The following is a 72,089-nucleotide window of genomic DNA, read 5'->3' as shown; positions in this document are numbered from 1 at the left end:
TTTTTCTGGCCCGCTCCTTCTTCAGCTTAATTCATCTTTCCATCTCGTCTCGAGGTCTTTCCCGTTTGTAATTTAATAGTATCGCTGGGAGTTCATTTTCATTCACTCTTAAAATGGGGTTATACCAATTCTTCCATTTCTTTGCCAGTTCTTCGTTGAAATTAAAGAATTTAATTGGTTCCCTATTTTTTTCAAAGTCCAGAACGGTATATTCAGCCACTCATCTTAGGATCTTAATTTCAGCTGACTCGACTTTTATTTTATCCCACCGTTTCGCTGTTAAAACGACCTGGATTCATCCGGCTCGGAAGAGGGACCAGAGAAGGGCTCTTGTGAACACAGTATGAACCTTCGGGTTCCACAAAAGTTGCGAAATTCTTGAGTAGCTGAGGGACTGGAGGTTTCCCAAGGTGTCAACTCCATGGAGTTAATTTCCAGTTACATTCACTGTGAAATTTTCACGCCTATAATTCAACATAATCAGTTCCACAATTTTACGTGTACAAGTCCTGTCTGTGTGGCTCTAAAATTACCACCTTATAGCAGGAAAAATTCTGCATAAACAGGAGAGAGGAAGTTACTTCTGGAAGACAACTAGTCCAGTAACTAATAGGTAATATTAAACTGATTATAGTCTGTTTAGAAATAAGTGTAAATATGTACGAACGAACAGGATTTTAGTGTGAAAGCTCGTAGCAGATTTTTGTTTCAATTGATAACATTTTCGTCATGAAACGATATGTAATATTGGACGTAATTTAAATTAACAGATACGACATTAATTTTACATTAAGATTAATATATTTAAAGACGAAAATGTAATGCAGGAGGCTTAAAGTTCACACTCATATAAGAAGGATGACTTTTCAAAGATTTATGTTTTAAGAAAGAACAGAAAAATACATTTCAAATAATAAATTTAAAGCAAAAAACAAACAAAAAGTAACAACCTCAACGTTAGGAATTCAATGACTACAAACTACAGACTACATATTTCATATATGGTTCAGGTATTTTAAATATTAGACGTCTGATTTTTTAACTTGCAAGCAACAGATCTATTGCGAATAATTTTAGTCGCTTTAAGTATTATGATGTACTCGTACCTCTGACGACAAATATTTTAGAGACTCAAGGTTTTAATTTAAAATGCCGTATTTATACTTGTTCCATCTGATGGTTTCAATGAATATCATATCGTGGCAGATATACTTTCCGCAATGAACTTAGCGTACGAAGCTCCATCTTGCATATAAAAATGTACGGTAAATTATAAAAGGAAAAAATAACTAAAAACGTGTGAAATTTTACTCAAAGGCCCCAGGCTCTTCGAATGTTCGTGGACGCACTGCTAAAAATATTACCTTAACATCACACACTGGCAAAGCAGAGAGAATATTAAAATTTCATGGGACCGTTGCCTAATGAAACGAATTGTGAGTGCTGGCCGGATAACGTGACAAAATATGTAGGAAATTTGTGTCTTGTCTTATTCAATGGGCAAGATATTAGCATACGTACTTTGGGCGAAAGCCAGAGCTTGCGTCACGTTCGGACACAAAACGGATTCAACTTACTTTTCACAGTGATTATCTGCAATTATTTCCTTTCCGAAATTAGCATTATGCTCATTCTTGGCAAGGGATTCTACCCTCACGTTATTATTTAGGCAAAAAGCAGCGGAAATCCTCGTCATTTTGGTACTTTACAACGGAACGAGGAACTACAGCATGTACAGTTTCTGTCTTCCGACCCTGCACTCTTTCAAGTAGAACATTTCATAGACAATTGCTCACATTTATGCAGCTATTTACAAAGTCCTTCAGATTAGAGATCCAGTGAAATACTGCGGTCATACTTATTTTTTATTAATATTAATTTATTTAACTGTACTCATAATTATTTTTGTTGTAGTTGTAAATCGTATTTACATTGTATTCATTTTGTGTAGTGCGTCCTTTATTGTTTGTGTATTTTTTGTGCTGTGTTTTCAGTGTGGTCTATTATTTTGTGTGATAAGTGTTATTTGTGTGTTGTGTCTTATTGTAATATCACTATCTACCTACCACTCGGCGCTACAGCCCTGGCAGAGCCTTCGCCTCCTCTACAACCAGTCTCCACAACCAATCAGTGGCTACCATAGGAATGGATCCACGCATGATGACCCGAGGCTGGTTGTTAGGTTTCTGAACAAAATTCTTTTTACAGGATGAGGTTGTTAGCCTCATGCGCAACCCCCAACCTGGAGGACCAGGGTATCTCTCGCAGTCTGGACTCTACCCTTTGGCCTTTCCGGCATGGGTGACCCTACTGGTAGTTAAACTAGCGCCGGCATAGCTCTCCAGGTCACAGAGTCACGCATAAGAAGGTGGAGACACCTTTTGGGGGATTGTAATATCGCTGCCACCGGTTAAAAACCCATTTGAAGTTTAAATAAATAATACTGGTAAGAAAATTAAGACCCACCCACGGAGCATATTCTGTTGCACTGATGCTCCACATTTTCGTGCAGAGGGCAAGAAAGTTCACATGTTCAGAGGATACTTTTAGAAGTTAGAAAAACGGCCATTATACAGAAGAAGGGGAAGAAAGAGGAGAAAACTTGAAAAATCAATTGACATAAATTACACTCCAATACACAGTTCCACAAAGTCTGTATGCTTTCCCTACTTTAAAGGGAGGGAAGGACTTCAACCTGTGCACTTCCCCCCAAGTACGGCTCTGACAGTCAACTGCGTGGCTTCCTCACCGTCAGTTGATCAAGGTTAAGTATGACGAGCAGAAAATTATTTTCTTTGATAATATCGAAGGAGAAGGAAGTTGAGGGGATTATCTGGGCCTAAGAAGGACGAGCCGGTCACGGTAGCCGAGCGGTCTGAGGCATTTACTGACTTCGCTCGCTCGGAAGCCGGGATCGTGGGTTCGAATCCCACGGTCTACCTTCTGTAAAATGATCAAGAAACTGAGAAATCAGCCCTACAAGCTCTAAAGTTGGAGCAAAGGAGGAAGAAAGAAAAAAAAGGACGAAGTAGGCTAATGGGAAACTGGTGAAAACTGCATAATGAGTATCGCCATTAGCAATCTGCAACAAATATTATTATATTATTATTATAATATATATAATATATATTATATATTATTAATATTATTATATGGGCTTGGCATGGAGTACCCAGTGGAAGGGATTAAAAATGCATACAGTAGATTGGTCGGGAAAGTGAAACAAATACAAAGCAAACTCCGTGGTCTGTAGCCCTCAAGCGAACTGTACCGACCGAGCGACCGCCGCTTGTCGGCGAAGTTAGTGCCTACTTTTGCAGATAGAGGATGTCGCGTGGTCAGGGTAACGGATCCCTACGGCAATTAATCTCAGTTTTCTAGGCAGGAGTCGCTACTTCCTTGAAACAGCTCCTCGATTATCCTCATGAGGCTGAGTGGACCCTGTTCCCGACCCACTACTTGNCTGACTTCGCTCGCTCGGAAGCCGGGATCGTGGGTTCGAATCCCACGGTCTACCTTCTGTAAAATGATCAAGAAACTGAGAAATCAGCCCTACAAGCTCTAAAGTTGGAGCAAAGGAGGAAGAAAGAAAAAAAAGGACGAAGTAGGCTAATGGGAAACTGGTGAAAACTGCATAATGAGTATCGCCATTAGCAATCTGCAACAAATATTATTATATTATTATTATAATATATATAATATATATTATATATTATTAATATTATTATATGGGCTTGGCATGGAGTACCCAGTGGAAGGGATTAAAAATGCATACAGTAGATTGGTCGGGAAAGTGAAACAAATACAAAGCAAACTCCGTGGTCTGTAGCCCTCAAGCGAACTGTACCGACCGAGCGACCGCCGCTTGTCGGCGAAGTTAGTGCCTACTTTTGCAGATAGAGGATGTCGCGTGGTCAGGGTAACGGATCCCTACGGCAATTAATCTCAGTTTTCTAGGCAGGAGTCGCTACTTCCTTGAAACAGCTCCTCGATTATCCTCATGAGGCTGAGTGGACCCTGTTCCCGACCCACTACTTGTCAGAAAATCTGGTAGGGCCGGGAATCGAACCCGAGACCTCTGGATCTGTAGGCAGGAACTCTGACCACTAGACCGCAGAAATGGTCGTACTGCAACAAATTCTGTTGGAAATTAATATTTGCTTATGGTTCATTTAGCGACACTGTTGATAGCGCCGAAAGGTATGACCATTAGCTGGCTGCAATGTGAAGGCCGAACCGTGTGCGTCTCGTACCTTTAAGGGTTTCAATTACATTCAGTAGCTGGAGGGGTATCACAAAAGTTGTCAAGCGAGTTTCATTTTGGCTCATGTCGATCAGGTATATGCCTATTAAGTAAAAAGGTAGGGTAAAAAAAATGTAAAGCTATCCCTGTAACAAGCCATGGAGGCCCATAGAGTTATCAGACAACAGGCTCATTGATGGCAGTGAGGTTGTCAGCTTTACGCGCCGGCCGCCCTTTACCCTCATGAAGATTCCTGGTACTCATTTCTGTTAGAAGCTGAGCAGACCCAAGGGCCATACTGCGGCTGGAAGGATTAGGTCAATTGAAATATCCAATTACCTCATCGGAAATCGAACCCGAGACCATCCAACTTATAGCATAGTGCCTCAACTAACTGTGTACGAAAGGTAAATCGATATTTGTAAATTTTTTCATAAAATTTCATCGTAGATTTAGGACTTTGTTTAAAATTATTCATTACATTTATAATGAATACAAAAACAGCAATTCCTAACTGTTACGTGTGATAGATGCACCTGTAGGGCGATTAGTATTACAGCTACAGGATTTTATCTGCAATAAATGGAAAGCAACGAAAAAGCGGCACGAAGGGTCACAACGCATACGGAGGGGCCTCTCTGCCCTTACCATTCTCTGTTGTTCTGCGGGCCTACGCAATTTCTGCAGATAAAATATGATTTTTTTAAAACTCAGTCTCTGTTGTACTGAGCAGGGAGAGCGCAGTCGGTATAGCGACCAGCTACTGGCTGGACGACAGAAGGGTCGGAGTTCGAGTACCGGTGGGGGCAAGAATTTTCACTTTTCCATGTCGTTCAGACCGGCTCTGGGGTTGACCTAATCTCCTATCCAATGGGTATCGGGGAATCTTTCCTCTAAGGTCAAACGGCCGGGGCGTGAAGCTGACCATTCACCTCCAACTAGTCCCGAGATCAAGAAAACATGGGTGTGTACATCCACTCCTCTATACGCTTAATTAGTTAAGTACAGGGACAAATTTACCTTGTTTTTTACTTTATCAGTCTTTGCTGTAGATTTCATCGAATCGATTAACGATTTCAGCTAAAGCAGAAAAAGCGTGATTCTCGTACATGCTCCATATTCTTAGGAGAAGAGACCGGTACAGAATTTGATTAACGTCACGCGATGACGATGCATGGTCTGGTGAAGATCCTGGAGGAAGAGGAAGCAACCAGCCCCTCATGACGGTCTCTAAATTTGTACAACAGTAATCAAACGACCAGGTTTCCACCTTCGGGGCAGTTGTGGACCCCTCAAGTATAGAACACAAAATAGTTACCTCAATAATGTTGTATTTTAGCGTCCTGTTGCACTGATTCTCGTCCATGATGTGTATGTATTGACCGTCTTCTAGTGCACACAATCTCACTTGTCACTTCACTACATGTTTCGGCATCACTGTGCCATCCTTATGTGTTATTTACGTTGAACTATTGCACTGCTCGCCATCATGTGTTGTTTAGAAAATGATTTAAAATGTTATATTCTTCATGTACTATAATAACAATTTATATATATTAAAATTTGTTAAGATTTATCATCTTATACGTCTTATTTCAAACTCGCGTATTATATTATTCTTCCACTATGGGAGTCGTTCTTCCTATATTTTGTGTATACTGCGTCTTGTGATGTGTCCTTCTCTTGTGGCTGCGTGCGTTGTAATAACACACCTGTGGATGGCACAGAAATGCCGAAACATGTAGTTAAGTGACATGTGAGATTGTGTGCACTAGAAGACGGTCAATACATACACATAATGGACGAGTTACTTTAATGCGTAAATAGCCCAGATAATGAATTTCAGAAGCCATTAGCACCGTACGAATCCTTCATGACGGTTCCAGTTTCCCAAATGAACACCTGAAGAGATATGTCAGCACGCGAGATAACTTCTGTGGGAGATCCAGTTCTAGGGACTGGATAGAGATATGACTCTAGCTCCCGGTAAAGAGAAGACACAGATTTTTTTTTTATTGCTAGTGGGGTGGGACTAAGTCCCTTGTACTGCGGCCACTTCTGGCCTATTGTACCAGCCCCAGATGATAGGTGAGGGTGATTGTGGAGCAATTGGTGGAATGACGATTGGCAGGGGAAACCGAAGTACTAGGAGAAAAACTGCCCCAGCGCCACTTTGTCCACCACAAATACCATTTGACCAGACCTTAGATCGAAAAGACAGAATTATAATTATTCATATGTAATTACTGTGGAACATGGGTAGGTACGGATGGGAGAGACAGTCGTGGTAAGGTAATGTAGCGAGAGAGCGCAAATATGCGGAACACTAAGCGAGGAGAGGAAATAAACCTCCCGAGATTCGAACCGTCTCTAAAATACAAATGTAGAAGGCAATGAGACAATAGCTGAAAGAACTTGACATTAATTCTGACACTGGAGAAATAAAGCGATCCTGTGGTACGGTACGTGAATCACTGTCTACGAGGAATTCACAGCAAACCCTTCAGGAGGTGTGTAAAATGGGGCTATTATCCATTTTCAAGATTCAGTGCAGCAGTTCATGTCCTGACCGCCTCTCGTATGATGACAGCATGTGTGTGGCCTGCGGTTCGCAGTAACAGACGCCTCTGCTCCTCACCTACGAAGGCTTATCTAAAGCTAAGGGTCCTGAGTGTGACAGATACGGTTTTTGCACACGTTCATAAAATGCAGTGGTTGTCAGGATGAAAGGATTGGAGAGCACCGAATACAGCAAGGTCGGCTTACCTCACGGTTCATATGACATAAGGGGATATTTACTTACTTATGGAGTTGAGTCCTTCTTGAGAAGCCGCCAAATCTGCAGCTACTCAAGAATTTCCCAGCATTTTATGGAACCCGAAGTTTCATTACTGTGTTCACAAGAGCCCTCCACTGGTTTCTATCCTGAGTCAGAGCAATCGAATCCATACCATCCAATTATAAGATTCATTTTAATATTGTGTACGAACCTACGCCTTTGCCTTCCCAGTGTTCTCTTTCCTTCTGGCTTTCCCATCAATATCCTATATGCATTTCTCTTCTTCCCCATTCGTGTTACATGCTCTGCCCACCTCATATTCCTTGACTTTATCTCATGTCCATTTTCTTTAGCCTAGGGCGTTTATCCTGAGGATCCGTCCAGTCCGAGGCTTGGTGTGCATTTTCGTAACAAGGTTATTATTTACGGTGAGGAGCTGTTAGCACCTCGCCCAACCCCCAAGCGACAGGACCACCCCCTTTCGGCTGTCCGCGACTGCTTATTCAATATTTTCACAGCTTTCCTCCATCCATTACCTGAGGACGCGCCATGCCATGGTGACAAGGGACCACACAGTAATGAGAATAAGTAGTGAAGTTACGAGCTACAGCGTAATCCTTCTAATTTCCTCCACCATGAATGTGACTGAAATATCGCTTTCCTGGATTGGTTCCTTGGACATAAACAGAATATTATTCCTGGAAGGGCAGTGTAACCGCTGGCAGACGAGTATTTACATACTGCCGCTATGAGGTACCAGTGCTTCTAAATGGTAATGCACTTGTTCGTAAGACAGTGTAATGACGGAACAAGCCTTCTGCATTAGGTGCTGGCTCTTCGCACGATATTTCCTCAATGTCAGTTTATTAGTTTCCACAGTTTAAAGATAAACTTCAATCCCACAGCTATAAAATCTTGCAGTCGAAACGTCTGTGATTCGTAATCCAGTGCTGACTGTCTCCTCAGTCTTCTAAGCCCATGAAAGATCCCTCAATATAGTTTTGTTAGAAGTGTCACAATTATTATGTAAAATCACAGACAATACAGCTGTGAACATAACCTTATTTACACGTAACCTAAGCTTTTGATATTAAAGGATGGGGTTTATAGTGGCCGGTCACGGTACCCGAGCGGGCTACGGCATGAACTGTTTTCGCTCTCTCGGACGCTGGGATTGTGGGTTCGAATCCAGTGCGTCTATTCTGTGTTTAGGTAGCGGCCTGGCGACGGGCTGATCACTCGTGCAAGGAGTCCTACCGTCTGTGAAAAATGATTACGGAACTGAATAAGAGGCCTGGACCCTAAATGGTCTCGAAGAGCCATTGAAATACAAAAGAGGTTTATAGTGACACACGTGTAGAATAACATATACTGAATGTGAAGAGAATATTTGTACCTAAGAGAGAGGGAGTGATAGCAAAATGGTGGAATTAAACAATAAGAAACTTCATAATCTGCATTCTACATGAAATATACACAGAGCAAACAAATCAAGGCCGGTTAACGGTAGCCGAGCGGTCTAAGGCATGTACTGTCTTCGCTCGCTTGGAAACCAGGATCGTGGGTTCGGATCCCATTCAGGGCATGGATGTTTAGTTTGTGTGTGTGCGTTTTTCTGTGTTTGTGTACAGGTAGAGGCCTTGCGACGAGCTGATCACCAGCCCAAGGAGCCCTACCGAATGTGTATGATCTAGAAAATCCGAAGTGAACGGAGAAGTTCATGGAGGTAGGCCTAGACCCACTGGGGCTGTAGTGCCAAGGAAAAAAAATCAAATTAAGATAATGAAATGGGCAGAACATGTATCATGAGTGGAAGAAAATAAAAATGCCTATATAATTTTAATTCGAAATATTGAAAGAGGAATACCGCATCGGAAACACGACTGTACATGGGAGGATAATATTACAACTGATCTTAGAAATTAGGCTGTAATGATATTGACTATGTTCATTGGCGAAATCTTGTCAACATCGCAACGAACCTGCAGAATATATTAAAGGCCGGAAATTTCTTGACGAACTGAGCCAATATCACTATCTCAAGTAAGATTCTGCTTCGTAGAGTCAGTTAATTAATGTAGTTGAACTATAGAAAGGATCGTTCGTACCTTATCACGGTTTTTAATATGAACCACAATAAGCGCTAACATTAAATTTGCTCTTTCTTGAATCTGTAATCACATTAAACACGGAAGGGCAGAAGAGCAAAGAATGCATTATTTATAATCCGTGAGTGAAGCTCAGGCTCTGTGTAAGAGTATGCCAGCACTCGCAGACAGTTCACAAGTCGAAACAATGAGCTTATCCTTCGGAGTGTGCAGACAGAAAGCATATAATTTCATAATCCCTTTTTCTTTTTTCCCACCAAAATGGCCACCTCAAATTAATGTGGACTTATTCGAGCGAGTTCACGAATATTCTCTTTACGGCAATAATATAGGTAATATAGGTTATACCCCACTGAAACTGAACAGAAAGTGTGCACTTCGCTGACTTTCTGTTCTTGAAGTTTGAGGTTCTCACAGCGGTCACTAAGGATAGTACTTTGTGACGCCATATAATCTGATAATAGGTTTGGAGACGTTTCGGGGAACATACTGTTCCCATTAGCTTTGATTTTTAAGTTTTCTCCTTGGCCGTAAATATGGAGACAACAAATTTCTCCGAAACGTCGGCTAACTTCAACCAGAGTATACGGTGTTACATCCCAGCCGAAAGCTTGTTTCGCGAGTCGAGTCAGGCCTGTGGCCGGCCACTCACTTCCATTCGCCCGTTCTGACGACTGCAAAAAGTCTGTGTGCTAGATCTCAGAATAATTACGCGGCACATCTCCCGGATCCCGTCTATGTATAGACCTGCGCAGTAAGTGACACCATAGAGTCGCCGAGTCATGACATCATTATTTTCCTTCACGTTTATGCTAGTCTAGACTAAGTTATGTCCTATAAATAACTTCCTCGCCTTTCCTTCTCCTTTAACGTCTCCACATCAACTATCTCTTCCTTCAGCCCAATTCCGCACTACGCCTTTCCAAGGAAACAACATGGAGCTTTATGGCTCTTTTTATACCGCATGTATATGTTTGCTCTTCTTTTTCTTTTAAGGAAAACAAGTAGTAATAGTAGGGGAAAGAAAAGTCATTCACTCTCATGATGTGGCTTTGGGAGGCCGCTGAACGCTTCTAGCATAGCTAAACATTCTCTTTACTACTCTCTCTTTCTGTCAGGTTACTCCTTGTTGCATTAGTCAGCCCGTGCTGGCCAACTGGGAGAGCAAAGAAAAGATCCTTTGGAGAGATAGCAAAAACTGTGTTGAGAACATCTTGCCATAGTGAGTATCAAAAAAGATAAAAGCAGAATCCCTGAGTTCCCGTGTTACGCAACGACCACGCTGCAGGTTGTGCGCTCTTCAAACTTTCAACCCCACCCGCACAAACAAGTCGGCCTGTGGGTTCGACTAGAGAACCCTTGCTAAAGTGGACGTAGCTTTGGGTTGGCTTCAGAGCTAAAAAGTTTACCTAGGCAATGCTGTTACATGCAGGAGAAGTACCTAGGGACACAAAGAGGAAAGAGAACAGTACGGTTTGTAGTAGAGGCAAGAGTGTGGTTAAGCAACACTGTCAAAAAGCTTCCAAAGTGAGCAGTGGCCTGCTTATGAGGAAATGTATGGGGACACACCACTTCTGCATTCTACTCAATTTTAATGACAGTTTCCTCTAAGTTATTCGGTCTTTATTCTTTGATATATTTCTATTAAAAATTCTTTCGAAGGACTAAAAACCTACCTGGATAATGGGGCTTCAATCTTTATTTATAACGACGCACCAGAATTGTGCCAGGCTTAAGGTCAAATGAGCTCTAGTTCCTTATCAGGCATTTTCAAATGTTTCCAGTTGACCGGGGGAACTTTCTCAGATTAGAGTTTCTACCCATTTCCAGCAGAGACCGTGTTTGAAGTAGACATAGAAACTCTAATAATATTTTTAATTTAATACGTAAGTCCTAGCGCGAATATGTATGCTTCACAGGTTAATTATTCGGCGCACTAACCTGTTTCAATTTGCACTAGGTATTTATCATCAAATCCGGTCACGGTAGCCGAGCAGTCAAAGGCATGTACTGTCTTCGTTCGCTCGGCACCTGAGATCGTGGGTTCGAATCCACTCAGGGCATTGATGTTTGGTGTTTGTGTGTGTATGTGCGTTTTTCTGTGTTTGTGTACAGGTAGAGGTCTTGCGAAGAGCTGATCACCCACCCAATGATTCCTAAGATCTAGTAAACCGAACTGAAACGGAGAGCTTCATGGAGGTAGGCCAAGACACAAATTGGGGTTGTAGCGCCGAAAGGAAAAAAAATATCAAAACTTAATAAGCATGAAAATTGTTTAAATTATTCAACATTGGAAAACTGAAAAATAAGTTCTGGGAAGAACTATTCAACTGCTTTCCTTTCACTAAAAATTGATATAACTTGATACAATAATCTCAGAGGCTGTAGTGATGGTATTCCTGAAGAGAGGAACTCATTAAGTGGAATGATGGGCACACAAAATTTCATGACGATCGGTTCAGTCATTCGAGCAATTTTAAGGTTTTTTCTTACCTCAACGGTCTAAGAGTCTACGGAGTTTGTAGTATTGATTTCTAACGAACGCTGTTGGGATCGACTCATGTGGCATGACATACGTAACAAGTTACTTGAAGATTGGTAGAGGCGTTCAGGCAATATTAGGGTTTTTTCTCACCTCAACGGTCTGAGAGTCTACAGATGTTAAGGATTTCTAACGAACGCTGTTGGGATCGACTCATGTGGCATGATACACGTACCAAGTAACATGAAAATTGGTACAGGCGTTCAGGCAACGCCAGTGTTGCCTCGACAGTGTGAGAGGCTGTAATAATTTCTATTACTGATGGGAGGGATTTACGAGGTACACCACTGAGATGGTGCCATGTGGACGGATATACATACTAAGTTCCAGAAGATTGATACAGACGCTCAAAAGTTGTTGGGGGAACACACACACGCAGACAGTGAGGTGATTACATAAGTCTACTTCCATTTTTCAAAACAAGGAAAGTAGGTTAAAAATAAACACCAGTCCCGTAATATTAAGGAACCGTATGAAGCAGTGGTATAATTTTTTAACTATAGGTGTCTAAAGCTAAGGTTGAAGTGAATGAGAAAACCTGACAACTTTCAGTCAGGCGATTCTGTGCGATGCTAGACAAACAATCGATATGTTTACATTACAGGCGACTTTCATGCAAGGCTCTTCGGTCTAGTTTCGAAACCGGGACGAATAAAGAAGCGTTCCTTGTTTTAGTATAAAATACTCGTATAATTCTGTATTTCAGCATCATGATGCAATTGTTCACATTAGCGTCCATTTGTCTGTAATCCGTCCAAATTACAACACTTTTTATTTTACACTTCAATACACTCTCTAACACTACATGTTTCGGCCTCAAACGGCCATCTTCAGGTGTTTTTTTACAGATATTCAATTAAGATTGTGTCGAAACTACTACACTGTTTCACTGTTCTCATTCATTTTAAAAACCAAGCGCTGTGGTCTTCTTTTTAATTAAAATGAGATAAAACATCTTATATTTTAAGGAAATGACGACACTCTGAGTGAAGTAAAACAATAAGTAACAAAGTATAAAGGAAATTTATCTCATTTTAATTAAAAAAATACCACAGCGCGTGGTTTTTAAAACGAATTAGAACAGTGAAACAATGTAGTAGTTTCGACACAATTTCAACACAATCTTAATAGAATATCTGTAAAAAAAACACCTGAAGATAGCCGTTTGAGGCCGAAACATGTAGTGTTAGAGAGTGTATTGAAGTGTAAAATAAAAAGTGTTGCAATTCGGACGGATTATAGACAAATAGATACTCGTATAAATTTATTTCTAATTGAATAACGTAGAGAATGCTGGGTAGGCCACATTTATGAAATGAGAGATATTAATGGTGAATTCATGTCTCTATTTCATGATTTATTAGCAAAAGCAAATAAGTTATTCTTAAACACATCACCGTGGCCTGAAATGCCTTCAACCATATGCTGGCCACAACTCACGAATGGTACATGAAGCACAGTAATTTTAGAATATTCATACAGCCTGTGAAGAAATCTGGTGTAATTTTTTAATTCGCTTAGTGGGAGGGGAGGGGGGTTTAACTGTGTCCACTCGGCACGGCGGCCACTGATTGCCCTAATGTAGCCTGCCCCGGGTGATTATGATGATGGAGAATTTGGTGGAATGAAAATTGGCAGGGGAAACCGAAGTACTCGGAGAAATCGCGCCCCAGCGCCACTTTGTCCACCACAAATCCCACTTGACCAGACCCGGGATCGAACCTGGAGCGCCGTGGTGGGAAGCCAGCGACTAACCGTTTGAGCTATGGCGCGGCCAAATCTGATGTAACATTGAGACAAGTTAATAATCAAAATATTTTATATAGGGAAGTAGAAACAATTCCTATTGTTAGCACGAAGTATAATGGTGTTCCTGATTTTCTGCATGTTGTGACATATAAAGAATTAACACTCGTTCAATACAATGGTAGAATACTTTGTTCTAGTACTGAATACCGTAAAGAGACAGCAATTTCTAGTAAGTTGAATGTACGGAAAAAATGCGGTGACTGTATTAATATCGAGTTCTGGATAATGTTGTTATGATTATGTGGTCAGAGAAGAAAGTTCAGAACTGACACGCTTCTGCTATTTTATTCTCACTAAAAACATCGGTAATATAAATCGAACGTGCATCTTCCTGTCCGACGAAACCTGCTGCATGAGGAAATGATAATCATTGACATATCTGAGCTCACAATTTCGTCTGTATAAACCCTGTTTCTCTTCTTACTATGATATCGTTATCTTATAAATATCGTTTCGTTTCCGTCAATATCTGTCCCTTGATTGGTTTGTGATGGCCCTCGTTTTCCTGCGCCTGCCTGTTACCTCGAGAAACAAAAGGATCGGTCAACCTTTTTCTCTTCGCCGTGTTGAGAAGGTCGTAGTACAATCTCCAGCGGTGTCAACTGTACGTACTTTGTTCTCCACCAACATTGCCCGATCGTTCTTGACCAAGCTTCTGCAACTCCTTCGGGAAGACATCTCTCAGGTCCATAAATTTCGTCTTTGCCTCTTCACATATAAACATATAAACCATAGCTTGTACAGCACAAATACATGACGTTCCAAAAATTTTCAGAATGTTATTGTGGGCGAATTCTTCAAGACAAGTGAAAAGATACATTTTCGATACAGGCCTATTTACCCATACTGACTTATAAGTAAAATTATGGAAGAAATATTACTTAGAAATGTCACAAGAATCTGGCCTTAATAATATTATTTATTTCTTTATATCCTGTATTTATGCGGAATGCTTCAAAAGCACAATTTTTTTAGTCTTTTTTGTTGCAGGTTTATATCAACTGGAACGGCATTTGAATTGTTGGGGCTCTAATTTAAAATGACTCATTCAACTGTGAGGAACGTTGTTTACGAAACTCCGGGGCGATTTGGAAGAGTTCAACATGAAACACATGCCATTCCAGCCAATGAAAATGCTATCAGAATGCGCTGAAATATTTACAACAAAATGGAAGTATTCTCTTTGTTTTAGTTGCATCGACGGAAGACACACGAGTCTTAAATGTCCTGTCAACGTTGGATAAATGTATTACAATTACCAATCAATGAATCTTCAAGGAACAGAAAATACGAATTATAAATTTATTTACACCGCTGAGTCGGCCTATGGAAAGAAAGTGTTCATTATTTCAGGACCTCGAGTAAAGAAAACGTTAATTTATCGTGTAGAATGTGTTCCAGAACTTAATTAAAGCTACCATGTTTTCTACTGGCCGATCACAGTGGCCGCGCAGTCTAGGGCATGAACTATCTTCGCTTCTTGGATTCGAATCCAACTCGAGACATGGATGTCTGTATTGTGTGCGTTTAGTCTGTTTGTGTTGTTCTGCGTGTAGGTAGAGTCCTTGTGAGGACTGAACTCTCGTCCAAGGAGCCCTACCGGCTGTGTATAAGGCCAAGAAACTGAAAAAGCAGCTAAGGACCAACAAAGGCCTGTGGAGACATAATAATAATAATAAGGACGTGCTCTACTGGTGCAGCGGCATATCCATTAAAGAATCGTACGAAGAGCCTTATTACAGGCGACAATCGAGTGTTAAAGAAGCTGCAATCAACTTCTAATTAACCAGGGCACGCCAATCTGTCGACGGCGCCTTCGAAATGTAATCAGTAAAATGGAAAATCCTTAAGAAAGAGATACAAGTTTACCCAGACAATATTGTTAGCATCATGAAATGTGTATGCCCTTCTTGATGACACTCTTACGGAAATGGGGGTGCTGCCAGAGGAACTTTCGGGACAGAACAGCGTTTTGTTAGAATGCAAGAGACCTCAAGATAGGAGACAACATATCCGATCAACCCAACCTGCACATAAGATAAGAGAATCTTCCTAACAAAATTTTTATTATCCTGTTGGATTCACAACACGCGTTTGCAATCGAATATACTCGGATGCAGTGCAATCGTTGCTTACGGGCCGTTGCATAGCAATGGCACAAATATTGCGACTCCACAATTCTTGTTCTGAGTAAATATTCTACAATATCCACACAGACTTTAATTGAACTGGGTGCATTTTTTATTCTTTGATTTTCTTCATTAATTACCTATTTTCTCCCCTCTCCTTTCTCTCTATTTGTTTCTCTTCTCCATTGCTTTCTGTCTTTCTTTCCTTAATATCAGCTCTCCATTCTTTATCTCATTTTTCTTTCCTTCTGCGAGTAACAAAGAATGAAGCAGAGAATTGATAGATGTTAAGTCTTCACGGAAGTTACTACGATGAAGAGTATTGTGGCGAATTTACTCAAAGGAAGAACTGTGAAGACAGAGAAACAGCCGTTGCTAGGTAATGCCAGCACGCAACAATAGAGGAGGTGGCACGACACGTGACTAGTACAGACGTTGCTATGGAGCAACTGGCTAAGCGCGTACGCGATGCCGTCACGCAATAATAGAAGAGGTGTTCCAAGGGGTGTTGTGTGGGTCCGCTCCTAGGATATATGACTCGACCGACTGAGTTGTTTGAGTGAGTGCAGTGCAGTTGAGGGTTTAGTTGTGGAGTGTTAACCAGCGGGCAAAGGAAGCTGAAGGTTTGTTACCTGGAAATGTCTGGTAAAAACACTACAGAGAAATAGCCATTGTTGAGAGCTGTTACTAAGTAAAGACTACTGAAACTAGACTGAGAGTATTTAGTGTGGAGAGATTTGTAGTGTGGAAATAAGCAATAGGGTTAAAGTTATTTATACTTACGATCTCTAAGTGGTCAAAAAACTATTCACCAATCCAAACCCCGTCTGGCTGCTTGCTACGATTACTCTTCGATGTTTAAAAATGAGGAATATTTTTGTACGAAACGTCGGTAAACTTCTACTAACTATACGGAATAAAATTTCAGAATGTGGTAATCTGCAAGAAAATGCTTGCTGAGAAAAGACAAAATATGCACTCTGTTTTCTGCTATTTTGTCCCTTGCTTGCTTTACACTTTCACCCTGAAAATGGAGGCAGCACTTTCCTCCGAAGAGTCAGCAGCCTCATACCAGACTACAAGAAGTCATACCACAGAAGGTGGGGACTTGCTGGTAAAGGACCAATCTAACGGCACAGAATAGGGTAAAACGGGAAATGTGGAGAACATAGTACCCTAGTCCTTGAATAAGAAGATGCAGCGCTCAGAGGAAGAATGTGTGATCTTAGCAGTTAAGTAGAAGGAACGAGGCCACGGGGAAGACTTCCTCGTCCATTTTAACGGCCATGCGTTCAATAAATAAGCGTTTCCCGCGACCTGCCATTATTTCACATTGCAGGGGAAAGATCTTGAAGTTTTCGATAAGCCCTCATGGGAAATTTCCTTAATGCGTCATACTGACCGTATTTACATAGCCTCCACGCTGTATCTTACAATATAGAAAGATAGAAGTAGCACAGGGTTCTCCGTTGAAGATAACGCTATATGTATTGCTACATCTATAGCATTTGGTTTGCTGAAATCTTTAGACGTCTCATAGCGCATTCACTGTATTTAGAGTCGTGAATTAAACAAAAAACAGGGCCACGTTTCCTAAATCTGAGATAAGAGAATTTCTTGGTACTATTTTGCCAGTAACACCCACTCCTCATATAAACATTCAACTGATAGCCTGCGTGAGGCCAATAATTTGTTTACCTACTAACCTCAACTATTCAACGATATATGATGTTAGAAAGTTACTGAAATCCGACATGGGAAGCGCTGCTAGTCAGGCCCCGAAATGTGAACAAGTCATTCTAAGATATTCTACACGGCCGCGCCATAGCTCAAGCGGTTAGTCGCTGCCTTCCCACCACGGCGCTCCGGGTTCGATCCCGGGTCTGATCAAGTGGGATTTGTGTTGGACAAAGTGGCGCTGGGGCAGGTTTTCTCCGAGTACTTCGGTTTCCCCTGCCAATCGTCATTCCACCAATTGCTCCACAATCACCCTCACCTATCATCTGGGGCTGGTACAATAGGCCAGAAGTGGCCGCAGTACAAGGGACTTAGTCCCACCCCGCTTGCAATAAGAAAAAAAGATATTCTGTGCTTAAATAACTCTATACGACAACCTGAAGGTGCGTGCATATTAGTCCAAAGAACTGTTTATGTACTACACAGCCCGCTAACGATGCGGCAGTTTTCACTTTCACTTTCGACACAACATGTTTTGGGCCTAAATGACCATCTTCAGGTGTCTTACTATGCTAAAACTGCTACGCTGCACAAATAGTTTTAGATACAGTAATGCAACAGGATTAAATATGGAATTGCAAGTAGTCCACAGAAGCAAAAACATGACATCATGATCACTAAACAATTATGATAAATCAATATATCAATAACTGGTGTGTTGCATTACAAATTACTGACTGACTGACATAACCTGAAAGAAACAAAACTGAATTTAGTAAAAATATGAGTGTAGGAATATTTTACAGATATGACGCCTACTTTATGAAAACAGGTGGTTCGGATGCATATGTCAATCACGGTAAGTAGAGACATCTACGTATGGCTAAGAGAACTGGAAGAAAGTGTCTGTTTTATGTCATCGGAGAAGAATCTGGAATACCTGAGTTCCCACATACAACACTGAGTAAGGCTGGATGAAGCTTTATTTGGGGCTGTAACAGCGCTAAACCGCAATATAACAGTATTGATTCAAGTTACTCTGGAAGCCAAAACAAAGCTAATAACATTCTTTGTGCGTCGCTTTGAAACATAATGTTTGTCAAACTTAATTGGGCCAACCATCTGCTTTTGTGTCATACTAGTGGGCTGCCACTCCGCACACTCTACTATGCCCAACCATCATGTCTACCGGATGTTTCCAAATATCCGTCCATAAATATTTATACATAATAGGTGTTTACACTACTATAAATTCATGAAATTCTAAGACATCTCACAGCCGCATTTATGTTCTTCCGTAAGGTACATAACGCTAAGGTTTTCACAAACACATATCAATAAATTAAAATTCACAAATTCAGTCAAAACAATGAATCAACCAATTGAATTGAAACCCATAGAAATGTCAACAGAAAGCAAATGTACGTATAAACACACCACGAATAAGAAAATAGGAAGACAAGCAAAAATTAAAGCAAACAATAAAATAACACAATTCCTCACAATATGTTTGCGAAGACAGTAAAGACACCAAAAAATTTATGCTGCATACATATCCTGTTATTTTCCTGTATGTACCGTACAACTATCTAACTTCATGAAACACTGATCTTCTTGAGAAGTTACCAGTCGCTCAGCGAGTTACGTGATTTTCCACATTTTACAGAAGCTGAAGGTTCAGTAATGTGTTCACAACAACCGCCACTCAACATTAACCTGAACAGGATACATCCAGTCCGCATCTTCATAACTTATTTACCTGAGGTACATCTTAATATCATCTTCCTTCTTTTCCTTTCAGGGTGGCCTATTAAAATGTTGTTATGTATGTATTATGTACATGAGTCTATGTACGTATGCATGCATATAAGATCCCCACATTTGTGCTATACGTCCTGACCACTTCACCTCAATTTATTTTATAACCCTAATAAGAGACGTTCAAAAGAAATGAAAAGTAGAAATTCAGATTTCATGCGGTATTTTGTCTTCTCTTTTGCAAATGTACACATCTTGACAAATTTCGTCAGAAACCCACCAAAACCATCTCGATGTTGTTACAGTTATGTACAACTGTTTACTACGTGTAAAGAATAGCAGCGGCACGCACACAGGAAGACTACACAGGATAACACCTGTACAGTGTGGAAACAAGAACTACCCGCTGCAGCACTTTAGACATAGGGCGAGTAACCCTAACAATTTTAAATTTTAAAATTTAGAGAAAAATTTTAAAGGATTTTAAAATTAGAACTAAAGATTTTATAGTGCTACTACATGTACGTCAGAATTAACGTGTGTAAAATAATCTACATCCAGACAGATATCAACGAAGTAGATGTTGATAATAACAAGGAAAGTGTTTTTAAATGTTAAATTTTGGGCTGGGTGCAGTGTAAGGTGCCCTGGTCGCAACCTTATGACTAACTAGTGTCGCAATCCCATTAATCATCTGGGATACCCCACTCCCCCTAACAGGCTCTCTGGGTCCTGGAGGCTTGAGAAGGTTTCATTCAACAGGACCAGACCGTCTAGGCCAAAGAGTGAGGCATCGTGCTGAGGGAAGCATGGAACTAGGGTGGAAATTAGCCAGTGTCTCGAACGATCCCCTCGGTGCATCAGGCAGCACGACGTTGTATTTATTCTTTCCACCCATATGGGGCGTTACGGGTGGCGACCAAAACTCGTGGGACCAAAATGAAAGGAACCAAAAACAAAACCGGTCGTAAGGATCTTAAACTGAAGAGGGACGCCCCTCCAAGGGGATTCCTATGAGAAATGCTTCAGCAGGGGGCTGGAAGCTCTGGTGAACCACTAATGGATCCGGGTGCAGCCAGCGGACCTACTGTTGAATTTTCAGTCAAAGGCAGGGACGAACCAATGGTTCAGAACCTTCCTGAGACAAAACCAAAAACTCTACTGGGAGTCAGTAATACTGACATACCACTACAGGAGGCTAGTACCTCTAGCATACCAGCAGTAGGAGAAGGACTGGGACATGGAACCCGTCTAGCGAAAAAAGCCTTGTCTGGATGCGCCAGACGGAAGTTTGAAAAGGCAAGAGCTGGGGCAAGCATAGCAGGAACTGGGAGCAGTCAGCAAGCAGGAAATGCGGGCTCGTCCAAGCAGGGAGAAACCCCCACCAGTATCTTTAAGAGGCCAAGGTCGGAGGGCAGTACCCCTACAGAAACGGCCATAACTCCGAAAAGTCCAAGGGACTCTAAGGGACCAGGGACTTACAAGGAGGCTGTGACCATCATAAAGGTAAATTTATTCTGAGTACAGGCTTACCGAAGATGACCAGAATTCCATTCTGGAAGCACTGGGAGAGGTGTTACATAGGACTCCAAAGGGAGAACTACCGCACCTGAAATCCTACAGACTAGTAGGAGGTGCACTTATGAATGCATGTGCCAACCAACAGTCTGGTCAATGGCTAACTGATAACCACAAGCTGGAATCAGGGGCCAGGCTGAAGGCTACTGATGCCAGGAACCTGTCTAAGCCTGTTAAAGTGGCTCTCCGGATTAGGGACAAAGTTGCCCACAATCAAGAAGAGCTACTGAAGTGGATTGCAGACCTCAATCTAGGACTTCACACGGAGAACTGGAGGGTACTAGATAAGCAATCTGAGTCGAAAGGCCAAAGGCTTATCTTATGCATAGACCGGGACTCCCATACTATTATACAGAGGACCAGTTACAAGCCTTTCCATTAATCCCAATAAGACGGTTATTATACCGATAACCAGGAAGAGAAATATAAAGGGACTTAAGGAACCGACCCTCTTCAATAAGACGATCCAGCTCTCCAGCGATGTCAAGTACCTTGGTCTAGTGTTAGACAAGGGACTGACATGGAAAAAGCGGCTGGACAAGGTCACTAACAAAGCCCATAAGGCTTTTTGGACATGCAGAAGCATGTTTGGTATAACTTGGGGACTGCAGCCACACGTTATACACTGGATATACACTGCGGTTGTACGACCCATAATTACTTATGGTGCCACAGTTTGGTGGCCCAGAGTTAAACTCAAGACAAGTAAGGCAGAACTTAGCAAATTGCAAAGGTTGGCTTGCTTGGGTATCACAGGAACAATTCGAACATCTCCAACAGCTGCACTGGAGATACTCCTTGGACTCCCCCCACTGCATATGCAGTTGGATGCAGAGGCCAGGGCAGGAATTTACCGTCTCCAGTGCAGTGATCAATGGAAACCTAGATCCAATGGTTTCGCCCATGCATACATGACTCAGGACATGAAAAAAGAACCCATATATCAAATGGGGTCTGACAAAATGATACTGAGACATGTACATGAAAACCCCTTCACAGTCAGATTTCCTGACAGGAGTGAATGGGAAGACGGGTTTCAGCCTGACAGAAAAGGGGGACTGATCTGGTATACAGATGGGTCTAAGATAAATAAGGGCACTGAAGCTGGTGTGTACTGCTATGGCACGGGCGGAAACTTAGTTTCAACCTTGGGCAGTACACGATAGTATTCCAGGCAGAAGTGTATGTCATTAAGGCATGCATTATGGAGAATTTAGATAGGAACTAGAGAAATAGGAACATCTACATTCTATATGACAGCCATGCTGCACTCAAAGCGCTTGATAAACACCAGATCAACTCAAAATTGGTCTGGGATTGCCACCAAACCCTCATGGAACTGGCCAAACATAACAGGGTACAACTGATATGGGTGCCGGGGCATGAGGGTATTGCTGGAAACGAAATAAGACTAATTAGGTAAGATTGGAGCTGAACATCCGTTCATAGGACCTGAACCAGCCTGTGGCATCTCTATAGGAGTTGCCAGAAAGGCAATCAGGGACTGGACAAATATGGATTACAATAAATACTGGGGATCCTTATGTGGACTCAGGCAAGCAAAGGGACTCATACGAGGACCCTCAGTTAAAAGAGCGAAGGAACTGTTGAAATTAAACAGGACCAGCTACGATGGGTGGTAAGACTACTTACAGGACACTGTCACCTCAAAGGACACCTCTTGAAATTTGGACTAAGTAACAGTCCAACTTGTGAGAGGTGTCAAGAAGAAAACGAAACAGCCACACATATCCTGTGCTTGTTTAATATTGCGCCATTTGATTCAATATTTTATGGAACCAAGTGACTATTTCGAGGTCCCCACGTATAAACTCCTACGCTTCATTCGAAGCGCAGGATTGCTGAGGGGATACACAAAAGGGAAGGCACAATAGACCACTGTGGTCGCTGTGCAAGGGCCAAGAAGGCCCACCCCTCTTATATTCATCTAATAACATATGTTTGAGTACAGGAATACGTGCCTAATATTAGTCAGTACCAGAACTCCCTGAGACAAGAATAGTTGTATTGACATGACCTGTATACCCACTCCACAACATTTGACACCCCTGATCTGCATGTGCACCGATAAATTCAGATCAATTTATGTAGCAGTACGTTCACCCATCAAATTGCTCAGTTTCTCTGAGTCAACTGAGCCCATTAGTTCCAATGACGTAGAGCATACTTGAAATACGTTCGCTACTGGACAACAACTCAAAGCTCTACAACCGATTTCATCCACCTATCAACTCACATGTTAATCTGTATGCAGGGTAAATTCTCTGTTATTCAATGCCCCGCCACATCGGAAGAATAGCAGGGATAACAATACGCACGTACATACACATAAACACACATATACAGTGCATACGAATATGTATGGACAAAATAATGGAAACACTAAGAAAGTGAGGAACAGAATTTGTGTTGGCTACATTGAAAGAACTTCAGTTGGCAATATTGAATGGTCTTCTTCTGTTTGTTTACACGTTGTAGTGCTCGTGTCAGAGCATTAGTGAATGTGTTGAGTGACAGAAAGAATCGGAAAATGGGAGATTTGTCCGATTCTGAAAGAGGACAGATCGTTGACGCGCGTTTAGCTGCAGCATCAGGGGCAAAAAACTGCCACATCATTGGGTACATCGAGAGCGACAGTTTCTAATGTTATGTCGGCATACAAGAATCATGAGAAAACAACATTAACGAAGACAAAACAGTAGGCGAAAATCAACACTGACAGAAAGAGATCCTCGTACATTGAGAAGGATTATTATGAAAAATCACACAAAACTATAGGACATGTGATAGTAGAACTAAACATTCGTCTTGAAGACCGTTTCCACAAAAACCGTCAGACGTGAGCTTCACAAATCCAACACCATATGGTTCGATACGTCGTCCTGTATGCTGCTCCCTACATCAGGAGGAGTTTATGTTTGGAGAACATCCAAGGAAGCCTACAATCCGGAAAGCCTGGTTCCAAACTGAAACATGGGGCGGTTCTGTTTTGGCAGCAGTATCGCGGTACGGCATTCTGTTGGTCCCAGTATTACCCTCTACGATCGAGTTACTGCAAGGGAGTGCGTGAATAGGTGATCAGGTGCATCCCATGATCCAGACGCTATTTCCGAACAACGATGAAGATTTCCAAGATGACAGTGAGATTAGATGAGGTGGTATGGACTGGATTGATCTGGCTAAGAATAGGGACCAGTTGAAGGCTATTGTGAACACGGCAATGATGCTTAGGATTCCATAAAATATTGGGAAATTCTTCATTAGCTGCATAACTGGAGGCTTCTCAAGAAGGGTTCGTCTCCTATATTTCCTCCTATATTTATCACCACCAAAACTTCAGTACCGTACATTCAATGACGTTACTTTTCTTCCCCATTTTCGAAAGTTCAGGCAATGATTCAGCCGGTATGCGTGTTGTTAACGTACGGTTTGAGAAATGACCATGAAAACAAATCCTCCGATGGTATTACTGAAATTGTGTTCATCTGTAGGAGTAGGCCCTCAGAGAAACGGATATGGCCAAGCCGATTCATTCGCTTAGCGTGTCTGCCACGTCGCAGAGTTTCGTTGTGTTCGTACTTACAACGCGTCGACACTTACCGACAAGGTTTCTGCTCTGCATTTGTCAGCTTGCTTACCTGCAACAGAAAAAAAAAGGTGTTACATTTCCTCCCTACCTCTCCGTCACATTAGGAATGTTATGTAATGTCATCGTGTTCATTACAGCACTTGCGACATCATCATCCCTTCACCGCACCCTCCTTTCACCCATTCTGCTCCCTCATATGCCAAAGGCCCTAATAATTTTAGTTCAAACCTGAACTTACACATGTAGAGCATAAGAAGGCAAGGTCATGCAATTTTATCGGCAGTAGCGCAGTTCGTTGAGGCACTATGCTACAAGCCGGAAGGTCGCGGTTTCGATTCTCGATGAGGTCACTGGATTTTCAATTGACCTAATCCTTCCAGCCGTACTATGGCCCTGGGGTCGACTCAGCCTCTAACACAAATGAGTACCAGGAATATTCCTTGGGTTAAAGGCGGCCTGCGCGTAAGTCTGATGATCTCATCACTATTTATGAGCCGATTGTCTAGAAAATGTGGAAGCCTCAACATCTCACAACCCTATGGGCCTCCACGGCTTGATGCAGGGATACCTTTTTTTTCCCTTGGCATTACAGCCCCAGTGGGCCTAGGCCTACCTCCATGAACTCCGTTCACTTCGGTTTTTCTAGATCTTACACATTCGGTAGGACTCCTTGGGCGAGTGATCAGCTCGTCGCAAGGCCTCTACCTGTACACAAATACAGAAAAACGCACACACACAAACTAAACATCCATGCCCTGAGTGGGATTCGAAACAACGATCCCGGTTTCCTAGCGAGCCAAGACAGTGCACGCCTTAGACCGCTCGGCTACCGTGACCGGCTACGGATATCTTTACTTACTTATAAATATAAAATACAATACTTCATGTTATATGGTTATAGGCCTATTCATATACTAGCAACTGTATCTGCTCTTCGCTGAGGCCGTTAGTCCAAATGAATTGTATTGAAATAATCAAACTGTGTATGTGTAAATTATTGGTGGGGCTTCCGTGGCCTATAATTTTCAAACCGAAAATAAAATAAAACTGCTATGGAAGATGAAACTGTAATTAAAAAAAATTTCATTACCTGTAGAATAAATTCTGTACAATATAAACCAATTTCAACACGCGCGCCTTTCGTGGCACGTTTCCTGTTTGAAAATTATGGGCCACGGAAACCCCGATAATAATTTAGAATCACATTGTATACTCTCCTACAAGTATCTTTAACAAGAATGGCCCCAGTAACCGCATACTTTAATCTCTTAGAAGACATAAAATATTACTAACTCCTTGGATGTGACGTCGTACAGTCTGGTAGATGTTTACACACGTTTCGGAGGAACGCATCACCCCATTCTTCAAAGCAGAAGAGTATTCCTCTGTGCTCATTTACCTGACAGCATCGCTTCACACTCGTCACTGCCGATAATCTCAGTTGTCAGCTACACAGAAGTTAATGTAGTGTAACAAACAAACAAACAATGAACTATTCTTACCCATCAGTAAATTCAGGTTGTGATACTGGGAGGTTATGACGTCAATATGGCTTTATATTATTTATTGCCCTGACATTTCGTGGTGATAAACGTTATGAATGGATTGCGTTATTCATTAAGCCATACAGTATTCTATACTTCGGGAAACAGTCCAGTCCAGTATACTGATGCTGGCCTTCGCCAGCGCAGTCGTTCTCGGTTTAGAGCCCCGTCGAGACTCATGAATTAATTTGTGTTCCTTCCAAGACCGTTCTTGTGTTTCGAAACGAGGTCTCCTATTTGCCGAGAGGAGCGGTTATTCTATCTGTGTAGGCGTCACATACGTGTATGTTGCATTATAATTTTTCACGAGTCTACCCGCATCCATGTAGCGTCCAGGTTAAGGGAATTTGTACTTTACCGGTACAATAGACGCTTTGTCACTTGAAGAAACATGGGGTCGATTCGGATAATTTTTTTCAATCAAATTTATATGATTTCCTAGCAACGGTCAGGTACACACGGCGACAGGAGATCGGAGGGACAAGAATTGTGCACATACATCAAAGTTTCAGGTACCAATTTTTATATTCTTATATCCGAAATTAAATTAAATTACGCCAGGCAACTGGGTAATACTATACATGTTAGAACTTCATATTTTTAGACGAAGTTAAGTGTCTGAGTGCTATCCACGGCACTTAGACATTCCCACCGGAATGGCATCCGATCTCCAACCAGCAGAATTAGTACTAAATATAAATATTTTAATAATTCTGTTTTTATTTCTATAAACTTGCCACCTGACGATCATCATCAGCTGACCGAAACTTGTCGTAGTTTCAGTGAAATGAAAGACTAGTAATTATTTGAAATGTTTCCTATGACTGTTGTGTGGACGATGATGAACAATATGCACTTATTATGAGGCTCCCAGTCGTTGTTACGACGCCTAAATAAAGTGTTTTGATTTATGACAATATTAAGCAATGGACTCAGAACAATCGTTTTTTTTTTATATAATCCCATTTTATTTGCAATCTGTACTAGTACATTCAGCAAATTGTTATGGTGTACATGACTTGAAGAGGAGAGCTCATTTGCACTGTTCTTTAGTGGATAGGCTTGAGGCCTCGTGTGACATTTGGGGGAGTGCTTACTATCTAGATCTTTAATCTAGAATTATTGGTATACTATTGCAATATGAATCTGGTGGGCAGGTCATTTGGCAGATGTCTTCGCAGTCGCCTGAAGTCCGGTGGCTCCCTAAGGCGGGCGGCCATGTTGTTTGTGTGAGCTCTGAGCCGAGTATTGTATGGGGCGCTGTATCGGTGAATTTCTTCTCTAACTGTTGGTATTTGGAGATCTCTTCGGATGACTGTTCGGTACGTACCAAGGTGCGTCCACTACCATGCGCAAGGCTTTGGCTTGAAATCGTTCTAGAATTGCTATGTTTGAGTTGGAAGCTGTAGCCCAAAATTGTATTCCATAGGTCCAGGTTGGTTTGAGGATTGTTTTGTATATAAGGAGTTTGTTGCCTGTAGAGAGTTTTGATTTACGTCCGAGTAACCAGTGCATTTTGGTGACAGTAATTCCCAGTTGTTTCCGTTTCGCTAGGATGTGTTTGTGCCAGGTACGTCGCCTGTCGAGGTGCAGTCCAAGATACTTGACGTCTTCTTGGGGGCGTTGTGCGTTGTTTATGTGTACCGGTGGGCATGTTTCTTTTCTTGTGGTGAACGTAACTTGGATCGATTTGAATTCATTTACTTTCATTCTCCATTTTTAATCCAGTTTTTAATTGCTAGTAGTGAATTATAAAACAAGTATTCAAACTGTAAAAGTAAAAAAAAAAAAATAAAGCTATCCCTGTACCAGGCCGTGAAGGCCCATAGGGTTGTGAGACGTTGAGGCTCCCACAATATCTAGACAATCGGCTCAAAGATGGCGGTTGTGCTCCACTAAACCTTCCTTCCCTTCTTACCTTACAGAGCAGACACTTGAATTCGAGAGGTGCTTGTTTCGAATCTCGGACGGGACACTGGTTATCATGATTGAGAGAACTGTGTGTTTTCTCAGCCCCCGCCCCAGACAAATACCGGTGTAATAATTCGATTATGCCACGAGGGCTTCCTTCCGAATTCCCTCCAGTTCATAATTCATCAATCTTCCTGACATTCGGCGTTATCTGCCCTGCTTACTGACAGTTCCGTGAAGCAACCCGCATTCCCATTTCCCTTTGCACATAGAAATGTTGCGGGGCAAGCCAAGAGGTCTAATTATAAACCTGGTTCGAAAGCACGCGAGTTTGGTGGCAATGCTCTAGACAGACGCTGCAGAGTTAGGCAACAAGCCAACGACTGTTTCCTGCCACATCCTCTCCGGCACAGTATTCACAGCCATAAGCTTTTTCCTTCGAGTGTATAACTCCAGCAATTTGACAAGGCACTGTTAAACAACTAAGCAACTACAGACAGACTGATTCATTGTCTGACTGACCGGCTAACCTAACCAATCATGCAGCCAACCGAGCAATGAACTATTGAGTTAATGGATCAAGTAAGTAAGTTCTCACCAATCAGGTAACTGTCAGGTGGCGCTTGGGCACAGCGACTCCTCTGCCAGGTTAGGCCCAATATTAAGATGACTTTCTAAGCAAAATGTTAAATCGTGATAACAGTATACTTTTTTAATTATCTGAGGTATCTATCTATCCATCTATGGGTCTACAGTCCTTTGTTGCGCCTTAGCCACTTTGTCAGTTTCTTGATCTTTTACACAGTGCGTAGAACTTCTTCCACGGGGGATCAGTCCGTCGCAAGGCAGTTGCCTGCACACAGAACAGCACAAACATAGAATAAACGCACACAAACATCCATGCCTCAAGTGGGATTCGAACCCACGATCCCAGCGTTTGAGGGGGGCGAAGACAGTTTATGTCTTAGACCGCGCAGCTACCGTGATCGGCGATTTGAGGTAAGTAAGTTAGTAAAGGCCCATAGGGTTGTGAGACGTTGAGGGTCCCACATTATCTAGACAATCGGCTCAAAGTTGGCGATAAGGTTGTCAGCCTTACGCGCCGGCCGCACTTTACTCCCCAGGAAAATTCGGCGATTTGAGGTATACTGCATGAAAATGAATTCAAATGGAAAATTTCCACATGAACCGCAAGGCCTGGCTTTATGAACAGAGCTGTAAATGAATTACTGGGTATCCCTTCTTGGTATTCATATGTAATTTTTCTGCAGGGTTGTACTCATGCCCTGTGACTTGCTTCATGTTCCTGATGTAGACTGAAAACGAGGGGTGAATATGTAAATAATAAGGACACTTGCAACGAGTACTCAACTGTATGGAAATTGTGCGCGAGTTGAACTAACTGATACCTCGAGCATGGATAGCGCCGTCGACGTAACATCGGGCCAATTTACAGATGTTCACATATGATAAAAGAAACATTTGCCTTCTTCCCTTCTGGTTCCGCAATAGACAGGGCAGTGAAGCCCATTATTGCTATTTATATTCACATCTGGTTTAGTTTTCCACGCGTAGCCAGAGGATCAATATAAATCGCCCCAGATAAGAGACTGCGTTCCAACATAGCCCCGGTAACATACCAATATTTCCATCATGAGAGAACAGCTCCCCTTCAACCCCCTACCCCCCAAAATTCTCAGCACATCTCCAATATGTCAACGTCTAGTTTTCAACCCTCGTCTCCTCCCTCACGTCTCTGCAAACAAAATTGCCGAAGATAAAAAATTTTTTTCGCACGTCCATTTTTCATCCTTCTTTCGACGGCCCTGCCCCCATTTTAAATAGGAATGGGGGAGCAATGTATAACCACCGCCTGGGCATACGTGTGAAGAGGACCATATGTGGGTGGAATCATTCATTCGGCCACTCTGATATGAGGACGGACGCTCGCGAGGACAGTGAACTAGCGCGAAGGGAAATACCTGTCATTTGTAACTGGAATGTACAGTACAGGAAGATGCAGAATGCAGAGACCGGTTGCATGGCTTCCAGAACTTCAGAGAACGATGATATTTTCGGATGACTTTGGTTCATAAATTTGTGGAGAGGATCACATAAAGAACAGTACAAAAAATGACTGAAATTTATCTTAAAAGCGTAATTTTCAAACTAATTTTCCATGTTTCTGCGACATTTATTGTGTATTAGAAGACTAGTTCGACAATGAAATACAGAGATAAGAAAAAATTAAATGTTTCAACTATTATGTGTGAAACTGAAAACATCCAACAGAATTAGATCAGTATATGTATCGTTTATAACGAAGACAAAGATAGTATAAAAGCAGGTACTGGGAATACTAACAACTGGAAAGGGGACAGCCTGAAAACCGAAATAGAAGATGAAGAAATCAACTGCGGGAAGATTAGGAATATGTAATTAAGCCTAAAATGCGTGGTTCATGATGGTGATCCTGATGCGAAGATGTATGTGGAATTTCTTGGAGTGAATATGAAGAAAAATATGTGAATTATTACCCTGAAGCGACCGTGGAAACTAAAACCATACTTTTACGAATCGAAACTCGGGATGGAAAGTGCGATGCATCTTACAGCTCATCTGATGTCCCAATGTAGTTTGGAGTCACGGGCTCCCAGCAGTTAAACACACAATTTCTTACAAATAATTCCATGTAGGGTGCTTTCGGCATAGAACTTGGGAATACAACTTCAGAATTCATACAAATATGAGAACAGCTTTCGAGATACAAGTCAATGTAGATTTATAATTTCCATCTTACTGATGGGACCACAATGTGAAGAAGCAAAAGGAATATACAGATAAATAAACATCCCTCTATACAGAAGGAAAGGGACAACTATGAAGACCTAGACGCAGGTGAGAGGCTAATATTAAGATGGATCTAGCAGAGATATGATGACGTGATATAGACTGGATTCTATCTGGCTCTGAATAGGGACTAGTGATGGGCTCTTGTGAACACTGCAATGAACCTTCGAGTTCTATAAAATGTTGGGAAATTCTGGGATACCTGAGAGACTGGCGGCTTTATGACTGCATGGACTTCGTCAGTAAGTTAAATATTTGTAGCTACAGACAGAACAAACTGGCCACTTCCACTTCTTTTGCCGAGAACGATTTTTCAATTACATTTTTGGAAGAGAAAGGACACAAAGCATTCAGGTCGGAAAACTAAAAATAAAACAAAAACAAAAACTAAGCGCCACTACATAAACGTACGTGTAACAGCTCGTACTTATTCTCTGAACGCAGGGGAGACGGAGGAATTCTTTGCAGCACACGCAGGGTATTGTGAGCAAAGCTTCTTTTGTTAGCGCAAATTCAGCGTAATACAACAGAACAGGATTATCATGATCAGTGATGCATTCAGCGTTCTACTATTTTATTCTTGTCTAAATGAAAATCCAATTTCACATATGCAGCTATAGGTGGAGATGGGGGGGGAGGAAAATTCAACTAAGAATAACCTTGAATAAAGTTCAGAGTCTTAAGTTCACTGACGCAGTGTGCAATGAGACGCAATACCAATCATTAACGTGCCTTGCACCAATCACTGAAAAGGAGTTTCCACCGAGGAAATGTATTCTGAAGATGAAACATATAAAAAACATAATAAGCCAATGACATAAACACTAAATATATAAATTGAAAACATGCTTTTAAAATGTTCCCTATGTTATCTAGTTCTTCTTGCTTAAAGAAATGATGAGGTCCAAGATCGATTCCGAAGTTAAGGTATTTTTCCATCTCTTTCTAGGTTTGTCTATGTCTCGTCTTCTGGTTGGATTATAAAAATACTTTGCCACGGTTGATATTCGGGATCGATCCTTTTGCATATAAAATTTCCTTTGATAGTGCTGGCTCTCTTCACAATGCTAGTTGCTTGTAACTGTTCACAGCCCCCCTCTCATTTCCTTTTAGGGGCGAGTCTCCCATTGGAGTAGTTCTTGTCTTCTAGGGTTCTTAATACAAATATTTCGTTCCCAAATTATAATGTAAAATTTGGAAGAACATTTTGTAATCTTAACTTAGTTTCTGTCATCGTATTTCTGTCGAAGCAGACATCAGAGCCACTGAGTTCATTCTACGTAGGTAAGTCAATAAGTAAGTTACAATTGGATATAGAACTTAAACAAATAAGAGTAATGATTTGAAAAATGCTTTTATTTCTCAACATAATCTCCCTGTACATTGAGGTGCTTGTCCCATCGTTTCACAAGCCCCTCAAAAACCAGTAGCATAAAATTCTTTGGGCTGCTGTCGGATCCAGGCGGTGACTTCCCTTTCTACAGCTTCATCGTCGGGAAAATTTACCAGTATTCCCAGCCTCTAACAGAAGTGAGAACCAGGAATCTTCCTGGGGGTAAAGGGCGGCTCACAACCTCACCGCCATCTGCGAGCCGACTGTCTACAAATATGGCAGCCTCGACATCTCACAACCCCATGGGCCTCCATGGCCTGTTACAGGGATAGTTTTACCTTTTTACAATTTAGCGGGCAGTGAGCATAGAGATGATGATCTTCTAGAAGGTTATGCCGCACATTTTGATAGATATAAACCAAAATCTCAAGAGGCACTGGTTGTTTCCATCCTCTAACCCAAAGAAGAAGGCAAGAGGTTTCTCCCCCAAAACAATGACGATACCTATCTACCAAAGTATACAGTGGCATGTACCCTTGCGTCCATACGCTTAATCTCCCTCTACTTTCTTCAATTTAAGTAACCAAGATTTACCGATCCACAAAATGTTACTACAAAAGAAAACAACTCCTTGGCCCGTAGTCCGCAAGCGAACTATACCGACCGAGCGACCGCCGCTTGTCGGCGAAGTTAGTGCAACTTTAGCGGATAGAGGACGTCACGTGGTCAGCGCAACGGACCCCCACGGCCGTCATTCTCGGTTTTCTAGACCGGAGCCGCTATTTCCTTGAAATAGCTCCTCAATTTTCCTCACGAGGCTGAGTGGACCCCATTCCAGGCCACTACTTCTCAGAAAATATTGTAACGCCGGGAATCGAACACGGGACCTCTGGATCTGCAGCCAGGAACTATGAACACTAGACCACAGAGGCGGCCAAAATGTTACTTTTAATAATAATTCTGACTTCCCCTTACACATTTTGGTAACTTCCAGGCGTCTTCAGAAAACATCGTGATTAAAATAAAACATTTTACCTCAATTAAAACATCTTTACTAGAACCGTTTAATATGAAAAACGTGCAGAGTTATTTTAATCTGCATGACCCCGCTGTTGGGGCTAGAAGCAATCTTGCATTACGTCTCCAGTCTCAGAATGCCAAAAATATTTACAGGTCTCTCCTGGTCTGAACACGACATAATGAAGGCGTATAGGTGACGTGGATGTAAATTCTGCGGATATTTAACCCTGGCACTTGATGGAGATGAGCTGCCAACTTTAACTCGGGTTACCAAATGGAAATGAGGCTGGGTGGCCCTTAGTCAATGGGACATGGTGGAGAAGGAACAAATTCTGGCCCTGTCCACCCCAATTTATGCTTAAAGGAAAGGCCCGGAAAACTTTGACTTTTGTACAACTTTTAAATATGAACAACACTTAGCGATGCTGAAGTTCGTGCTGTAACTGAGCTTTGCATCTAATGCAAATTTAGAGTTTAGGCGACTGGTATGTCATTAGAACTCGATTAAAATTTTATACTATCAGAAGCTAACAGTCGACAAATTCCCCATCTCTCATGGAATCTGAAGATCTATCAACTGGGCCCAACTGAGCAGTCTTCGACCTCAGGAAGGAGACAGAGTCCAGTCTCCCAAACTTCATTTTTAAATAGAAAACAGGAAGAGGGATAATGTCCAAAAAAAGTCGATCACTGTACTTCAACAATTGTGGTCACTGCAGCCCGCCCTTGGACCCTGTCCTGAGCCAAATGACTGCGAATCAAAGGCTAACACACTCTTTTAGTATTATCCTCTTATTCACAACTACGTGACCCAAGTGAACCATTTTCTTCAAGTTTCTTTTCTTGGTTAAAGCAATGTATATGTTCCTTACTTATCTCATTCGTGCTACATGTTCACGAAACTCATTACTCTTGATTAGTTCATCCGAACATTGACTGGCGAAAGTACAAATTATAAAGCTCCTCATTATACATTTATTCCGGCAGCAACTAAACTATGAAGAGAATTTACGTACAGATATGAGATTTGACGATGCAAAACATATACACACAAAATGCAATATAGATACTACACTCAAAACATGTATCCTGGAACAGGTTCACTCTGAAGACTGTAGATATGAAACATGTGGCTATGACAGGGCTGTCCAACTGACAGTCAGGGGCCACAGTAGGGCCTGGTAAAAGCAAACTAGTCTACACGACAAGTGATGAATTAGATATAAAGTAATGGACATTCTAGCTCCGTAGTATCAATCGCCGACCGCCTTTACACGAGAGACAATGAACTGGTGGTCATTAATTAGGAGGTTCAGTGGGCTCCAAAGGCAACTAATGACAACATGAGCAGCACTTATATATTTATCGATCTTGTGGAAATCGATTCATCGTACAAAACGTTGAAAAACCTATGTAAAATTCAATAACCATCCCTTTGCTGCTAGAAACTTTTATTTGATGTAGCGAATATGTAACAGAATACAAATAAAAGTTATTTCCTGCTGGGCAGTGCGATTAGCTATGCAACATCAACTCTGATCTGCAGAAATTAACGAGATATGGAAAATAACAAAGCATGCAATTGGAAAACAAGTGTAGGCCTATTCCATGTAGGATTCTGAGGCTATCACGGAGGTGTCTATGCCTTCTGCGATGTGACGCCATGCGATCTGGTAGATCTTTACCGATGCCTGCATCTTCAGAACAAGGCCTCCTCTTCACTTTCGTAATTTTTTTACACAGACGGTAGGACTCCTTGGACGAGGGATCAGCCCGTCGCAAAGCCGCTACGTACAGGTAATAAACGCATACAGACATCCACGTCTTGATTGGGATTCGAACCCACGATCCCAATATTTAAGCGGGTGAAGACAGTTCATGCCTTAGACCGCGCGGCCACTGTAATCGGCTTCTTCATGTCTACTACACTCTATTAAACGTTTAAATCTGTAACACACAATTAAAAATACGATGGAATGCTGTCCTCCACGGCAAAAAGAAAACTCTATTTTCACGGAAAGTAGTAACTTTGCTTAAAGTGTATTTCAGTGAGGGTAAGTCATTTAGGCTTACTTCCGTGAGTGGAGAGTCCAGGAACCCTCACTTTGTCTCTAGATATAACTGACGAGCCCTGACACATGAAGCCGAGCTCGTTTACGTGTCTGAAGGGCCAGAAATAGCCACCTCACACGAATAAGGGGTGCTGCGTAGCAGTATATAGTATGCATTGGAGACTGCGTTGCTAACAGGAGTCAACTAACCACACTGCCGTCTGGCTATTTCTAGCAAACCGCTGCTCTGGCTGGATGGGGCAGAGGGCCAAGCTGGAGCATATTTCCTTGCTCCTCTTTTGGACACAACTGCTTGCAGTCAGAGGCGTCGCAAATACGACGCCCAAAGGCATCCCACTCAAGTCATAGCTGGAGGATCAAACTTTCAGAATGTATACATTGAGTAAATAAACTTCATTTTCGTGGATGGACTCTGTTTTCGATTTGATCCGATTTACAAATAGGAAAACACGGCACTAAGCTCTAATTATTATTGCAACCAACTCCACGGAGCAGAGTGTCTTTGTCTTCTTACAACATATTAGTCGCTCAACTGGTCTATAAATCCCTCGCCTTTCATGTAACACAGTGATTCATTACCATGTTCGCAAAACCCCTCAATCGGACCCTGTCAAGAGCCAAATAAATCTAACACCCTCTCAGCTCATGTCTTTATGATCTGTTTTAATGTTATCTTCCCACGCAGACCTAGACCTTCCAGAGCGTCTCATTTGTCCCGGATTTCCAGCTTTACCTCCATCTGCATGATACCTGTCCAACCCACTTCATCCCTTTCATTTGATCAGGACAATAACAATACACTGCAACTACAATTGCGTTGAGTTGTAAGACGTCCGTATTTCTATTCCTGCAGAAGCACGTACTGCTCCGTGTCCAAAGCATTGCTCTACCATCGAGAGGTTAGTGTGGGCAAGACAGGTTGTCGCAACGAAAGGGGCATACAGTACGAATAAACAGTAGCTCGGATGGTTCCTGTAATCATATTTACTGCACGGCTTATATACCACGTACACATAGATTTAATTGAAGTTACGGATGCAAAAGGGGCATATGTAGAGTATGTGACCCATACATGTGACACACTCATGCATTCAAGCATTTAATTAAAGGATACGAGTGTACCTGTTAGGTTTACACCAGACACTGTGCGCTGGAAGAGGAAACAGGAATGAAGTTATCATTCTAACCCGCGCTTCGATCATGCAGCAAACGTAACATGGTCTGAATCCCACGAAACCATTACGCGTGTTTAGTTTCTCCTAGATTAACGTTGATTGGACGTGGCTTGTGACATGCAAACAGACACTGGCGGAAAGTACTGCAACGTTAATAGACACTGGAGGTCGCCAAATCTGACATCTCACGTCAATCTTTACTAACCGAGGTTAACGTTTCCAACTTCACAGTCTGCTCACCGGTCTCGCTGCCCTACAGCAATACCGTGTCACTGCCTCGGCGTGAGCCGTAACACAGCAGGCCATGGTGCAGTTCAGGGAGAATCTTATATTATTATTATTATTGTTATTAGAAGTAGTGGGTCTCGAACGGGGACCCTCAGCCTCGAGAGGATAATTGAGAAGGTATTTCATGGAAACAGTGGCTCCGGTCTAGAAAACCGAGATTAACGGTCGTGGGGGATCCTTTGCGCTGACCACGTGGCACTCTATATCCGCAAAAGATGGCACTAACGTCGCCAACAAGCGGCGGTCGCTCGGTCGGTATAGTTAGCCTGCGGACTACAGGCCATGGAGTTTGTTTTTGTTCATTATTATTATTTTTATTATTATTATGGCTTTACAGCCCTTTGTTGGGCCCTGGCCTCTTCTTCAGTTTCGTAATCATTTTTACTCAGACGGTAGGAATCCTTGGACGAGTAATCAGCCTATCATAAAGCGGCTACCTGAACACAGGACAGCACAGACACAGAATAGACGCACACACAGACATCCATGCCTTGAGTGGGATTCGAACCCACAATCCCAGCGTCCCAGCGAGCGAATACAGTTCATGGCTTAGACCGAGCGGCCACTGTGACCGGCAAGAATCTGATGTACAAAGGCAAATAAGACATAGTTGTCCGAGTGCTTCATCAGTTAGTCGCTATGCTACGAAGACATATGGGGAATGGAGGTATGGCGCCACCATACTTGACCTTGGCAGTAGTTGGAGGTGAGCCTCAGCCGCTTTAGCCGGGGAGGGGGAGACGAATGTCCGGTATGCGCTGAGTAAGAGGTTGGGTGGGCCACAGAGCAGGTCTGGACGCTGTGGAGAAGAGAATAATCTCTTGCCCCTACCGATAATCGAACCTCGGTCGTTCACCCCGTAACCCATCGTTATACCGACTGAGTTATCAGAGCTCCCAATGGATATAGGACAGGGGTATATTTTTATTATTTCTAAATTTCGACAGAAAATTGAAGTCGTCTCATATTTCCTATAAGCTGACTTAATCATAAGGACGATACCTGAAGCATTTTTTTGAAACATCGATTTTCCCATACTCGCAGAAAAACTTCCCGAAAATAAGCATTTTTACAATGTTTCTTTTAATAAATATAACGTTTTAATATTTTTTTTCAGTTCTCCTTCAGATTATATCAAGAAAAATAACTGCTCTTTAGTTCTATAGAAAATACCTATAAACGCGCTGAATTATATAACACGCAAGAAACAGCTTTTTTTTACCTGCTGCTTAACTTCATTTGCAACAGAACTTTTCAAGAAACTTCTTTCTTCCTATTACGTCATACAAACAAACCACAGCATCGACCAGGTGTAATATTCAGTACACAAAATCGACACTGCTGCTGCGCGCGATATCTCGAAGCTCTCGCTGTTCCCTTGTCGTGCAAGTCATTCTCTAAGTTTACAGATTCCGTTATTACAAAATTTATGAACGCTGCATATTCAATTCACTGTAGATACACACACACAAACTGTTCTTCAAATTTGAGGGAGAACACGAACACGACGGGGTTATCCACTAATAACAGAATGTGAAAGCAAATGAGTTGGAGAAAAGTGTTCAGGCTCACTGCTCCTCAGAAAATGAAACATTTACTTAAAACTATTTTATAAAATTGAAACATCACGAGTCTTAAATAATAACAACACTCATAAGTAGTGATTAAGGCACCATCATGAAATATGAGATCATTAAACTAAAGCTAAATAAGTATGATTTGAGATTTTCAAAGCTGTGACTATGAAGAATGTCGCCTTCTGAGATGTAGCGCCGACGATGTGAACCGATGTTTCAGAAGAACATATCGCTTCCATCTTCAGGACAGAAAAATCCGCGAGCGAGGAATCAGTGTGAGCAGCAGATTTACGAGGAACACTACTCACATGTAAGATTTGAGGTTTTCACAGCGGTGACTATGATGTGGGGATGTGTCGCTAAAGCTAAATAATTTAATTGAACAGGGTCTATTTTGAGAGTTGGAAATGGAGCAGTTGCTCAGGAAATTGCATGCTTGTACGGAATTCTGCATTACATGAAAGTAAAAAAAATATAATAATTATCACAACAATCACGGAATACGGGGTAGCTCAGTCAGTATAGAGATGGGTTAGACAACGGGGGGTGAATTCCTGAAAAAGGAAAGAAATTCTTCTGTACTCCACTACGTTCACACTGAGTCCAGGGCCAACCCAGATCCTATCCAGCGGGTACCTGGACATCTTTCCCCGAGGAAATGAAGCCGGGGCGTGAAACTGACAATTCACCACCACCCAGTGACGAGTGCAAGAAAGGTGGCGCTACGCCTCCACCCTCCCATAAGTCTTCACAGTGTTGTGCTGAATTGCTTAATTAAGCACAGAGATAATCTTACCTTTACCTATCACACAAACGTTTGGTACACATCATGAAATGCAGGGCAGTCATTTTTCTACAACTTTTATTTAAAATATTTGTGTGCAGCGTCTAAACGTGACGAGACAAAAGCTGAACAATTTATGACTGTGAACTGTAACAATTTTTGCAACGACAGATTCGTAACCATTATATAAAAATTCGTCTGTCCCCAGAGCTTCCTTCCGTTCTATTTGGTTGCTACTAGCAGAGCTCATACCGTTGAATGCATAAAGCGATCTATGCTGCTTCTGGTTTGTCGTTTGGCAACCATGTGCTCTTCGGTGCGTGGCGTTATGTTTGGCGCGATGGCGACACATCGCGTGAGATAGCGTCCTTCCGTTAAAAAATGAATTTAATGGAAAACAAGGGCAGTGTTTTTTTGCAGTACATCCGCTAATTAAGGGGTCAAGTTTACTGTCACATTGCGATCTTCTGGGCTATGACATCATGTAAGTCAGGAAATTACTACAATGTTTCAAAGAAACAGATTGCTTCCATCACGTAAAATTCAGATGGAGGCATGTACCAGTTTTTTGGATAAACATTCTTCATCGGTCTTCTACCCAGAAGATGGAGGCAGTATATTCCTCCGTAATGTTGTAAACCACATACCAGACTGCACGGTGTCATAAGCCAGAATACCAAAACATGAAATTTTACCACTCGAAAAACTTCAGATATCACACTGAAATCTTACACTTTATATTTTTATTAAATTTATTAAAAAATGTATGTAGAAGACAGGCCCTGCGTAATATAAGCGTGTTTGTTAGCATTAACCAACCAGCTGAGTACTTACTCTCTCCTGTGTTTGTCATGACCCAACCATCCCTTCATCTTTGATCTGATCACCATAGTAATAAGTCTACTTGGTGAAGAATACAAATTACGAAGCTCCTCATTATGCTAGCTTCTTGTTATACCCCCCTTTTGAATATACATATTTTCCTAAGCATCAGGTTCTCAAATACCTTCAAGCCATGTCCTTCTCTTAATATGAGAGTCCAAGTTTTACACTCATACACAACAGTATGCAAAATCTAATCGTGTATATTTTCATATTTACGTTTTCAGATATCACATGGGAAGACAAAAGTTCTGAACTGAATGGTAGCTAGCATATGCCAAGTCATCAAGTGACAAAAGTACTATACACGTATATATATTGTAGCGTTTAGACCCGTTACTAGGTAACGACCTCGAAACAACATCCGCTGCTGGGCCTTAATAAGGAAATGTACAGAGCAATCACTGAGCAACGCCTTAGCAAACAAACGTGTTCCCACGGAAACGACTGGAGTACAAAAATGAACGGCGTTTTTATGTGGTTCGTGCCGAGATATAATGATAACTGGAGCACGAGTTCAAAAGAGTTGTATGGGAATCTGTAAAGAGAAGACTGAGTCGGTGTAGTTGGCAATTAAGTGAGCTGAAAAATCTCAACTGTTAGAAGCTGTTACCAAGAAACGACCGGTGAAAACAAAACAGACTGAAAAAGACTTGGCATGTGCTGTAATGATTTTTGTAAAGTGTGGAAATTAGCGATAGTGTTATATAGCTACTTGTAGTTAGGATCTGTAAGGAGCCAATAAATCTAGTCTCCAATTCAAACCCCGCCTATAGTCACTTCCTCATGTGACTACCCGAAAGACAGATATGTCAACTTTACTTTCCGTCTACTACAGCGCTTTGGTCGGCCCTTGGGACCGATGAGCTATGGAACTTCCACCAGATCAGGGATTGAACAGTGTAGGTGGGGCCCTGTCATTGCCAGTAGACGCGACGTGTTTCGGGCTGCGCTGCCCCACTATCGCCCTTTGTTGTCCCTGCCGGCCCTGTTGACAGAGGGTGCACTCCGCGATTGTTATGAAACAGACATTAGGAGCGAGTAATTATTCATTTTCATTACAAAACACCACCACCGAATACTCCTCCACAACCAAAGTGGGATAAGCTGGTAAAAACATTTTCTCATTTCATCTCCATGTTGAATTTATTCCGCTGACAACCGTGCTTAATCTCCGCATTTCATGATGATAGTATGATGCGAGAGAGAGAGACATCAGAATGCAGCCCATAGATTTCCGGTTTTATATTTTACGCAGATCCTGAACGCACGAGAAGTTAGGGGCAGAGAAATATTTATTTGTCGCTACGTCATACAGACAGCTACTTCAATCCGACAATTCACAAACGTCTTATCTGTTCCCTTTAGTAAATGTTATTGTTTACTTCTGCGACAAATATGCATTATAAAATGAAGGAAAATTAAAACTATACAAATAGATCAATTATCCATTAAAAGGTTCTTGTAATCAAAAATTTTTGGAATATAATAATAATAATAATAATACAGTCTACATCATCGGCATAACCAACTGACAAGTATTTAAGTCATTTCTATACATAACATATAACCCGAAAATTAGTTAACATCGGTCTTGAAAAGTTGTGTTTGAGGGTCCAAAATTATATTTAAGTAATTCTGATTGAAATATTTAATAAATTTGCTTTTTTATTCATCTTAAATATACAACTACGCATATAATCCGAACAGTCAGTCCCGTGAAGAATTCAAAACTTACATTCAATACACAAATTATTATTATCGGTTCTTGTCACTATTTGCTTTCACGATCAATAAACAAAGTAAACGTTGACTATTGTTCTGTATATATCGACCGGTAATGCATCACATTCCAACTCAGGGCATGGATGTTTAGTTTGTGTTTCCGTTTTTCTGTGTTTGTGTACAGGTAGAGGCCTTGCGACGAGCTGATCACCCACCCAAGGAGTCCTACCGAATGTGTAAGATCTAGAAAAACCGAAGTGAACGGAGAAGTTCATGCAGGTAGGCCTAGGCCCACTGGGGCTGTAGTGCCAAGGGAAAAAAAATGCATCACATAACGCGACAGTACTCAAACTGCGTACTTGTTCGAGAAGTCGCGAACCTGTAAATTATTTTTCCTCCAAAACGTGGGATTATCTCCTAGAACTTACTATACAGTTTGACGACAACGCTGAATATGCAATTGGCAGACACAAAATTGTGGGCCCTATATGGATATATTTTCGTAAAGTAAACCAACTCATTCCAATCAAAAATGTACGGACTTACCTAAAATACACCTTAAGCAAATTCAAGGAAAATTGTATTGATTCAGTTGTTCAACAAGTTCACCTCCTGGAAGGTTCAAAACAGCCCACAATTGGATCCTGTTCCCGGTATATGCATTCCATTCCACACACTTCAGCAAGATTGTTTTTTAACATGGTATTTCCATCTGCGCGTAAGTGTCCCTTCAGGTTTTCCGACAAAAATTGTGTATGAATTTAATCCTTTGCGTTCTATATATCCAGCCCATGTTAACCTGCTTGAATTTGTACTATTTGATCAATAAATCATCATTTAGCAATTTTATACTTCGTCTCTGTTCGTGCAAGTATTTTCGTCATGCATTCACGGTGAAACAGCCTAATCTAACAGGACCTACTTCATTTCCTAGTACGATCCTATAAATTTGCCATGAAATTACAAGTACATACGCTTTCCAAGTTTGGTTACGAACTTACCTGTGGAGAGGAATCAATATTGACTGCGGAATCACCAGCAACTCCGATGCAAACTTAGAAAGTAGTGCCACGAATAAACATAAACATTTCAAACGCTATGCGACATATTCAGGTAGACAGAATCTTTCCGGGCTGTCGGCCCTGGCATTTGGTTAATCGACGTTTCTGGGACCATCTCTGCCTCCATCAACATGGTTTGATGCGACATAAGATTCAGACCGTGTCATCACACAACATATTCTGATGATAGGAAGAGGGATGGTTCCTGAAACCTCGATAATCTTAACAAACTAACATGTCTGACGGCCCGAGAACACTTCATCAAATTTAGCCACCCTGAAAGATTCCTGAATGTTAGATATTTAGGTAGGTTTACCGGGTTATTCAGTGCACTTGATATGGTAGCTGTATTGAATAGCAGTCGGCGACTATATAAAATTAAGACCACGTAATTATATTTTCTTTTTTCCACTTCGCTCACACTTTGGAGCACAGGGCTGATTTCTGTTTCATTTAGCATTTCTACAGATGGTAGGACTCCTTGGACGGGTGATTAGCTCGTCGCAAGGACTCTACCTAAACGTAGGACAACAGAAACACAGAAGAAACGCATACATACACCAAACATCCATGCTTTCTGTGGGATTCGAACCCATGTACAGTACATGCCTCAGACTGCTCGGTTACCGTGACCGGCTAATTTGATATAACGGCCGGTTATTTTTTTACACTTACCGGTAAAACGGAATTACGTTAACGCATGCATCAAAACGTTCTAAGATTTCAAATTAAACTTGACAACGCTTCAAATCCTACTCAGAATTACTGAGTTTGGCCACTTTGTTCATCGTCATGTACTCTAAAACTACAGAACAATGAATGTTAACTGCTGTTATTATTTGCTTCAGTTAACTTGCACTGTATTTTAGTATTTAGGTGCGCATTTGTTCTGTAGTTTCTGGAATATGGGACGATGGGCAATACACAAAACCCCAGTAATTCTGAGTGTTATACACTATCATCAGACCCTTTAGAATCTACTTAAATCTGGTTATGTCTGTTTCCCTTGGATTATTTAAGAAAATAACAGTTAAGATTTCAAAATTACTGCTCTGACGGAAACAGGCTTATTTCAACTGTTAAATGCATCGAATTTTATTTTATTTTATTTTATTGGACTCCATTCTTTCAAGTTAACACAACTAAAGTCGGGACGTAATAGGATATTATTGAAAATATAGATAATTAGAAGATTGAAATTTGTTTCTACTGTTTAACACTTCAAAATCTGGATCTAATAAGACTGAAATTTCGTTTCGATTTCTCAAAATAGAAGAAATACTACAAACTAATAATTACTTATGGAGCTGAGCCCTTCTAGAAGAGAAGCCAAATCTGCAGCTACTCAAGAATTTTCCAGCATTTTATGGAAACCGAAGGTTCATTACCGTATTCAAAAGAGCCCTCCACTGGTCCATATCCTGAGTCAGATCAATCCAGTCCATACCATCACATCCTATCTCTCTAAGATCCATTCTAATATTGTTCACCCACCTACGCCTTGGTCTTCCCAGTAGTATCTTTCCTAATGGCTTTCCCATCAATATCCTATACGCATTCCTCTTCTCCCCCATTCGTGCTACATGACCTGCCCACCTCATCCTCCTTGACTTATCATTCTAATTATACTTGGAGAAGAGTACAAGTTATGGAGCCCCTAATTATGCAGTATTCTCCAACCTCCTGTCACTTCATCCCTCTTCGGTCCAAATATTCTCAACACCCTCTTCTCAAACACCCTCAGTCTATGTTCCTCCCTTAATGACAGAGACAAAGTTTCACACCCATACAGAACTACAGGCAAAAATATAGTTTTGTATATGCTAATTCTTACGTTTTTGAACAGCAGACGAGAAGACAAAATGTTCTGAACTGAATGGTAGCTCAGTCTCCCCTTAATTTCTTCCTGAATCAGGTTTCGATTTGTTATCGTCGTTCCCAAATATCTGAACTGTGCAAAAATTAATAATACATGCGTTTAATTACTAATTATCCATGCGATGTTTAATGTACAAAGCGATCTATCTCCAAGCACCGTCTCCGTACTTAGGAATTTATACACACATACACACACACACACACACACACATATATATATACACACGAGTATATATCCGAATTGCCATTGCACGACAGTTGCGGTGTTTTAATATATTTACTACTATTAACATTTATCCCAGCTAATTTGCACTGCATTTTAATATTTAATCACGCTTGTTCAACAGCCTTTGGGGGAACTACTTGAAATATCGGACGCAGCTTCTCCTGACCTTTTGATTGTCCTTGTTTTGCAACTCACTGTGACTGAGCAATTGTGAATATATTGCCTGATTTTTGGTTCCCTGTTGTCCCTTGTCATACCTCCCCTCGCGAAATAATATTTTACGTCTACGATGATTTATTACCTAGCAGCTTTATTAATTACCCCGCGGCTTAGGTCTTGCATGTTGTCTGTGAAGCACAAAATATTTGTGCTTAGTATCGCCGTAGAATGTTTCTCCGAATGTAGAAAGTAATGAAGAGTAGTGGGTATTTCGCAGGTCTGACTTACACCGAGAGTCTAACCGTCTCCCCACAGGGCATATGGTCTGAACTGTTGTATCTTCTTCTTTTTTTTTTAATTTAAATTCACTTAGTGGGGGGTGGAGTCCAGCTGGGTCCACTCGGCAAGGCGACCATTGATTGGCCTATTGTAGCCTGCCCCTGGTGATTATGATGGAGAATTTGGTGGAATGAAGATTGGCAGGGGAAACCGAAGTACTCGGAAAAAACCTGTCCCAGCGCAACTCTGTCCACCACAATTCCCACTTGACCAGACCCGGGATCGAACTCGGGCCGGCGCGGTGGGAAGGCAGCGACTAATCGCTTGAGCTATGGCGCGGCCTAACCTCTACTTAATATTTGGAGGTCACGGGTTGAAATACCGGCCCAGCGACCGGTTTCTAATACCTGGGACAGACCAGAATTGCATCCCTTCATACACTTTCTACTCGATCATTCACAGCAGTTCATGAGGCTACATACCTACAGCTTGGCTAACGAGAAATACGAGTATTTTCTATTCTGGGAGTGGGGTAAGACGGAGTCCCTTGGTAATTGGGCCGCAAGTGAGCCCACAATACCAGTCCCAGACGACAGACGAGAGAATGGAGCATGAATGGTATGACAATTGTCAGGAAACAACCGAATGCTCGAGGAAAATCTCTGTCCGCCATAAATCCCACATGGACTACCTTGGAATTCGGTCTGGGCCTCAGAGGCTAGAAGCCGGTAGCTAACAGCCTAAACTATAGCATAGCTCGACTATCTGACTAAATCAATCAAGCAGAGTGCTTCTGAAAAACTAATAGTCATTCGGTTAGTCAATAATGTCCCCAACTTTTATGCAATATAAAGGTTCATTACTGTGTTCACAAGAGCCCCGTCATTGGTCACTATTCTGAACCAAATTAATTTAAATTGTACCCTTTAACCAAAATCCATTTTAATATCATTCTCCATTCACCGCCTGTGTTTTCTTAGCGGTTCCGTCTTTCAGGCGTTATGTCACAATATACGAGTATGTGAGCGAATTAGTCAACCCTATGATATTGAAAAAAAATTAGATATTGCAGCAGCTANTGAAAATCTAACCTAAACTAACCAAATTGACCCCAACCCTCATATAACTCCTTAAGAATTATATCAACATTGAGTAGCAGTTCCATGAGCCAAATAACATAACAGGATATATGCAGCACTTGGTGTTTGAGTGGAGGATATCAAGTAAAGGTTATTCCATACGTACTGGAACCAACCGCCCTCTATCCTCATAATATGGCCAATTTTGGTCTTCTCAGATGGGCAAGTTAACCCTCAAATTAAACATTCAGGCCTAAAATATCTGTGAAGTAATTCCCACGATTAGAAGAACTCGTGAAATCTACGTGTAAACATTCTCATTATTGAAGAAAGTTGTCTTCTGGGTTTAGGCACCGTGTATTCTTCGTTTTGGCCGACGTTTCGGAGGAACATCGGCCAAAACGAAGAATACACGGTGCCTAAACCCAGAAGACAACTTTCTTCAAAAATGAGAATGTTTACACGTAGATTTCACGAGTTCTTCTAATCGTGGGAATTACTTCACAGATATTTTAGGCCTGAATGTTTAATTTGAGGGTTAACTTGCCCATCTGAGAAGACCAAAATTGGCCATATTATGAGGATAGAGGGCGGTTGGTTCCAGTACGTATGGAATAACCTTTACTTGATATCCTCCACTCAAACACCAAGTGCTGCATATATCCTGTTATGTTATTTGGCTCATGGAACTGCTACTCAATGTTGATATAATTCTTAAGGAGTTATATGAGGGTTGGGGTCAATTTGGTTAGTTTAGGTTAGATTTTCAGAATATGTTCTCATACGTAACTTTAAGTGACTTCTGTGGCAGACTGTATAAAGTTCGGTTTTGGTTTCTAAGTTGGTGTCCCAAATGCATTCTCTAGAACCTGTACTCAGGCATCAATGCCCTTCTCGCAAGTCACTGTCGCCGCCAAGGCTAACGTCAGTGTTAGAGTCGGTGTCAATCTTCAGTTGCAATAGGTCTGAATCCAGTGTCTCCGACAACTTCCGAAACACAGATGCTGAATTATAGCTGAGGTGAAGGGTCGGCGTCAATAATGACGTATTCGGCTTGATATTAACATCATTCGATAATCCTGCGCATGCTCAGATGTGTGAATCCTTGCATATATGTTACATAGTTGTTTTTATTTTCCTATGTTGAGTTATTTAGGGTTACGTAAACGTTCGTTGACACGCTGAAAGTTTACGGTAGAATTGGATATGCGACATTTACGGCTGTCACTGCAGTATCACTGTCACGGTCTTCTAACATGTGCCGCCGTGTAGGTTAGTATATGGGTACCAAAGTTTCTGACGAATGTGCTGTCTCTACTGCTACTCTGAAGATGGAACCTACCCACCTATCCCTGTTATTCCCATTTGGAGCACAGGGCATCCGTGAAACGCTTTATTTTTTTTATTGCTAGTGGGGTGGGACTAAGTCCCTTGTACTGCGGCCACTTCTGGCCTATTGTACCAGCCCCAGATGATAGGTGAGGGTGATTATGGAGCAATTGGTGGAATGAAGATTGGCAGGGGAAACCGAAATACGCGGAGAAAACTTGCCCCAGCGCCACTTTGTCCACCACAAATCCCACTTGACCAGACCCGGGATCGAACCCGTGCCGCCGCGGTGGGAAGCGAACGACTAACCCTTTGAGCTATGGCGCGATCCGTGAAACGCTTCGTTCCTTTAGTTTCTTAACCTTGGACAATTGGTATGACTCCTAGGACGGGGGATCAGCCCGATTCAAGGCCGCTACCTACACAGGACAACATAAACACAGAATAAACGTTAGACATCCATGACTTAGGTGGGATTCGAACCCACGATCGCAATGTTTGAGCGGGCGAAGACAGTTCTTGCCTTAGACCGCACGACCATTGTGACCGGGACATAGTTACTCTGTGGGAAAAATGAAGAGTTTTCTAAATCTTCGAAGCAGATTGCGTAAACAGTAACCACAGTTTCAAAGAGTTAATATTTGTGATAGGGTAGGAGCTTTGAAACCAAACAGACATTCACGAAGTTTGCTTCTCAGACAAATCCAAATATATCTTCCTTGTAAAAGTCCCGGAAGTGTGACATCAGGGTGGTGCTTCTCAATTTCTTCTTTCAGAGTACGTTCACACACACATATGCGCGCGCGGCTTTCATGCCTGAATCATCATGGACAGACATAGGTTTGGCAGGCAAACAAACATCAGCTCCTACGCTCTGAGGTCATTCTCCAGCTACGACGCTTCTTCCAGTACGCAGAGGGAACTGACTTCATGGAGCTGGGCCCTCATTGAGAAGATGCCAATTGAGTAGTTACTCAAGAACTTCCCAGCAATTTATGATACCAGAAGGTTCATTAACGTGTCCACAAGGGCCCTCCACTGGCCATATTATTTTTATTTTCCTCCTCCTCCTCCGAGCAGCTGAGTATAATAATAATAATAATAATAATAATAATAATAATAATGAGGAATAATAATGGTTAAATGAAAAAGAAGTAAGGGATTCAAGATTCTAATAATAAAACACCAAATTCTTTCAAAGTGATCCCACATATACTAATAGGCAGCTAATCAAACCAAGTTCACTTCCAATACCAGGGGGAAAAGCGATTTCGTTTCCATCCACTAGACGGGCATGTGTTTTTAAAATGGCATCTACATACGCAAAAGCATTCTGTGTCATCCGGTAAGTGACGATAGATTATGTTACAAGCGTGCACCAGGAGTTTCGTAACCGTTTCCGAAAGGATCTTCTACAACGAAAGCTGATTTACGTTTGGAGTAAGCAGTTTGAAACCAAAGGATGTATCTGCAGAGGAAAGGGAAGATCTGAAATATCTGGTCGAATTTGAGGATAACATTGTGTGTCTGTAAAGTCTGTAAGGGACTTTGATAAATTATTTGTTAATCTGTAGGTGCTTCATGACCATGACACGAACTGTTTTGCGTCTATGATTTTATGAAAGTGTTTACTTCATTTTGAACTGCCTTGCAATTAGTGGATTTCTCCATAAAAAGTTACTTTCTCCTATTTCAACTATGCTACAGATTCATTTGGCTGTACAGTGCTGTGTTGGTGTATGAAGTCAAGTTCATGTACATATCAAAACAATACGCCGATTGAGAGCTACATTTGCTAGCAAAACAACAAATATAACAGACGAGAACAAACGAACGGTGACTGGGACCTACGTTCGTTCTGTACCGCAGTAACACAGGGCTGGCGAGAGGAGACAAAGTGCTGTCAGATATAGAGTTACGTGACATCATAGCACTGAGTATTGGAACTGCACGTACTGGCCGACACGCCACAAGTTCGGTTTGTATGAAATAGTGAACACGTGAGTTCAAGCACCCATGTTGCATTACAGACGCGATGTATATACTAACGACTATTTTATAATCACAGCGAAACGGAAGAAGGGAGGACAGATGGTTGGCTGGGCAGATGGATAAACATACGAGTTAATAGCTACTAAGTTAGAGATGTAAGAAAACAAAGGGAATCTTTGTTGGAACTGCCATATCTTAAAAAAAAAACCCACGCAGTTGTGAAATCAAACCAGATGAATGAGATTCTCGTAAAGAAGCGTTAGGTTGCTGGGATTGTGGCTGTGAACACTGGCACCGCCCAGATTTGTCCCAAGTGGGGCAGCCAGTGCCGAGGGGGGTGGGGGGGTGTGGTGACAAGTGTCAAAGAAGTTGGAGACAGAAAATTTGCTTACAAACTAATGTCAAAGCTATCGAAGAGTACTTTATACTGACACAATTCTGGATAAAATAATACTGTTAAAATCATTTTTATTTTTCGTAATAATATTTCATATATTCCATTTGCTTCCATGCAGGAGCCAAAGACTCTGAGCTCTCTATAGGAACATTATGAACTTTTGAGTTCTGTTGTTCTCCACAGAACAACATCCAAGGCAAAGCTGCAACCATAATAAGCATTATTTATTATAATTATTCAGGTATACGTTATTAAATCGTTATTATACGTATACGTTATTACAAAGGTAAATCTATCCCTGTAACAGGCCATGGAGGCTCGTAGGATTGTGAGAAGTCGAGGCTCCCACATTTTCTAGACAATCGACTCACAGACGGCTGTGAGATCTGCCGCCCTTTACCCCCAGGAAAATTCCTGTTACTAATTACTGTCAGAGGCTGAGTCAACCCCACGGCCATAGTACTGCTGGAAGTATTAGGTCAACTGAAAAATCCAATGACCTCGTCGGGAATTGAACCCGCGACCTTCCGGCTTGTAGCATAGTACCTCAACCAACTATGCTACCGCGTGTCCCCATTGTACGTTATTATATGACGTTACAGTCGTTGTAACCATTTCTACAAACTGGGTTCTGAAGTCGTTTTAATTAATAAATAATTACAAATATATTTCTGTTTATAAAAGCCTTAAAACACCAAAGAAAATATTCTGGAGGACGAGGAGGTGTACGGACACAGCATCGACGGTGAGTCGAGACGAAAGAAATGATGAATCTTATAAGTCAAGAACTCCTTCATAAGAAGGGCCATTTAATGTTATTACAGTACCGAAATCTAGGACATTACACGGAGCAGGACAAATGGCTCGGATGAGGTTATATGAAACTCTTAGGCCTATGGAACTGCGGAATTACTGTCATGTGATAACTTTGAAAAACCAAAAAAAGAGCCGGGGAGATAAACGAATGGCAGGTTTACAGTTACTGGTGTCTAACTAACCTCACCACTAGTGTCCCCCTTCATGTAGCATCTTTTCATGAACATTTGGAAGGCGAGGCGGTATCCACAGAAGGCCTGAAGATGCCTAAGGACAGGTAATGAGGAAATACATAAAACAGGTACATCTCAATACATTTACAGTGTCCCCTTTCATCTCTCTGACCTTCAAAGTGCCACTACCTTCATGCATAAAAGCCCCTTTTGAGAAGTTGGGAGCCGCTCGGCTAGTCCGAAAATTACCGCTTTCACAAAAGCCCGACATTGTTCCAACCCAGTCCACACTCCTAACAGCATCTCTTTAAGAACCCTGATTAATATTACCCTCCCATTTATGTCTGGGTGTTGTCTATTCAAAGTTTCGGCCCAAAATTTTGTGTATTTTTCTCCTGTGTTATACGTGCTACATGTTTCGCCCACCTTATCTTCCTTGATACAATAGTCCTAATAATATTTGGCGAAGAAAACATATTATGCAAATTTCTCTTGCCTCAAGCTAATATACTGTCTCAGGCACAAATATTATCTTAAGCATTTTGTTCTCAAACGCCCCCAATCTATGTTCATCCCTTAATTTGACAGAAAAGGTTTCGTACTCATACAAAACTACGGCAAGAACTATAGTTTTGTATATTTTGAGCTTTTCAAAACACCACAGTGATGTTTATTTTGCTGCGGAACCAGAAATGCAACCGAATGTCAGCAGACAGCTTTTGTGCCGATACTCAGGCATTGTTAGAGGAAAGCTTCCACCAGGCTGCGCGGTTGCCCGCTCGATGCATCAGCGGCCCGGCAACGCAACTATTAATCACAAACCCGTAACAATGCCGCGACAGACGTTCCCTGCGAGACATACAGCGTGCCCATAAAGTTCTTTAACCACAGAAATCCGTGGTCTATATCACATTAATAACATGGCCGTCAGAATAAATACTAATATGAACGAAAATCTGTAGCATGATGAATTACCCTCACTCCTTCCAACATTTCCACGAGACGTGGAATGGAATACATACACTTCACATCCGTATGAATGTCTGTCAAAGTTGGAGAAGAAAATGGCAGAACAGAGGACAGTAACAATGTTACAGTGCGTCTACACTATTGTCCTGAAGAAGAACCAAGACACGTTGCAGTACTGCATACACATCATGAACTAACGCCACGGACCAGAGCCCACCTTCAAGAAAACGACCAGAGTTATGTTGATACTAATGATATGATATGTCTGCGCCACAGCTCAAGCGGTTAGGCGCTGGCTTCCCACCGCGGCGGTCCGGGTTCGATCCCGGGTCTGGTCAAATGGGATTTGTGGTGGACAAAGTGACGCGGTGGCGGGTTTTCTCCGAGTACTTCGGTTACCCCTGCCAATCTTCATTCCACCAAATTCTCTATCATCATTATCACCCGGGGCAGGCTACAATAGGCCAATCAGTGGCCGCCGTGCCGAGTGGACCCTGTTCGACTCCACCCCCCATTAAGCGAATGACATGATATGTATTTATGTTTATAACAGATAGCTGTCAAAACAAAATTACAATTTAATAAAACGCCGAATAATATTGGCTTCGGTGTTATTTATATGCAGATAAAAAACATCAAAACTCAAAATATTCTGAGTGATTTAATACGATAAATTCTGCTCTAAGACCGTTCTCAATCAAAGATTTAAAATTGAACAAATTTGTGTGTATAGCATTCTGATTTATTTACCTGAAATTCATGTACTCTAACTACTATGACCCAAATTTGGCCCACGGTCCCGTAAAACTAGTTAACAGAACTTATCCACTGGTACGACAGACATAATTTTGTCCATGGAACATAAGCAGAGAAATGCAATAACAAATGAATTTGCCTATTCTGCTTTCACGGTTCGGAGGCAGGATTTTGTTGGCCGATATAAATTCCGTCTCACTTGTCAAAGATGGTCCATTTTTATAGCTCCCCTGTGCCGTAGTACCGCTAATCACAGCCAATGCAGAAATTTAAAAGCAGTGTTATGAATGAACATGTAGCACAAATATGTTATTGTTCCAATGGAGCTTCCAGGGGCAGTACGCAACAGCAATAAGTGTACCTCTGTGAGCGATAAAACAAGCTCGGGTCTCGTTCTCTATGTGCTGCAGTACGTTACGGTCACATAGTTATTTTTGTATTCACCAGCATGTCATGAACGGGCGTTAGGGCGCGGAGGTAAAGCTCCACGCTTTCTCATTCTACACCCTGACGGAACTGAGCAGCAGCTTCACAGCCCAACTGTCCCTACCTCCAGTTGCCCCTGCGCTTAAATCATCGAGCACGATGTCATGGAATTACATGGAGGAGTGGAGGTATAGCTCCAGCATTCTTAACTTCGGTCATACGTGGATGTAGGAGATCCTAAATCCCCAGCTGCTTTACCCTCGCGAAATCACCTCCGGTGAATTTTGTATAGGAGGCTGGGTGGGCCCCAGAACTATTGTGAACACAATGGAGAAGAGAAAAATGCCCTCCAGCTGCCCCCCTTGATTTTCCTCTCCTCGATGTCCAGCATGTAGCCTAGTTGCTGTACCGACTGAGCTATCCCGGCTCCACTTCCGGAGTGTCTTATGAAATGGGGTGAGCTATAGAATTCTAGAACTGCACTCAGTCCCATAGCATTTTTTGAGCACTAATGACTATAGCTAGTTGGATTTTTTTTTAATTGGCACTACAGCCCCAGAGGGCCTAGGCCTACCTCCATGAACTTCTCCGTTCACTTTGGTTTATCTAGATCTTAGACATTCGGTAGGACTCCTTGGGCGGGTGATCAGCTCGTCGCAAGGCCTCTACCTGTAAACAAACACAGAAAAACGCACACAAACATCCATGCCCTGAGTGGGTTTCGAACCCACGATCCCGGCATCCGATCGAGCGAAGACAGTGCATGCCTTAGACCGCTCGGCTACCGTGACCGGAAGTTAGTTGGATATACACACGAAATTAAAGAAAATCAATAAATATTGGAAAGGAACTTCGATCGGGAAAATATGTTATGTTAATCAATATTTGAGGACAGAATCGTCTTGAAAATGTATACAATTAATAATATATCAAAGCAGCTGACAGACCGGGATACTGGAGCCATAATAGAAGGCCGCTAGTAGGGAACGACCGATAAATACGTTTCTGCAGCAATGAACACATGGTACAACAATAGAGGAACTATTGGAAACGGTGTTTTCTATTGGATCCATGACAATGCTATATAAGGAGAACCAACTGGACGCATAACAGAGAGATTTCGCAGTAATGTAAAACGTACTGCTACTGCGTTATCAGCAGATAGTTCAGTTAAGACATTGCACATGCGCCAAAGAAAGAACACAATGTTGCGCACAGTACTAGACTAATAGCCTACGGCATCCAGCAGTGAACACACAACACGCAAGATCTGCAGACAGAGTCAACCCGGTCCAGGTGGACGGACTAAAACAACACACGTTTATAAAGTTTAATGGCGGTCATAGGGGTGCAGAATTTTTTAACAGGATACTGGACGAGAAGTGATTTATGAGCACAATAATGGGACACGTAGACGCGTCAAACTGCATCAGACAGGATTAGGCGTACGGAAAATTCGGATTGAAAATTTGTCACCCGAACTGTCAGACGAAAAATTCAAATATTTCTTAAGAGCATGTGTGGATGAGGATTGGTGATGGATGTCAAGACGACGTATAGTGAGATTCACAGACAGCAAAGTCTTCAACGCGTACAAATAGCATTAATAGATATGAACCGTAATATCCCGTCTAATATGATGACAGAAAGGAACAGATGATCTAGTTTCATAAGAAGGGATTATGTCACATGCTATGTATGCATATATGGTCCAGGAACATCCGAAGAGACTATGAACACCTAATCTGTTCTACCGCACTGGCGCGCTCTCGTAGGCACATGTTGTAGAGAAAGGAACAGGAAGTTGCAGACAGAACCCACGGTGAAACAAGCAATGGCAACGCCCAGAGACCAAGGAAGTAAAGGTAATAAAGACAGCAGTGAACATTGAAACAAAACGCCCAGGGATTCGCTGAAACCCCAATCTTAGGCACCGACAGTGAGTTCCAATACTCAAACCACAAAATGTGAACGTATATAAAACAATGCAGCTAAAAACCCCCGAACGATGACGGTAAACAGAGAGAGGGTTGAAGTAATACAAGCACCTCTAGCACATGAATAGGGAAACGGAGTGTGGGAAACACAATTTAAATATAAATTACAAGACCGGGAAAAAACCCCACTATTTTGGCGATATAGTGGAGACATTTGTATGACAAGAAAGTCATAACAATAAACAGGAAACCAGAAAGCAACAGATCATCAGTAACATGGGAACACAGTCTCCACTAGCCGTGTCCTGGCAACGGCTTCTGCATAGGGAGATTCTTCAGCTTCCCTCACTCAGGTCCTCTTGTCACAGCAGCCCATATAGAACTCTTTTGTCAACTGACAACTCAACTAACTGTGTCCCAGCCTTGCGGCTATTTCACACCAACCTCCTAGTCTTCTCTCCACAGGTCGACGTTGAACTGAAGTCTCTCACCAACCAGCTACTTCACGTCACTTTTTTTTCCTTCCTTGGCACTACAGCCCCAGTGGGCCTAGGCCTACCTCCATGAACTTCTCCGTTCACTTCGGTTTTATATAGATCTTACACGTCACGTCACTTTACTCAACTGAGTTTCTGATACATGACTGCAGCTCGGCTGGTGTCCTCTTTATATAACCTCTGGGCAGACCCAACAGAAAACAAGACCTCCAACAATCCGTCTATATTTGTCACGGGTGGTTGCCTAGCGATAAACTGGATATCGTTTCCGCGAGAACGTGTTTACCGACCTTTACTTAGAAATGGGTGTTCGTTTATCCGCCTATTGCATAGCAACGGCTATACTCATCTGTTTCGAGCTCTCAGCCCAGCAACGGGTCTGTGCGCCACAGTACATAAGAAGAAGCGATTTTAACAGTGATATCTCGAGGCGACTGCACAGGAGATTAAAACCAGTGTAAAACATTAGAAGCCTTAGTAAAACACCTTGACCTTGTCGGCGTATGGGCGAACACCACAAAGAGCAGGGAGTACTTAGCAGCTCCTCTCGTCTTTATCCTACGCTGTGCGGGACGGCAGCTGGCTTATCGCTGGTTCGCTTGTTGAGTCCAAGCTAAAGTGGGGGACAGGGCGTTCAGATTCAGTGTAACCTAACCTTACTCGAACTGCAAATCATAGAAATCTGCAGACACGCTTCAGTAAGGAAAAGCGGGATACAAAAGAACAGTAATTAATAACAATTAAAGACATGACGAATTGATAAGACTCAGAACAATCAAAGAAGATAATGATGAAACAGAACTACTCTTCACAATCTCTCCAGTAGGTCAAATGTGCTTCACTGCAAACATGAAAACCCCGACCTCCTTGGTCGGCCCAACAAATTCAAGAGATTACGCGTAACATTATGAAACAAATGCGAATCGCAGTATTACCCAATTATACCGTACATAATTGGATAAAAATAATAGGCATAGTAACAAAATACATTATAATTCAATAACCAAAACCTTGTCGAAACATCCCAAAGGAAAACAATACCGTGGCGACAATGGGCATCCTTTCCCTCATCGGCAGGAACGAAGAATCCGAACAGAAGATCGGACCAGTTCACTGACTGTCGGTAAACAACTGACTCCCAGACTAGCTACGCCTCTACGGCCTCTACTCACAAGGGTCTCCATTTCAGATCCGGGAAGGAAAGAAGGTGACGCGGTAGAAATGATTATGGGACATAAAACGGTAACCGCGTCATAACTCGGGGGTCTGGAGCGTCTGGAGGGGCATGAAGCACGGGAGGGTAAAAATAGGTAAAGCCATCCCTGTAATAGGCCGTGAAGGCCCATAGGGTTGTGAGACGCCGAGGTTCTCACATTCTTTCTAGATAATCGGCTCACAGATGGCGGTAAGGTTGCCAGACTTACGCGCCAGCCGCACTTTACCCCCAGAAAGATTCCTGGTACCACTTTATGTTATAGGCTGAGTGGACCCCAGGGTCATAGTGAGGGTGGAATGATTGGGTCAATTGAAAAAATTCACTTCATCGGGACTCGAACCAGCGACCTTCTGGCTTGTAGCATATTTCCTCAACCAACTACGCTACCGCGTGACCCAGCATAGTAGGGTGGCGGGCCATAATGAGTTACTCCTGAGTCATCCGAAGAGAAAACATGGCTCAGTACATATATTACCTAGTTAAAGCAGACTCTAAAATAGACAGAATATGTCTGTACATAGCAAGGGGTCGGAAATATTGGTAGTCGCCATCTGGGACCATCTGTCCATTATTCTGAGAAGCGCTCTTGACACAGAAGTAACACAGCAAGGAGGACACTACTGGAAACCGAATATGGCGTTATTACAGGACGAGGAAGAAATCAAAGATTCAAGACAGAATGGTATAAATACAGCCAAGCTCAAGCGCGGTACACAGACGTAACAATATTGTACGACCACCACATAAAGGAACAAAAACGGCCTTTTTTTTTCATCAGCGAGGGTCGTAATAAGTACAGAGACGACAGAAATAATGACAGTTTTTACTACGCTTGCATTTACGATCTGTTAGGAGACTAGAATGGCCGTTGTGGAAGGAGTACGATAATAAAGTTCTTCAGAGCAAAAATTCTACAAATATATAGTAGACGGGGACGAAGTCTGAAAATTAGATTAAGAATAAAATACGTCTTCCAGCCGCGCATAATGGGCACGGGATCGACTCAACCTCTAACAGAAATGAGTACCAGGAATCTTCCTTGGGGTAAAAGGCTGCCAGCACGTAAGGCTGACAACCTCACCGCCATCTGTGAGCCGACGGTCTAGAAGACGTGGGAGCCTCGACGTCACACAACCCTATGGGCCTCCACATGTGTTGGGATACCTGTTAGAAGATGGACCATCTAGTTCAAACAACCAGGAGACGTACTCACAAGAAAACCCTGATTTATGAGGCGGATGTGAGGAAGACAACGCAACAGAACGAAACAATGGCAACTTTTGTCGATTTCTGCAAAAAAAGTTACGAATTACTGATAGTCGATCATCAAAGTACGGGTTGATAAGGCGCACTAATTCAGGGGAAGATACCAGCGGACAGGAAAGAAACCCCCGAGGCGCGGACAACGTAAGAAGAATTATGGACAGCTGCGAAGCAAGGGACTTCCGATAAATCGCCAGGCGACGACAGGATATTCCGCGAATTTTGTGTATCATACTGGAAAACATTAAACGTGACCTTCTATACATTGTCACGTGGTGTGACTAGAGACGAGGTTTGGATTGGTAATCGGATTTACTGGACACTTACATTAGTAACTACAAATAATTACGACAGTCTCAATGAGTTACACATTACAAAAATCACTGTAATTAATCTCGGTCTTTCCTAGCCGTTGCTTGGTAGCGGTTTCCTATGGCAGACGCCCTTCCTCTGGGTTCCTGAACTGTCCCCTGCTTCAGTACTAGCTTCTCACTTATCAGAACTGCGACTCTCAACTGACTCAAATCAATCACTCGGATAGCTCGAAGTTACTTTACGACTGGCCGTTTACCGCCAATCAGTTCGTCTTGGCGTTAAGCCCCTTGAGGACACGACAAGATACTTTATTTTTGAACGGAACCGTTGCGGTCACAGTCCTTGTTACATCCTCTCTGACGAAACAATGAGTTTGTCACTTATGAATATGATTCGCCGTAGTTAAGTGTACGTATTGCACATATAGCATGTTATTAAAAATTCTTCCCTGTGCACTACATACAAGTCCTCTGCCAGTCCAGGCTTTGCAAAGCAGTTCATGTCTATCTTACGTATCTGATGCTACAACGGCGGCTTAGTCAATTGGACGGTCGTAACACTCAACAACTGAACTACTTGTCCTCGTTATATAGCCCCGACAAAGACCGCAAAGAAAACGTCTCTTCCAATATTGTATTCTCTCGTTGCCGGGGAAACGTGTCCGCAGAGCTGTTCCTTAGCAACGGCTGCTGTACTGCCGCCTGTTTACATAGCTGTTATTTGGAAATGGGTCTACATGTCACAATAATGTAACGGATTTGATCACAGCATTGCGAGGCAACGACTCGGTAAACATGTTTCAACACAGGCACCACGCAAAAATGCGGTTGAAGTGTTTTCTATGCGGTTGGCGCCACGCAACTGTATAAATACTGTGTTTTCTGCATGGTCCGTGCCGCGTTAGGTCAAAGCCGTATTTTCCCTTCTGGTGTTTCAACTAAAATTTCGTATCGATTTATCATTTCCCTCATTTGCGCTGCCTGACCCCTTCCTTCTTCATTCTACTCTGCATTTTATCGCCCAAATAATATTTGGTGGAAAGCACAGACTACTCTAGCCTGCTGTTACTCTCTTATGCCACTACCCTGTTCTTGAACACCCTCAATTAATCATCGTATTCACCTTCAGAGAAAAACAGAACCTAATCAACATCACACGAGACTGCAGACACTGACTGAAAGCGTTCCCCGCTATCTCCCACTTGTATTCGTCAAATTCGTTACCCGACCAATTAGACATGCGTGGAGCGTCAACACGGTGTGAATTAATCAACATCGCTACTAACACGGATCGTGTAATACAAGGGCGTGACATTAACGATGTTCTGCGTTCGAAACCACATAACACGCTAATTACAACGCAATAACAACATGCGGAAACTTCAGCGGGAACCAAACACTCGCGTCACATCCGTGTTACCAAGCACGAATTATGCTACGAAATGGTAAATTCATATTTAAAAATATATTAAGACCTTAAATACGTCCAACAGTCAAACGCAACAATGTCTTATTGATTACTTTTAAAATAAACACTATGTGTTTCGACCGTTAAAGAGTTACCTTCAGGTGTTCGTCAAATATACTAACCATTGACTCTGTAACGCATGACCTTATATCACATCTACTAACTTTTCACTTTGTGTTATAGTTAGGGACCGGATTTTAATGCAAATGCATATTTCTTCCTTGCAACCAGAAAGTATGCTCGTTTGGATATACGAGTATGTATGAATTACTTCATTTCTTAAATTTTGGACATGGTTTGATGGTGCATATAAATGCATATTTTGCCTGTTTTACGAATAAGCATCATATTTTCGGAGATCTCTATTTATATTGCATATTTCCTTTTTAAAACGTTTATCATATAAATTTTTTTAATTTTATTTTCAAATTTTCAATCATGGTCGTGTGTATAGAATTTTTCTTTTCCGTATTAGAATATGGTGTATATTTGACTCAATATTTTGTCATGATTCATGTTTCTGATGCAATAACCAGGACGGGACTTCCCCGATCCCTCTATTCGTAACTTGCCTCATCCGCGTACTATCCAAGTGGCCGCGAAGAGATTAGTTGGAAGCGTTCACATGTAGCAGCTATCAACGTAATACTATTAAAGTGATAAGGGACTTCACTTATTTATTTCCGAAATCTCCATGAGGTTCGTTATGCTTCTTCATTTGAAGTTGGGGGCCATTCACATTAGTGGTGACTAGTCTGTAGTTAAGTTTGTTTAGCTTTCTGTAGTCATGGCGAAAGTGAAAGTAAGTCAGAAAACTAAATTACAGCTGTAACAGCGGGCGTTCGAAGGACAGATGATAAGTACGGATAACGAAATTCTTTATTACCGAACGTGTGAGAAAACAGTTGGTTGTGAAAAACGCTTTCAAGTGCTTCAGCATTTGAACACTAATATACACAAAGAGAATATTAAAATTAAATCCATGAAAAGTGTTCCTGTTCAAAAATTGCTTAGTGAATTTTCTAATAATAGTTTTTCACAGTTTTCCTTTGAGTTATGTGAAGCCTTTTAGCGGTAGATATTCCGATTAACCAATCCTACTCCGAGAAACTTCACAGAGATGTATTCACAGTGCAAAGTGCCGGATGAATCTATTGTGCGCAAAAATTACGTTAAGCAGTGTCACGATCTTACAATTGAAAGCATTAGAGACAAGATTCAAGATAATTTTGTGTGGGTATCAATCGACGAAACACAAGATTGTGAGGGACGGTTTACTGCAAATTCTATAGTTGGATCCCTTAATAAGAATGAACAATCTATCCCATATCTTCTTGCGGTAGAGCAATTTGAAACCACAAATAGCTCCACAGTTTCCGAATTTTTTATCAATTCCATGAATTTACTATGGCCGAATGGCATTCACTATGAGCGCGTACTGCTCTTTGTGACTGATGCCGCAAGTTATAAGATGAAAGCCTGTACTGCTCTTAAAGTTACATTTCCAAATATGACACATTTGACTTGCCTTGCCCATGGGTTGCACCGTGTTGCAGAAACAATTCGTCCAAATTTTCCACTTGTTAACAAGTTGGTGTCTTCTGCGAGGAAGGTATTTGTTAAAGCGCCATACAGAAAAGAAGCCTTTAAAGCAGTAGCACCGAGAGTTCCACTTCCGCCAGAACCAATTTTAACGCGCTGGGGCACGTGGCTGTGTGCATTTAGAAACAGTTAGGAATGTCGTGAATACATTTGATCCCAAAAGTGCAGCATCAATTCAAATTGCCCAAGATGTATTAAAAAAAGCAGAACTAGAAACTAATTTTTCCTATATATCTGCTCACTTCTCTCATCTTCCATCTGCCATTTCCTCACTGGAGGCACGCAATAGCAATACTACGTATTTTGTATCAGTCGTTAAGTGTGTTCAAAACCACTGTTTCCAAATTGAATTCGGTTCCTGAAGGAGTTGGTGAAGCAGTAAAGAAAAAGTACACAGCATTCTTTCAAAATATCCAGGATATGAAAAAAATTGTGAAATTGAAGAAACTTTAGCCGATAAACGTACTTAAATGCCAAGTAAAAAATCACTAACAGTGGAGCAAATAGCGGTTTTTGTAAATGCGCCCTTAAGTTCGTGTGAGGTGAAAAGATTTTCCTGCCATAAGGACATCTTACGAGACAATAGGAGGCGACTAACTATGGAAAACCTAAAATATTTAGTAATTGTGAACTGCAACAGAAGAGAAGTTGAAAGTTCGGAGAACTAAATGTGAGTACTATTGGTTTTGTAAATTTGTAATGAAATATGTTGGCTTTGTTGCATGATTTGTATTTAAGTATAGCTTTTTAGTGCAAGTGAATCATTCAGTGATTACATAAAATGAACTTAGATATCGATTTGTTGGTCTTAAAATAATGTAAAATCAATTCTAATATTTGGTATAATTTTTATGTGCATATTTTAGTGCATATTTCAGAAGTTTTTATGCATAAATGCATACATATTTAAGGGACTATTAGGGCATAAAAATCCGGTCCCTAGTTATAGTAAACATACTACATATATAGCTAAAGTAATGTGAGGCAGATAACTTAATGATGTACAATTAAACACTATGCGTGGTTCTTATTAATTACATTACAATTTAAATTGCATTAAAACTGAGCTGTCTAAGGCATGCACTGTCTTCGCTCGCTCGGAAGCCGAGATCGTGGGTTCGAATCCCACTCAGAGTGTGGTTATTTTGTGTTTGTGTGTGTTTTCCTGTGTTTGCGTACATGTAGAGGCCTTGTGACGAGCTGACCACCAGCCCAAGGAGTCCTATCGAATGTCTAAAATCTAGTAAACCGAAGTGAAACGGAGGTAGGCCAAGGTAGAATTGGGGCTGTAGCGCCAAAGAAAGAAAAATAAAAGATCGAGATTAAAACTTTACCATTCAAAATTTAAATTAAAACTTATAACTTAAAACAATTTATCGATGTGAGCAGTGGATAACTTCATTAAATTGTGTATTTAATGAATATCTGAAGATGACCCTTTAAGGGTCGAAACATGTAGTATTGATTTTAAATTAATTAACAGAACATTGTTGTGTTTGACAGGTGAATGTATGTATGGTTTTCATATCTTTTTACTTGTAATACACGCAACATGATGCAAACAATAACAATGAGATGAACTCATAAATTATAAAATAGGTGCAAGGATCTTCTTTGGTCCAAATATGTGATCATTTTATTTTCCCACATCTGGTAGTAATCTTCAACTCAGTCTAACCTCTCGTTTTCGAATCTATATGATATGTTCCACATTACATACACGCGCGCACACTATATTATGCACAATACAGTGCTTTTATAAGTGACTAGATTACGTATATTGGAGTTCACAAAACGGAATAATTCTTCTTGTTCCGCTTTTAGGGAATAGGCCTCTGGCCTGTTCCAGCTCACATTTAATATCTGAAACCATCTGGTAGGGCTCCTTGGACAAGGGATGAGCCCAAGAAGTAATAATTACAAAATCCCATTGCCGATTGTATGTTATAAGGTTTCAGTTCTTCATGCCAGTGTTTTTTAACTTCTTCCATGAGTCAGCATACTAATACATATTTCAAGATGATAATACTGAAATTCAGAACCCGGCTGCATGGACTGTTTAGTAATTATTCATGATCTTACTAATGAAACTGTTTCCAGAGCAGTGGTTACCAAAGTGTGGTCAGCGGACCCCTAGGGGCCCGCAAGATTATTTTGATCTTCCTATTGTAAGTTATATTAAAAAATATTGTACTGAACAATTTTAATGCTTTACAAAATCTGTTCTTCTGGAATAAGGGTAAAATAGATATTCTGAATTCGAAATTCTGTGTCACTTAGGTAGGAACATATGCTGTAACAGGAGCTAAACATTTTGTAAGCATGGTACATGCACTGAAACATTTTAAACAAATTTCTTTTATTTGAAACAGTTTTCAGTTTAAATACAAATAATTTACACGTGGAGGGATGAGGGGTCCCTAAGTGCACAATTAGTTGCTAGGGGGGCCACGGACTCGAAAATTATGAGAACCATTATGGTAGCGTTCTGATAGCTGTGTGATTATTTCCACTTACTTACTTACTCATGGAGCTGAGCCCTTCTGGAGGAGCCGCCAATTCTGCAGCTACTCAAGAATTTCCCAGCATTTTATGGAACCCGAAGGTTCGGCACCGTGTTCACAAGCGCCCTCCACTGGTCCCTATCCTGAGCCAGATCTATCCAATCCATCCCATCCCATTCTCCCCCATTAGTGCTACATGACCTGCCCACCTCATTCTCCTTGACTCGATCTTTCTAATTATACTTGGAGAAGAGTACAAGTTATGAAGCTCCTCATTATGCAGTTTTCTCCAACCTGTCCCTTCATCTCTCTTCGGTCAAAATATTCTCCTCAACACCCTGTTCTCAAACACCCTCAGCCTATGTTCCTCCCTTAATGTCAGAGACCAAGTTTCACACCCATACAGAACCTCAGACAAAATTATAGTTTTGTATTCTAATTTTTATGATTTTGGACAACAGACGAGAAGACAAAAGGTTCTGGACTGAAAGGTAGCAAGCATTAACTGAGTTCAATCGCCTCTTAATTTCCTCCTGAATCAGGTTTCGGTCTGTTATCGTTGTTCCCAAATATCTGAACTGTGCCACATTTTCATAACATCTGTTTCCTATCTTTATGTCATGATTTTACCCTGCATTTTGGTGACGAGACAGTAACATATACTTAGTTTTCCACACTCTCATTAACTCATTTGTCTTATTTTTTGCGCATGTTTCGGCTTATAAGGCCTTCATCAAGTATATTTTTATAAGTTGTGACAATGTGTTAGTTCCCTGTTAAGGAGAGCAGTAACTAAAACCTAATAAAGATTGAAAATTGTAATGTTAAATAAAAGAAAATTAATGAACGCGAAGAACAATCTACATGTAATGCAGACTTGCCCGTGGGCAATCGGTGTAATTTCCGACGCTGGCGTAAACACCAACATTACAGTGACGTATGACAAATATTCATGTAGGTATTATAGTTAAAGCTGGTGTCTGTGTGTATAAATTAATATTTTTCTTCATAATTAAACGTGTTTTCATTTGTATGGTTATGTAACGTACTTTACAGGAAAAGAAAAAGAAGTAAAGTAAGTCTTCCATGTTCTATAAAAACCACGTAATGGAGGTGTGTAGCGGCAACAGCTCCAGGAATTCTTCACTTCTATACAAGACATCCGCAGTTCATAAAGTACAGATTAGCATTCTTGTAATAATGACACAAATAACGAGAAATAAAGTACTAAAATTCAGAACTTCTCTCTCTCAAAGAAAATAGCAAATAGAGATATTGGGTAAGATTTGAGGCTTTCACGGCGGTGACTATGAAGAAAGCAGTCTTCTGGGATTTGGCAACGTGTATATGTGGTGTTAACCGACGTTTCGGAGGAACGTATCGCCTCTATCTTCAGGGTAGAAGAAAAAAATATAAGAAATCTGCAAGCGGAGAGACCGTGAGAGATATTGGGTTTTCGGACTTTATCCATCGTCCTGGTTTTTAAGATAACTAAGAAAAACACGACGTTTCGGAAACTGGATCTGTTTCCTTCCTCAGGTGAGGGAAAACACCTATTCTGTTGGATCCCTTAGAAAGGGACTGGTCCAGGACGATGGATGAAGTCCGAAAACCCAATATCTCTGTGTGTTATACACCATCGTTAGAATCCTATAGTAAAAATAGCAAATGTAAAATATATTCTGGCCAACAATAATTTAACCATCAAACGTCAGTATTAGTCAATAACATGACAAAACAGTATCGAACAAGACACGTGCTATAGTCACACTTTGCAAACTACTGCTAAAAGTGTCCAAAATCTCGCGAATACTCAGTTTTTGGGTTTCATCCATCGTCCGGTATTCTAAAGAAAACCAAAGAACACAACGTTTCGGAAACTAGATCTGTTTCCGTCCTCAGGTGAGAGGGCGGGAGACACCTACTCTGTTGCGCCTATTAGTAAGAGCTAAGCTCGATCACTCGACGATCACAGTAATTTAGATTAGCTCTTTCTAAGGAATTCAACAGAGTAGGTGTCTCACACCTCCTCATCTGAGAATGGAAACAGATCTAATTTCCGAAACATTGTGTTCTTTGGTTTTCTTTAGAATAGCGGACGATAGACAAAGCCCCAAATACTAGTAATCCAGAATGTTAAACAACATCGTCAGAACCCTTTAGAAACGCATTTCAATCCGTAATGTGAAGGTGCGACGCGTAAGTGTACCTGCTTTTGTTTGCAGGACTCTGGCAACACACAATGGCATCCACTAGTTCACAGACTGATTGGTTATTTCTAATAGGAGAGATATGCGAATAGTCCAGTCACATCTTGGAGTGCTGACCCTATCTGGCCATCATGCACACTCGGCACACATGATCAGAGTTTAATTAAAAAAGACGCGCATGCAACAAGGCTGTCATGTCGAACACATCACAAAATAACAATCAGAGGCCCGAGTCGAGGCAAGTCCGCGCTTTATTGCTTTTTAATACTTCAAAGCAGAGATATTCAACCGCACCAATGAAAATGCAGCTCTTAAAAAATACCACAGTTCTCACTGGCTGTCAGTACTGTTCTAACGCTACCACCTCCAGAGAATACAGCACAGATATATTTTCTTCCCTAGCACTAATTACATCCTGTGGGACTTGAGGTTCTCCCACCGGTGGTTATGAAGAGATGTATCTTCTGGGATGTAACGCCGTGCAGTCCGCTGAAAATCTACCGACGCTTCGAAGAAACATGTCGCTTTCATCTTCGGTGTTCCTATAGTTCCTGTATCGCCTTTATAAATCCAGATAGGTCATCCAGAACGATGGGCTCGTAGCGACAAAGAAAAGGCGGAACTCTTCGCAGCACACTTTTCGAAAGTCTTTACGCCTAATGGCAGTCATCCTGATCAAGAGACAGAGGACGATATTACCACATTATTGCCAAATATTCAGACAATAAAACTATTCAGCCCAAAAGAGATCAAAGAAGAAATTGGTTTCTTAAATATCAAAAAAAGCACGTGGTATTGACAAAATCACCCCCAAAATGATGAAAGAGTTGCCAAAAAAGGGATTGGTCATGCTAACATACATTTATAATGCTATGCTAGGACTTAGTATTTGGCCGAAACAATTAAAAACAGCAGAAATTATCTTGATACCAAAACCAGGAAAAGACCCAAAAGAATTATCTTCGTATCGTCCAATAAGCTTACTGTCCACAATAAACAAACTATTTGAGAAGCTGATACTTCGGAGACTACATATGGACCTAAAGCCAGATGAATGGATGCCTCCACATCAATTCGGGTTTAGGAATCATCACTCTACAATACAACACACACACAGAATCTTCCATAAAATAAATCAAGCATTAGAAGACAAACAGTACTGAAAGTCAATATTTATAGACGTAAGCCAAGCCTTTGATAAAGTTTGGCATGATGGACTCCTATTCAAGATCAAAAAGGTGCTCCCTATAAAATACTTTAGAATACTCAAGTCATAACTGTCTGACCGAGAATTCCGAACACGAGTTAACGAGGAGGTATCCAGCAACTTCATCATCCAATCTGGAGTCCCACAAGGGAGCGTTTTAGGCCCGATATTATACGTGCTATTCACAACAGATCTACCAACGACTACTTACACTACAACAGGGACATTTGCTGATGACACGGTCATTCTTGCCAGCCATGATGATCCAGCAACTGCCTCGCAAAGACTACAAAGTCATCTAGACCAAGTAGAAAGTTGGCTAAAAAAGTGGCGAATCCACATTAATGAAACCAAATCTGTACAGGTCACCTTCACAATGAGAAAAGAGCCGTGCCCAGCCGTACACATAAATAATACTGTAATTCCACAATCATCAACAGCAAAGAATCTTGGACTCCACCTGGATTCCAGGCTTACTTGGAAGCAGCATATAGCCAAAAAAGAAAACAGGTAGACCTAAAAGTAAAAATCATACAGTGGATCATTGGAGTAAATCTAGCACATCGCTAGATAGTAAAGTACTTCTTTACAAGACAATCATAAAGCCTATTTGGACTTATGGAATCGAACTATGGGGATGCACCAGTAAAGCGAACATAGCCATAATGCAACGAAGGCAGTCCAAAATACTGCGGATGGTCATAAACGCACTTTGGTATGTGACTAATCAGACCCTACATGACGATCTCAATGTACCGTACACCAAAGAAGTCATCCAAGAAAAAAGCATAAAACATCATGATAAACTAGGACACCATAGCAATACATTACTGCAGCCCCTACTGGAACAATAACAACGAAGAAGGTTAAAGAAATTATGCCCAGCAGATCTACTTGATGATTGAAGAGGATCTCTCATTGGAGGAGCCCTCATCACGATAAAACAAGCACGCGAGGACGCTGTTTAAATTAGCAAATTAGCTTAAAGAATGTATTTAATTCTGATTGCTAATATATATATATATATATATAAATAAATCTTCAGGGTCGAATAATAGGCCAAGAAAGAAACCAGCATAAAGTAGTTAACAAGGAGAGGTGACATGTTCATCCGAAACGTCAGTTGACTTTCAACGGACTACACGGCGTTACGAGAAGTGTCAGGAATATATACTGATATACGTGCAGAAGCCTAACTCCCATAAGCGCAAATATATTTCTTCTTCTTCTTCCTCCAATACTGAAGACCAACCAGCTAAACCTAACGGCCCGGCAGTGATGCCAACTTTTCTAGTGCCTAAGGTCAGCAGAGTATAGTGTACTACAAGATCGATTAAATAATCGATACTTAATTTCGATGTGTATAGTTTACTGTTATATATCATGCATTTCGTTTGTATTACGGTTAAAGATTCGGTTGTGAAATTTTCTTAAAATTTAGCTAAATAAAATCATGAAAATGCTGGAAGTGTGAGCTGGTACTGCTATGGTAAAGGGTACACCAAGAATCCATGTTTTTTAAATTCAGAAATAGACAGAACAAGGCCCATTGGTAACGTCAGGCAGGAAACGGGGAGAGAATAAACTGCAGGGATGCTACATTCAGTGACTTTGAAAGGAGTGGAACATAGCGAAAATTTCATTAATTCTGCTTAGAAATGAATCGCCGATGCCGAACTCTGTACTGGCAACAGAAACAGTGATGCTGACCTACATCACTTCCAAAGCTTGACTCTTCATGCATTTTGTTTATAGAAGAAGGAGATATACAGCTCTGCTTTTAAAAATGTATGACACTGTCCATTGGCATCACAAATGCTTGAGACAGATTAAAAATTTGGGGAGCGAAAAAATAAATATTATTCTCACTGATGAATCCTCGGATTACAGTTCAAAAGGTACGGAAGTATAAATTAAAACGTTCATATAATCTCTCAAGGAAGGATTTTCCAACTGGTTAAGGACTTCTGCAGGCCGAAACTACGTTTCGCAATAGTACAGGCTGGCAATGAAAACGGATTAGTGTCCGACGCAAAAGGTAAGTAAGGTAAAAGTAAAGCTGTCCCTGCGTTAACTAAGTAACACCATGAAGACGTATGGGAAGTGGATGTATAGTGTATTTCTGTATAAAAAAATATTCTCCGAGGCATACGATAAAATGGATGGAGGCTGCTCTACAGAACGTATTTTGCAGAACTGCTGCTTCCAAACCTGTCTCCACGATCTGTAATTGTTGTCAACAATGCTGCTTATCATGACAGAAACGGCAGTAAAGTATTGGAGAAAGGCCGGATTGCCGAAGATACGTGGGCTATGCTATCAATATATCACAAATATTATGCTTTAGGACATTATCCATCGTTTTTAATAATGTTTCTGAGACTGGATTGTGCCTCAGTTGGGGCCAATCGATACAGCTGGTCCCTAACTCCGGACACACAAGGTAGGGTATACATACCATGCACAGCACAAACCATCTGCGAGAGTTTAAGACAAAACATTAAAGAAACTCCACACATATGAGGCTTAGCATCAGTGTACTATTAGAAAAGAAGTCATCACTGAAGAGAGAAGTTCTCTGTATGATACCAACATAACAAACATTAATTTTCCTATTTAATATACACTGGACGGAACTGTAGTTGTTTTACTTCTGTGATAACGGGAGTGTAGATGGGAAACACGTCCAAAATGGGTTGATGATCGGATGGCCTATTTCCTGTATGTATGTGGTACTTGGTTCAATCTGCAAGACCTTCGTTTCTTCTGGGTATTCATTATGCATCAAATCGTGTCTTATATTCTTAATTTCGTCAGGACCAGAAGGATTTTAACAGCGAAATTAAGAACATGAGACATGATCTGATACTAATGAATATCCACAAGAATTCGTTGGCCCCGTAATGAGGTCATCGAGAAGCAACCGTCCTTCTTCAGATACAATATACCATGGCAACGTCATTATACCATATGTTATTGGTGTGTCTGAGAAATCCAGATGCATTGGAAATCGTTTTAATATGACGATCATTTCCAAAACTAAACACACACTTCCTGGGACGCTGGTGAAAACTGCACCGGTTAGAGACGCCCAGTAGACGAAGCAGTGTGTACAGAAGTGGTCTCTTGTAACTGCGGCAGATGTTGCAGACCTTCGGAAGTGTGCATTAAGGAGCACACATATAACCCGTGCCAAGGTCTGCTCGAAAATCAAATTTAGCCCAACATGAGGACGAAGAAGGCCGCAAATTATGCTGGAAATCAGGACGCGTTTCAAATAAGAACAGGAAGATGTATTTATTTATATTAATGTACCATCGTCGCAAACTTTGAGATCTTATCAACACATACTTTGTAAGTTAGATATGTATCTTTCACATCAGCATTCTCTGACATATCATTGGTAATTAGCATAACCCCATTTGCTTCTAGCATTGAAGTGTAGTTTATTGTGGTCAGAGCTATACTTCATTAGAAGGGCGTCAGCTAAGCGCTAGAATAAGCATGTCGCAACAGTGCTGCCCTCGTAACTGTGGCCATTTCTAAAAGCTGGATGGGTAACGCTTCTTCCATCGAGTACTTGCAGCAAGTTTTTCTACAGTAACGGGAAAGGAAGACAAAGTTCCAAACCTTTTACATTTACAGGAGTACTACCTTCTTGATGTGGTGCCATATTGCCTGGTAGAAGTTTGCCGAAATTTGCTTGCTTGTTTGCTTCTTTAGCTTTCTTCCGATCCTGTAGACGGAGATGTATGTTCTTCCGAAATTTCGGCAAACTTTTACCACACAACGGTGTGTCAGATCTTCATAGCCACAAATGTGAGTACTTCAAATCCAGCAAAAAGTCAATTAGCTACGGGCGTAGAACCATCTTCAGAACACGACTGTCGCTCAGATGTTGAAGATGTCCTACGCTTTTTTACGGACTCCGGAGATGTTCGACCGCTTTCACAAGGCCATTGGGAAATATTCTAAGCCAGTTGAATCTAGTCCACCAATTTCTTATATTTCTTGAAGACTAACTTTAATATTATCATCCGACCTAGGTCCAAGTGTCTCAAGTGGTCTCTTACCTTCAGACTTTTAGACTGAAGTAGCATGCTTTTCATCTCCCTAACAGTTGTTACATGCACCACCAATTTCAGCCTCCTTAATCATCGCAACAATGTTATGTACAAAAGGAAATTACGCAGTTCCTCGTTATGTAACTTTCTTCACTCCCTGATTTATTATTCTTAGGACGGAGTGAGCATTGAGCCATCCAGATGACAGATGAGAGAACGGGAGGATACGGTGGAGTGTTCACGGGCAGGGAAACTGAAGTTCTTGGAGATTCCAATGCAAATTTCATATCAACTGACTTAGAATTGAACCAGGACCGCCGCACTAAGAGGCGGACTGCTAACGACCCACATAATGGCACTATTACATCCAATTTTTTCTTAATTTATTCTCCTCGTCATTCGATTCTCGAGATTCTTGGAGCAGAGTAAGTGTCCAAGCTAGCGGCCTCCGTAGTCTGGAGGTAACATTCCCACCTCATGACTCGTGGTACGCGGGTTCAAACCCGGCGGAGGTCGTGGAATTTTTAAAGGCGGAAAAATTCAGGGAACAAGTCCTCCGGGAGGGACTTTAAGCCGTGGGTCCCGTGTCGTAGCTTTACGGCACGTAAAAGAACCTCATATCTCCAAAGGAGGTCACTGAGCTAAATTCAAGGACATTTCCCGCCCAACAGTAGTCTCTAACGCCTCCGATAGATGGGGGAAGCATTATAGATACCGCCAAGCCAGTAGAGGCCGAACTCGCTGGCTCGGTCGGGACTGATGGTACGCACCAATATCGGTAGGGTATAGAGACTGGTAGAATATCATAGAGGGAAGCACAATGGACCAATACTGGTCTCAGTGCGTGGGGAAACCCACCCTCTCCAATAACTA

This window comes from Cryptotermes secundus, unplaced genomic scaffold (genome assembly GCF_002891405.2).
Source record: "Cryptotermes secundus unplaced genomic scaffold, Csec_1.0 scaffold108, whole genome shotgun sequence".
Classification (NCBI taxonomy): domain Eukaryota; kingdom Metazoa; phylum Arthropoda; class Insecta; order Blattodea; family Kalotermitidae; genus Cryptotermes; species Cryptotermes secundus.
Note: the sequence above shows the minus strand (reverse complement) of the source record.